Below are 72,089 nucleotides of genomic sequence, written 5' to 3' on the forward strand. Positions count from 1 at the left end.
ACACAACTAGGAGAAATAGAAGTCACATAGAGATAGGGTGTATTGCATGGAATGGAAACATTCATTTTACAATGAAATACCAAGCTTAGAATGTGCCACGAAAGGGAAAGGAACGTTATTTAATTGACAGGATGGTTAAAATAACTATCAGATCTTCTCGAAACATAAGGTTTGGATATAGTTAGAAGAGAAGAAAATGAGTGTCTAAAGATAGCAGAAGGAGCATAATGGTAATTATGGCAGGACAATCTCTGCTTTAGCAGGGCAGAAATAACTCAGTTATTACCTAGTTAGCAAGGATAATTAATTAAAATCAAAAACCCTGAAATAGTGGGTGGGTTTACTCCCACTGGCTGCCCTATTCCCAAATAAGAAAAAGTCTTCTACTCCCCACCTATATATCACAGAATGACTTTCCTATATCTTTGATACTTCTGTATCTCCCACAAAGGGACAAAAAGATATAAGAAATAAAAGTTGGTTGGGCTGAGAACTTAAAGAGAAACTGCATGAAACTTGGCAAAAGACTGTGTCATATATATTTTCCTCCTTTTGAAGATGTTTTCTCTCTTACAAGGTCTTTAGGTCTTGATTTTTAACATGTATGTCACTGATTTTCTGACCATAGATTTCCACTAGCATGATGGAAAGAATATTGAATTGGAAGTAAAAGGAACTAGATTGAAGTAACACCTTTTCCATCTATTACAAGAAAAAAAATATATAGAAAGGAAAGAAGGAAGATAAGGAAAGAAAGAAAGCAAGGAAAAGAAAAAAAGGAGAGAAAGAAAAAGAAAGAAAGCTAAGGCTTTTGGTTTACCAGTGTACCATTATGGAATGAAGATGACCCTGGGTTCTGGATGACCTTACCATTCTAGTCTGGCAAAGTCTACCATCTTGGAAAACTTTCATGGATAATCCTGGACAAAACAAAACAAAAGTATCTAAGCCTACTTTTTCAAGACCAAACCAGCAAGTATGGAGAGTCAGATCCATGGGAGACTGGATACTAGACGATAAAATATTTGACTGTGGCAACCAAAAAAAAAAAAGAGAAGAAAAACACAAGGTGATCTGCTTTCAGAGAGATCTCACTAGTTGGGGAATGAAAGTGTTCAAAGGGTGCTAAATATTGTATGGTTTCTAAAAATTCTATTTTTAGAATGTTTACAGGCTATCTAGAAATATTAAAAATCATTCTATAATTATTTAATAATTGAAATAATATTTTAAAATTAGTATTTGTAGAATGCTTTGATTTTTATGGTACTCTTTACAAACATTTTCTCATTTATCATCAGCAACAACTCCTTGAGATCACAGTACAAGTATATCATTATTATACTGATTTGTCAGATGAAAAAACTGAGTCTGATACAGAGAACTGAGATGTCCCCCACCATACAACCAGTAAGTGATAGAACCAGGATCCAAATGTCATCTACTGACTGTACCTAATGCAGTCACAAGTAAAAAAAGAGAGCTCAACTTGGAAGTCAGCTTGAATAATCTCTATCTCTGTCTTAGTGTTCAGTAGACTGCCATAGCATACAGATGAAATGAGAAGCTTTGATAGCATCAGATATTTTTAAAGTTAATCAACACAAAGCTATTTAGCACAGGTGTTTCTGTAGCCAGAGCAAATTCTGTAATGAGAGGCAAAGGTAAAATTCACAGTATTCATTTGGTGGCTCTAAAAAAGCCCAATTCCATATACAGTAAGCACCTATTTGATTTCATGTTAATGTCTAATAACAGGTGTGTGGAAATTTTTTTTTAAATGCTGCCAGTTGAGAATTAGTCATACATATAGTGAATCAATAATAGGGAGCTTGGGCAATGACTGCAAACTGGTTCTATGAGGATCACTCTTCTCCATTCAGGAGTAGAACTAGCTGTGGAGTTGTCTTGCTTTTTGATTTGACTTGGGAGAATCTGCTAAAATTCAATTCATCAGTCATTAATGAAGTGATTACCGCATGCAAAGCACTGTGCTAGATGCTTCGTATACAAGAACAAAAATGAAACAGTTCCTGTCCTCAAGGGGCTTATATTCTAATCAGAGGATATAATTTGCATGTGGCTAAGTGAATGCAAAACTAATGAAACACAAAAATATGGTGCAATTTCAGGAGAGATCACTAACACCTACAGGGATCAGGAAAGGTCTTATGTAGAAACTAGCATCTAAGCAGATCCTTAAAGGAATATAGGGATTCTGTGAAGGAGAGAATGTGTTTTAGGAATGTGGGACAATATGTGGAACAGAGGTAGCAGATGAAATGTCATGTTCTGTGAACTTCACATCAGAGTTGGTTTGACTGACACATAAGCTATTTAAAGAGGACTTATATAGAATAAGATTGAGAAAGCAGAAGGAAATGCAAAACTAAGGGTCTGTACTTTAACTTCAAGGAACGAGCTGCTGAAGACTTTTGAGCAAGTGTGTGATATTATCAGACTTGTCCTTGAAGCATGAGCATCAGTGGAATAAGGGAGCAAAAAACTGGAGGATAGAAAACAGTGTAAGACTAATCTGGATAAGTATAATGTCAAGGTTGTCAAGGGATGGATGGGAGAACACAGAATGCAAGGGTAAAGTAGGAGGGAGTGTCTGGAGGTCACAGTGAGGATGCCAGATAGGTTTAAAAGGAGTGAGGAGGAGGGGAAAGTAAAGGGGTAAGGAAATTGTGATCAGAAAGAGGATCGTGGAGGTACAGAAGTTATGGGTAAAGGTGAGACCAAATATGTGATTATTATTATGTATGGCTGAGGTAGAATGAAGCTGCAGTTGATGGATGTTGAGGGGTTGATAATTTAGGAGGCCAAGATGTTCAAGGAGATATTTACATGTGTGTAAATTGAAGTCTCTGAGGATTTGGCCAAGGACTGGAGTGGAGGGAAAGATGTAAAATCTTGAGAAGGGAAAGCAAATTACCTGAGGGGACCATCTGTATCCTATAGATACAAAAGTGAAAAACCTGAAAGGTGGAAAGGTGAATTATGGTAGAATTTGTAGTGAGTGGGTGAAGAAATTAGCTGGAAAAGGTGGAATGGGTTTCAGAGCCTTCCGAGATGACCTGTTTCTTTTGAATATATGAAAATGGAGAGTGTAAAGTGAAGAAATGTATCTTACAGTGCTCAGAATGTAATAAGTATTTAATTTTTATCCCTATATTATTTCATCCAGGACAAAGGAAAGCTAATTAGAAATAAAATAGGGATGTCCATAATTTTTGATGGGGGGCGGGTATGGAGACAAGAGTAGTAGAATCATGAGAGGACTGAGGTAGCTGAGAATGAAGGAGTAGTGAATGATAACAGGAGAAGGGTTTTTTCCTAGAAGGCAACAACTCTTTATCACAACTATTAGAAGAGGAAAAGGTGGAAGTTTGTTGCCCATAGGATAGGGAAGCACTGTTCAACTGGACCTCCTAAAACAAAGGTCCTGTAATTTGTATCAATCATTATAAGAAATGTTTCTCCATCAAGGAAGGTGGAACTACCATATTTGGATCATACCATTTCGGTCCTATATGTGCTTATAGAGGAGGTAAAATATCACAAATCAAAGAAACAATTAGGTTAGATCAAGTGTATGTAGAGGAAATCCATGTCAGACACGCCCCAATTTTTAAGATAGTTCATTCGGTAAATATTTATTAAGTAACTACTATATACCAAGCACTGTGCTAAATTCTGAGACTACAAAAAGAAGCACAAGACACCCCCTGACCTAAAGGAATTTACAATCTAATGGTGGAGGCAACATTCAAACAAATATATACAAAGCTAGTTATATTCAGGATAAATAGGGAATAATTAACAGAAGGAAGGTGCTAGAATTAAAAGGGGTTGGGAAAGGTTCCCCATAAGAGGTAGGATTTTATGTGGGACTTAAAAGAAGCTATGGAGGTCAGTAGTCAGAGTAGAGAAGGGAGAGCATGCCAGGCATAGAGAATAGACAGAAACAATGGCTGAATCCACAGGATATAAGGCTTAAATTTCCACTTCTATAAATGGAAATGATGTTTCTGCTCCTTAACTCTTCTCATTACTTTGCCTTTTAATCCAACGCATTACCAAGTCATGTTATTATGTTGTTTGCATTTCCTCTTGTTACTGTGCCTTGATTTCGCTTTTCACTGTTAATAAACAGATCCAAGTCCTGATGGAGAAACATTTCTGATAGTGATATTTTACATTTACATTTTTACAGAGAATCAGATTTATAGAACTACATTTCCATATCATGATGGTGACCGGACAAGTTGCACACAGTAAATAGTGCGCTGAAAGATAAACTCATGAAAACTGGAAGACCTGGATTATTTTGATACATTGAAGAAAGAGAGGACTATTAAATTTGAAATTACAGTAGTAACATTCGTTGGTTTCCACAGTAGTCCTGCTGATATTCCCACAATGGGGCTTCATTTGGGCCCACTTTAAGGTGTGTGCAATTCACAATGTGCCTACTCCTGAAGTGATATGAGATTTTACAAACTTGTGAAAGTTGTTCAATGTATATAGGTTTCTTCTTCCACAAAAGCCATTGGCTGCCTGTTGGAAAAGGGTTTCTTGTCTAGTTAGACTGTCATACAGACTTTTACACTTATACTTATTACTTATTTGTCTTTGATCAGATTGCTTATACTATCTGCATCTCAGTTTCTTCATTTGTAAAATAATGACAATAGTACTTACATTAACTAATTCCAAAGCTTATTATATACAATATACTTTGTAAATCTTTGAGTGCTCTAACAATTTGAAGTCTTTTTATTAGTCCTTTTTAAATCACCAAGTATAACTATCATAAAATCTTACACACTGTATTTGTAATCCAACTTATTAATATATGGTAATATTAATGAATAATTAGTATTTGTGGATTGGTGATAAATTAATAAATTTACTTTTAGGATTAGTTTATAATTTCTGAATTTGAGTAGCAAAAGTCAGCATTTTTTAGACACTTAGGAACCCAGAATAATTTGAAGATTCGGGTTCAAGACCTTAATCAGGCATTCCATCAATCTATTATACCAAGAATGTCCTGTCATGAATCTATCTTCTTTGATTAGCTCTCATTTCCATAGGATCAGAATTTAGAGTGGGGGATTAGGTAGCCTGAAGAACGGCAAGATAATTTTATCTTCTTTATAAATGGATCTCTGAAAGGCCAATTAGTAAGTAAAAGATCTTTCAGCCCATGGAATAGGCCTCAGGTGGGGCCAACAAAGGGAGGCCTGAATAGAGGCAGACCCATACCTTTGTGATGCCAATCAGGGATTAAAGACCCTTTGTACCTACTCAATAGACCTCAGGTGGGGCCAATTAAGGAAAGCTTAGAGGTTTGTTTGTAGGCAGGCCTAGTCCCTTTACTTACTGGGAACTAAGCTTCAGGCCCACACTCTTTTGCCAATTGAGCACGAAGCTCTCAGGCCCCGAAAAAGAGTACATACACCCAGAAAGTAGCCATTGAGAACTGAGAATTGAGAATTCAGAAGTCAGAAGAGAAGCCAGAATTCAGAATTCAGCCCAAGGAGAACTAGACAACAGAGCTGCAGAAAGAGTATGGAATGGAGAGTGGAAACCAGGAAGCTACAGAGACCAGAAAACTGAGAGGGGAGAGAACAGCAGGCAAGCAGACAGTTAGGATTCCTGAGTGATTGTTTATGGGAAGGTCCTAGAAGGGGAGAAGGTTACAGGATGACTTGGTTTCTTGCTATAATACTAGGTTATAGTTTCCTTGTTGCTACACTGAGGTGAGCTTATTGGTTTTGGAGTATAATTACTGCTATATTGGTCCTTGGTTTTGATTCTCTGGAGTCTAAATAAATGTTATACTTCCTCTGCCTTTACCTAGAGAGTTTCTCATACTTTGAGATTCTGAACCATACAAGCATGTTCATGGTCATCCTAGAGATCATGAATCTTGCCTTACTGATACAATCTCAAAAACTACTAAAGCTTGAAGGTATATTAGACAGTATCAAGTCCACCCCACCTCCCTGTTTTTTTTAACAGATGAAGAAACTGATGCCCAAAGAAAGGAAGTGACTTAGTCAAAGTCAGAGTAATTCAAGCATCCAAAAAGGCATTAAAATATACTTTTCTCTACAGAACATGGCCTCCCTAATTTCTTAGAGAATTTCAGAATTAGAAGAGATCTCAAGGTATTTGTGGTCTAGCTTATATATAACAATGAATCCCATGCACATTTTTTTTCCAAGTGGAGACCCGCTCTTTAAGATTTCTAATGAGTGGCTATCAATTACTTCCCAAAGCCGTCCAATGTATTTTTGACCATCTCCAACTGTTAGGAATTTTTTTTAAACTTAAATTAAACCTAAATTTATTTTCACAATTTCCACATGTTCATCTTATTTCTATCATTTTGGACTAAGCAAAACAAGTCCAATCACTCTTCCTGCTGACTGCCTTCAAATTCTTGAAGAGATCATTTATGTTGCTTTTAGGTTTCTTCAGGTTTAATATTTCTGTTTCCTTCATTCAGTATTCAGATAGCATGAACTTAATTGCCTTCACCATTCTGGTTGACCTCTAGTTTATCAGTCTCATTCCTAAAAAATGTGAACTGAATACAATATTATAGTTGTGGTCTGACTGTGGTTGAGTAGATCAATGACATCCTAATAAGCCTAATATCCTAAATAAAAATCATCTTGTGGTCCAATAATCAGTCATTATATCAGATGTAGACATATTTTAAGCTCTTTTTAAAGTTTGTTTCCTTGCATAATTATAGTTTTAACCATCACTGGGAAATAGAATTATTTGAAATGTTATTTGTGGAGCTCTACTGATTTACTGATGACCAAAAAATCCAACCTCTAAAACAGAGTGTAGGTTGTTTCTTCCATTCTATTTTCCACACCCAACCCACACACTTCCCCCATAATTAAAATGTATTTAGAAGATTTGTTTTCTAAAACTTTTAAAAGAAAATTACCTTTGGGTGAAGCACAAGCTGTGAATATATAATAACACAATTAAATAGGTAGAAAGTGAGAAATTTAATCAACCAGCAAGGGGTATTTTTTCTCAAGAAATTCAAAGCAATGATTTGATATTCTCACAAATTAGCTGGATTCACCAGCTGTTTTGTCATTTTTTAAAAACAACCTAGAATGAAAATTTCTGATCATAGATCTCTTAGATCTAGAGCAGAGATTCTAGAGCCATGTGTCTGCTCTACTCTATTAAAATATTGAGAGGGAGGAGTTCTCCATATTTCATATTCTCTTAGGTTTAGAGTGATCATTTTTAATTACTCAGTAATTTACCTTTTCAAGGTTCTTGGCATACTAGAGTTGGCAACTTTGGATACTTCCTTTGGTGAACAATTCACATCTGATGTGTCAAACATGTATCCCCCAATACTCCCAAGAGCTGCCCGAACAAAATTAAAATATAATTGGGAAGTATTTAACAAAATAAATGAAATACACTAGAATATAGATAATGTTAATATGTGGTTTTATAAGTTCATTATGTAGCCTGCAGGAATCCTTCTATGTAGTTTAGCGGCTACCATTTCTTTCTGAGTTTGACATTACTGATTTAGAATTGAGAACACTATCTATTTCCTTTTATCCACTAAGTAAACAAGGAGAAAACTTCTCAAATTCTCATTGACTTCCCACAAGTCTTTTGGTGAGTACACATCTCACTCTTTTATGCCTTGAAATGATCTTTATTTTTGGAAGTTTATTGATCATCATTATTTTTTTTGTTATGTATTCTAAAGAATCTAATATGAATCAAAGACACCTATTACAAAAGATCCATTCATGTTCCTAGTATATAAGGGAAGAACAAAAATGGTGCAGTATGTTCAATATTAGCTTGGAACAATTACTGGCCTTGGAAATTCAACTCTACCATTGAAAACTAAACTTATACATTGAAAAATATAGTTTGTTTTTATGCAAATTCCTGAATTATAATTATTCTCATCCCAAAGTCTTACTGAATCTCTGTGGAATCATGGAGAATACCCCAGTCATCTCTGCCAATGACAATGAAGCTCTGAAACTCTGAACATTTCTACCATTAGAGAAAGGATTCAAGTATGCTCCTGAGGAGATCCCAGGTCTGTTTTCTGAGGATCAGTCTTTCTAATTATGGTGAGATACACAAGAGATATGTTGGCCATTTGGTGCCGATTTTAATATTTGTCCATGGCATACTATAAAGCAAACAAAAAAATAGTAATCACTTTTGTTTGGCCCCTTTCTACCTTTGCATTGGTGGTGGCAAAATGGTGGGAAACAGGATAGAGGATCCCAAGAATCACAGATTTTAAACCACCAACAGACATTAATTTGACTTTTGGTCATCTAAATGTGAGATTCTTTCCCAATGACCAATGAGTAGATACATTGATAGAAGAGCTGAGTCATACTGGTCTTGACATTTTTTTTATTACCAAAAACAAAAACAAAAACAAAAAAAAAGCATGAGAAAGAACAAAGTTACAAAAAAAGGTTAGGTTGGATCACAGTTTCTCCTTTGAGACATAAAGAAGTTGACAGAATAAGTTTTATTAAATATTAAAAGATACAAAAACATTATTTCATGGGACATATGATAATCATATAGTACTAATTATAGATATTTGTGAAAATACAGTCATTAAAACAATTGTGACTTATTTACCAACACTGGTTGCTCAGAATGAAGAGGGAAGAAATATTCATGCATTATGATACTTGGTAACTGCAATGCAAAGGTGAAAAAAAGATGAGAATGGGTAGAAATATATGAGAATAATTTCAGGAATAAAAAGTGAGGGAGGCTAAAAACTTGTAGATTATATAAAAGCTTCATATCCCAGTGTCATGAATACTTCATAAATAGAATTTGTAGATGCTTAGAATGGAAAACACCAAATATAATCACAAACAATAAAACTGACTAGATTTTAACAAAGAAGAGCTCTTTTTGTATTTGGAAATTTTCTACACAATCTGACTCTTTGGAGCTTGCAGAGTAGAAAGAATTATAAATGAGGAAAAACATGGGTAAACAATTAAGAAGATTCAAATATGAATATTTTCAACAAGTCATTTAATATTAAAAATGGAAAAGGGACAAGAGAAATGACATCAATGACAAATATAATTTCATCAGGAATTTAAACCGTTATAAATTAATTACTATAATAATGAGACCAAAACTTCCCTACAGAAGTTTCCCCAAGAAGCAATATTGAAGTTGCTTGCCAAAGCAAGAGAGATAACTATTAAAAGCATCACCAGGATAGAATATAAACTTATTTGTAAAATATGAGAAAGACAAATGATGAATGATTTTGAGAAACATTGTCTTACATTTGACTTAAAGAGGTAGAGAATGTAGAAAGATCACATTGTGCTTATTGCTCATTGATTATGAAAATTTAAAAAGGAATAATCCATATTAGATTTTTTAGAATACATGACAATGTATTCTAAATATAAGCCCAATCAATAACCTTCCAAAAATAAAGATCAGTCAAGGTTTAAAAGAGTGAAATGTATACTCACCAAAAGGATTTGTAACTGTGATCTTGGAGATCATTAAAATTGAGGTTAAAAGGACTACAGGTAATTTTGATTCTCTCTGTGTGGTATATATGTACATATGAATATGCATGTATACATACATGTACAAACACATATATACACACATATAGTAGAATAAGTATATTTTAATATATAGTTATCTTATATATCTGACATATAATTATCTAATTCATCATCTCTCTACCAATCTATCCATCTATCTAAGCCATTTTACTTATCCCACACTTCCCATAACAACATTTAAAAAGTATATTTTACCAATGTTGCTATATGGCAGCAAAACCTAGAACCTCCTTTTTTTCTAAAGAACTAAAAATGATCAGGGGTAGATCAATGGAGAGGTGTGTGATAGATACGGACAGATTGTAAAATAGAATCAATTATAAACAATGAAGAAAAACAAGAGTAAATGAAGTAATCAAAAATATATGACAGGAATTAAGACTGGTAATGTGATAAAAATAAGGGAAGGCAGGTAGACAGCCAGAGTGTTCCACTAATACAAGATGTTGGGAGAAATTATGGAAGGCCTTCAGTGTATCAGGTCAACCCTCTATGTGAACTTTTAGGAGGACATGGGTGACGATTATTTAGGATATAATAGTTAAGACTAGTGTATGGAATGGGGAAAAGAACTGGGATTTCATTGATAATGGTTTTAAACCCAAGTCATCCTGGTTTCAAGATAAGCTCTTTGCACACTACGTTATGATTATATTGCTTATTAGTCTATACAATAATTAGAAGGATGTGTGATTTAATTAGAACATTTTACTTATCTTACACATACCCCTCATTAGAAATCACATATTCGTAAACATTTTGACAAAAATTTTAAAGGGAAGAAAGGACTAAATTATTTTCCCCATTATACCATTGTATTATATTTTCAGTATTTTTTCAGTCATGTCTTCATGACCCCATTTGGGGTTTCCTTGGCAAAGATACTGCAGTGGTTTGCCATTTCCTTCTCCAGCTCATTTTATGGATGATAAAACTGAGGCACACAGGGATAAGTGACTTGCCCATGGTCACACAGCTAGTGAGTGTCTGAGGCTTGATTTGAACTCAGGAAGATGTCTTCCTAATTTCAGGCCTAGTCCTATATATATTGCATCACCTAGCTTGCACCTGTCCTTGCATGATATACGTTGGTCATAATTAATTGGAAATTTGAGCCTCGCTATAACAGTTGCAATTTCAATCTTGCCTTTACTAATAATCTGTAGGGATTTAAAACCACCATAAATTAGAATTGTATGTTCATATGTTTGCAAGAAAGAAATAGCATCTTGTTAATTCTTTGATGTAGCATTTTATGTTAGTTGTGTTTTGCAAGGTCCATAGATCAAAGGATAAAACAAATGAATTCAATTAGAAAGACAGACTGCATTTGGCCATCCCACTTGACAATTAGAGATGGAATGCAAGGCTATTTAAAACTTTACTCCAAAATCCTATTAAGCATTGTTTAAGTGAAATCTATACATGATTGGAGAAGGCTTGCATCAGGAGCATTGAAGTATAGATGAAGTGTGCACTGAATCATGATTCTGTAATATTGCAAATCACATATAAATTCACATGCCTAAGAAAGTACACAGCAAAAGTATTGGTGCAAATAGGGTTAATGATTTCATCTTATAAACCTTACATCTTATGGGATCAGATTTTGATTTATTCATTAGTGCCTAAATATTCTAGTGACATAGAAGGATACATATAATTTTTAAAAAAGATAAGTTTTTCTCTGATTGATAAATTGTAAAAAAATATTAAATTAAGTTTTAAAAGAGAAGATGTAAAACAGTGATAATTTCACAACATGCTTCAATTTATTGATGATATTAAAAAAATAATCTAATAAAAGAACTTCGGAGATTTTAACACATCCTACAAATGGCAAAAAATACTTCCTAATTGGAAGTCAACACTGGAGACACTATGGGAAGATGGGCACATTAACACACTTTTGTTGGAGCTGTGAATTGGTCCATCCTTTTAGAAGTTCTATCTACTCTGCCAACCCTAAAGAGAGGTCTTGGCACACACAGTGGACCTTAAATTAGGCAAAGAGTTTCAAATCTAGCCTTACACAATAACTAGCTTTGTGAACCTAGGCAATTAGTCTAATTTCTTTCTCAGTTTCCTCATCTATAAAAATCAATCAATTAATAAAAATTTATTACATGCCTACTATGTCCCAGACACTGGGGATAGTGAGGACATCGTCATAAAATATAATATAAGATCTATCTATCTATCCATCTATCTATTTATCTATCTAAAACGGGGATCAGTATAGCACCTGCCACTCATGGTTATAGCGAGGGTAAAATTAGATAATATTTGTATTTTGCAAACCATAAAACAATATGTAAATGCTACTAATTATTATCTATTATTTCCCCATTGAAATATCAATTTGGAATAATTCAAGAAAAGTGATTAAACATTCTATAATAGAGGTAGAGACAGAATGGCAGATTAAATGCAACCTAGCTGAGCTCTGTCATATTCCTCTCCAAACAATTTTAAAATAATACCTCAATTCAAATTTTTGAGCAGCACAACCAACAAAAGATTAGGATGAGTCAATTTTCTGAACTAAGAAAATTTGAGGTTGGCAGAACTTTGTGACACTAGGGTAGAAGCCTGTCTGGAGCCCATACAGTCAGGGGCAGCAATAGCATCAGTTTTAGGAGCTCTCAGCCCAGAGACAGAGACCAGAGAGTTGGACAACAGGTCAGAAAGAGATTACAGGGGACCATTTAATGGCACTGGGTATTACTGGGACTGATTAGCAACTTTTTTGTCCATATGCAGTTCTGGGTAACAATTCCAATTTGGAGAGGAGAAATGGGGATCCATCACAAGGGAGTAGGGGGGCCCTGGTAGCAGTTACAAGGCAAAAAGAGCTTCCATTTGTGGCTATAGGGGACCAGGAGACCTCCCTGGCCAAAGACCAGAACACAGATGAGGAGAGGAGTGACTACACACCTCTCCCAAGATCTAATTAAGTTGGAAGCAATGAGAATTTTAGAACCCCAATACTAGTTCTGAAAACAGCAGCAAGAAAAATCCTGAAACATGGGCAGTGCCTCACCATACAAGTGAGCAGAGTCCAACTTTCACATAAAGTTCAAAGTCATGACTTATGCTGGAATAATGAACAAATAACAACAAAAAAGAATTTTACCATAAAAAATCTACTATGGTGGGAGAGAAGACCAAGACATAAACTCAGAAGAAGACAACAATGTTAAAACAGCTACAAACAAAGCCTCAAAGAAAAATGCTGATTAAATGCAAGTCTAAGAAGAATTCCTGGAAGATTTAAAGAAAAAGCAAAGAGCAGTAGAGAAAATAGAAATTGGGAAAAGAAGTTAGACTAATGCAAGAAAAGCATGAAAAGAGAATTAACAACCTGGTAAAAGAGGCCCCCAAAATAGTGAAAAAAAATAACATCTTAAAAAAAACAAGCAAACAGAATTGGCCTAATGGTAAAAGAAGCAGTAAAATTCATTGCAGCAAAGGACTCCCTAAAAAGCAGATTATGCCAAATGAAAAAATGTACCGGTTCTTATTGAAAAAAAAAATAATTGCTTAAAATTAGAATTGGGCAACTACATCAAGAAATATCAAGAAACAATAAAACAAATCAGAAGAAAGAAAAAAATTAGAATAGAATGTGAAATATCTTATTGGAAAAACAGCTGACCTGGAAAATAGATTGAACAAAGATAATTAAGAATTATGGACCACCTGAAAGTCATGATAAAAAGACAGTTTCTCCAAAAAAAAATATTTTCCCCCAGTTATATGTAAGGGCAATTTTAAGCATTCATTAAAAAACAGTTTTTGAGTTCCAAATTTTCTCCTTCCCCCATTAACCTCTCCAATCACTGATATGGTAGGCAATTTCACATATGTTATACTTGTTAAATCATGCAAAACACAATATCAAATTAGTTGTGTTGTGTTCCTCAAAGGGAAACACACACACACACACACACACACACATACACACATGTTGTGATCTGTATTCATACTCCATCAGTTCTTTCTCTGGAGTTGGATAGCAGTTTTTTGTCATGGGTCCCTTGGAATTGTCTTGGGTCACTCTATGTTATGGTAATCAGGGTGGGACTTTTTTGCTGTTCTCTTTTGTAATGCTAATTTTGTAATGCCTTTGATTGAGTCTTGCCTTTGAATAGGGCAGGTAAAGTGGGACCCTTTTGTCTTTTGTTTGAGTGCTTCTCAGCACTGAGGTAATCAAGTGCCTCAGTGCCCTGAGATCTGTATATAAGATTGGAGGTTGGCCTTTTGTTTTGGGGGCACACTCATTGAAAGAGTGTTGGTGATGAGACTCAGGGTAGACATTGAAAGAGGCCCCCCCACCCCCTGGCTTCAAAAACCCTGATGGTGGTGCTTTTCTCTCTGGAAACTAAGCATGTATTGCTATGATCAGACAAAAGCTTGTTTATTGATATGTTAATGGTAATTTCTGTTTGTATTTCCTCTGAAGTTCAAGGTGCTCACATTTTCCCCTGAACTAAGTGAATGATACATGTATGTTCACTTAAAGTGAGATTGTTAACCCCTTAAAGTTGCTTTCCTTAGAAAAGCAGATCAAAGAACCAGTGCTAGCAGCCCTTCTCTGTGTTTTTGTTGTTGGTCTTTCACCTTCATAGCAGCTGCTAGCAACACTGTTGTTACACTGTATTTTTATTTATTTATTTATTTATTTAATATTTTTAGTTTTCAACATTAATTTCCACAAGATTTTGAGTTAATTTTCTCCCATTTCTACCCCCCCCCACACCACCCTAAGATGGCATAAATTCTTATTGCCCCTTTCTCCGGTCTGTCTTCTCTTCTATCACCCCACTCCCCTCCCCATCCCCTTTCCCTTTACTTTCTTGTAGGACAAGATAGATTTCTATGTCCCATTGCCTGGATATCTTATTTCCCAGTTGCATGTAAAAACAACTTTAAAAAAAATATTTGCTTTTAGAACTTTCAGTTCAAAATTCTCTCCTTCTTCTCTCCCCACCCACCCTCCTTGATAAGGCAAGCAATTCAACATAGGCCACACATGTTTCAGTATGTAAAACAGTTCCATAATAGTCATGTTATAAAATACCAACTATATTTCTCTTCATCCTATCCTGTCCCCATTTATTAATTTTTCTCCCTTGACCCTGTCCCTTTTCAAAAGTGTTTGCTTTTGACTAACTCTTCCCCAAATCTGCTCTCTCTTCTATCATCTCCCCTCTCCCATCCCCTTCCTCCCTACTTTACTGTAGGATAAGATGCCCAATTGAGTGTGTATGTTATTCCCTCGTTAAGCCAAATCCAATGAGAGCAAGATTCACTCATTCCCTTTTACCTCTTCCCTTCCATTACAACAGCTTTTTCTTGCCACTTTTATGTCAGATAATTTACCCCATTCTATCTCTCCCTTTCTCCCTCTCCCAACATATTCCTCTCTCACCCCTTAATTTTATTTTATTTTTCTGGTTCTTTTTATGCTCATTTTCCCAGCCAATTACTTGATTTTTGAGCTTTTTGTCATGGTGTGACTGCTTTCATAGGGGATAGTGCTTTGTCCCAAGCTTCAGGGGTTTTGTGCTGCTGTTTTCAGAGCTACTTGTATTCTGAGGTGGTATGATACTCCTCTCCTGGTCTGTGCTCTGGTCTGTGAGTGCAGACACTTCTTTCTGCCATGTAACCACCAGGAGGACTCACTCTCCATAGCCACCACAAAGCTCTGCTACACCAGCACTTCTCCTCTTCCAAGAACCACCACCCAGAACCCTGACCCCAATCCAGGTTGGGCAAAGCAAGAGAACCTTACCTCAGCACCAGCAAAGTGATCTCTACACTCCTACTCTGATCAGCTGCTTGAGTCCCCCCACTGTGTGTGTGCCAGGGGCTCTGGAAGCAGCCACCACTGCAGCTGCTGTTGCCACTGCTGCTGCTGTAGCAGCCACATCCACCACCCTGGGGCTGAGGCCAGACTGTGTACTTCTTTCACCCAGATCCAACAGTTTTCCCACTGACCTGCTCTGTTGTCTTTGGCGTTTGTGGGTTGAAAAGTCTAGTAATTGCCACAGCTCAGTGATTCAAGTGCCTCAGGCCTGCTCTACCTGGTCTATTCTGTCCTGGTCTGTCCTGGTGTGGCCCCCATTGGGCTACACTCTGCTCCCAGCACATACCCTTCTGAGAGACCATCCAGGCCGTCTTGGGCTAGAGACTTGTTTCCCTCTGTTATTTCTGTGGGTTATGTAGCTCTAGAATTTGTTTAGAGTCATTTTTTACAGGTGTTTGGAGGGATTTGGAGGAGAGATTAAGCGAGTCCCTGTTTTCCAGCTGCCATCTTGACTGCTGCCCCACTGTCGTTACACTGTATTGCTGAGAATTGCTAAGTCATTCACAGTTGATCATCGCACAGTATTTCTGTGACTATGTATAATGTTTTCCTGGTTCTGCTCACTTCACTTTGTATCAGTTCATGCACGTCTTTTGAGTTTTTCCTGAAATCAGCCTGCTCATCATTTTTTATAGCACAGTAATATTACATTACAATCATATACTACAACTTGTTCAGCCATTCCTCAACTGATGGACATTTTCTCAATTTCCAATCCTTTGCCACTACAAAAAACTGCTATAAATATTTCATAAAAATAGGTCCCCTCCCTCTCTGCTGCCACCACTTTTTTTAATCTCTTTGGGATACAGATTTAGTACTTGTATTGCTAGATGTGCACAGTTTTATAACTCTTTGGGCATAGTTCAAAATTACTCTCTAGAGTCGTTAGATTAGTTCGCAGTCCACCAACAGTCCATTTCCTCCCTGTACTAGTAAAAAAAATTAGGGAATTGATATATATATCTATATATACATGCTCTCTAAAGTCTTTCCCGTTTCTATTATTTTATGATTCTGTGATCCATGATGTTTTATCCACACCAGAGGTCAGCACATTATTGCCTGGGGTCTAAATCTGGCCTGTTGCTTGGTTTTGTATAGTCCAACCCAAGCTACAAATGTTTATTTTGCATTTTAAAATAAGGATTTATTTATTTAAAAATCTAAAAATTCATGTTAGCTTCCTGGCCATAAAAAAAGGGCCTTAATGCTGTTGGCCTTCAGGTTGTACTTTGGAAACCCGCATCTAGATAGGTCTGGTGATATAGCTATAAAATACAGACTGAGTTGTTGGCTTGCCAAACTCCCCAGATCATTAGAATATTTTGACTGATAATAATAGACAGTTTCTTAATAACAAAGCAATCACTAATTGTAAGCAAAGCAGCTATTCTCTTCCTTCATCCCATAGCAATCTTTCTCTTCTCCAAATATCTATAGGACTTTCCTTTATAATACAATCTTCAAGATTATTTGTATTATTCACCAAAAGCCAAAGGGTGTGAGTTTAAGGCCCTAATTTACTCATCTGTAAAATTAGAGATTGTACCAAATAGATAATTAAGTCACTTCTAGTTCAACATAAAGTCTATGAAAGAATCTAAGAATCTAAGATTTAGAAGGAGTTATGATTAACATGAACAATAGCAGCGACAACAAGTATTTATTAAATGTTCACTATGTGCCAGGCAATGTGTTAAGTCCTGGGGATACCAAAGACAAATACAGCATCTGTCCTCAATGAGATAATAATCTGATGAATGAGACTATATAGAAAACAGAATAAAACAAAACCAAAAATTTATAGTGATAATGTAGTTCAATCTATGTCTGAAAAAGTCAAATCCCCTCCAATTTCTAATAGGTAGAAGTGATCATTCAGTTTTCAACTACAAATCTCCAGTGAGAGGAAAACTACTGCTCTCTAAAATGGTCTGTTCCACCTTTGGATAGGTCCAAGTGGTAGGCAGTTTGTTTTGTTTTGTTTTGCTTTTCTTTACATCAAAGCATATGCAAACTTTAGGCAAACTTCAACTTCTACCTAAGTACAAGCTCCTCATTCTTCTTTCTGGGTCTACATATAATCAGTCTAATAATCGTTCTTTCAATCAGATAGTTCTTCAAATAGTTTCAGTAAATTGCTATGTCTCTCTCCAAGTCTTTTTGTCTTGAGTTTAAACATTCCAAGTTCTACTATGTATCTTCATACCATATAAACAAGGCCCTTCCCTATTCTAGTTGCTCTCCTCCAGACTAGGAGTCACAGATTTGTGATTTACTTACTTAAGCAACATCTGGTGCCCTGTGTTCAATTTGAGGCATTACATTTTATGAAGAAAAGCTGATAAACAGAAGAACCTTAAGAAAAAGACAACGAGCTTAAAAAAGAGGCCTTTAGTTTATCTTATGTATTGTATCCAGTACAAAGAATTTGGAATGTTTAAGTTTGTCAAAGAAGGTGTTATTTTCTTCAGTATTTTTTGCGGTCTCCTTTAGCAAGTTGTTGACTTGTTTTTCATGGTTTTCTCGCATCACTCTCTTTATTCTTTCCAACTTTTGCTCTACTTCTCTAGCTTTCTTTTCTAAATCCTTTTTGAGCCCTTCTATGGCCTGAGACCAGTTCATGTTTTTCTTGGAGGCTTCTGATGTAGGCTCTTTGACTTTGTTGACTTCTTCTGGTTGTATGTTTTGATCTTCTTTGTCACCAAAGAAAGATTCCAAAGTCTGAGACTGAATCTGAGTGCGTTTTCGCTGCCTGGCCATGTTCCCAGCCAACTTACTTGACCCTCGAGTTTTTCGTCAGGGTATGACTGCTTTTGGAGTACAGAGTACTTTGTTCCAAACTTCAGGGGCTGCACTGTTGTTTTCACAGCTACACAGCAAGCTCTGCCACACCAGCACTCCTCCTCCCCCAAGAACCACCAACCCAGATCAGACTCAGATGTAAGCTGGCTCTGCACTCCTGCTCAGATCTGCCACTTAATTCCTCCCACCACATGGGCTTGGGACCTGAAGCAACTGCAGCTCTAGTTGTGTAGCTGCACCACCTCTGCTGCCCCTGGGGCAGTGGCTGAATTGTAAACTCCTCTCACTCTGTCCCAGCAGCTTTTCCCACTAACCTTCTCTGTTGTCTTTGGTGTTTGTGGGTTGAGAAGTCTGGTAACTGCCACAGCTCACTGATTCAGGGCACTAGAGCCTATTCCACCTGGCTCCTGATCTGGTTGGTCCAGGCGTGGCCCATGCTGGGCTCTGCTCTGCTCCCAGCACAGTACAATAGGCCTTACCCAGTGACCATCCAGGCTGTCCTGGGCTGGAGCCCTGCTTCCCTCAGCTATTTCATGAGTTCTGCGGTTCTAGAATTTGTTCAGAGCCATTCTTTATAGGTGCTTGGAGGGATCTGGGTGGGAGCTCATGCAAGTCCCTGCTTTCCGGCTGCCATCTTGGCTCATCCCCCCCCCCCCATCCCACCAGCCATTTCTAAATGCCCTATAACTATTTATGGGACGCCAAATGTATGCAATCCCAAATACTGCCCAAAAGGCCAAAGTTTAACTCCCAGCTCCATCATTGACTCATTTTTACCATATGCAGAAACAATTATTTGAAACTTCATTCTTTGTAAAAACCTAATGAGAGTCTAAAAGTGTCTAAAATGTCTAAAAATGGTTTGAAATTTTTTCCTTCTTAAGAAAAAGCATAATGTGAAATTCAGTGCATTATAATTGCTAATATCGCTATTTTAAAAAATGATTGTAATTCAGTATTCGCAAAATGCCTACAGTATGTTAGGAAGTGCTGGGAGTATAGATGTAGTCTCTACTCTGTGGGTTTTTAGTCGATTAGGCGAACATCATGATTCCTTTCTGCCTGTCGGACCACAGGAGTTTCTGGATACTAATGTGTCTGTGAAATGCAGCATATGCTGTGTTCCATAAGTTGAGCCACCACTGTCACATTAAATTCTGAAGGGGAAGAAATGAAAATTGCATGTTAAAATTATCTTATACTTGTCGCTGAGCACTCTCAGAAAAAAATGAAAAATAAATGATAGCGTGAAGTGGCTTAAACCAGTCTTCTTAGAGAGTGTTGGCTTCAGACTTGGGAACCACATTTTAGGAAGGATATTGACAATAAAGAGCATGTGGAGAGGAAAGTGATCAGTATAGTGAAAGCATCAGTCAGAGGAACTAGGGATATTTAGTCATGAGAAGATGAGAGTTTTGGGAGACTGATCATAAAAACTGCTTTCAAGATTTTAAGCACTGTTGCATGGAAAATGGCATTATGTGTGTTTTTCTTGCTTCCAGAAGCAGATCCAGGGACAATGGGGGAAACTTGCAATGTAGTCAATCCAGGCTTGTTAGAAATGTGGAATGAGCTGCTTCAGAACAGAGTCCAGTCTACTTTTCAAACTTTATTTGACATTGCTCCCTGTCACATTCCCTATGAATCATCCAGACTAGAATGTAACATGTATCTTCTGTGTCCGTGCATTCACCCAGCCATCCTTCATGCCCACAAAGCACTCTCGCTGCTTCTCTGTTTTTCAGAATTCTTATATTCCATCAATGTGTGTGATTCTTTTTGGGTATGTGCCCAGTTGAAAGCATGTTCACCTTCCTCAAATATTTCTTGAGCACGTTATCTGTATCGCTACCCTACTCACATTATTCCCTACCTTATTTTGTATCTACCTTTGCACATACTGAACATCTTTCCTCCCCTACACCCCAAAATACCATGTGAACTCCTTGAGGACATGGACTTTATCATTTTAGATTTGAACTATTTGCATGAAGACCAGTATTTTGCATGCAGTATAAACTTATCAATCTGATAAGCATAAACAGCAATTTGAATAGTATGTTCTCATCGCTGGAGGTCTTTAAGCCAATGGTAGATGACCATTTGTAAGGGATATCAAAGAGTGGGTTCCTATACAGGTAGGTTGAGACAAGCTGCCTCCAAAGTCTCTTTTTACCCCCTGAGATTCAATGAGATCAGTAGGCTAGGTGATGAAGAATAAAAGGAGATTTCATTTTTAATTAATACTACACTGCTACTGTCAAAGTGACAGATCTTGCTAGTACTTCCATATATTACAAAGTACTTCTATAATTACAAAGTCAAAGGCTAAATTCTTGCCGTAATTCTTTCGGTTACTCAAATTGGAAAACTTAATATCATTGTGAGATCAGCATTTCTCCTGTATGAGCTACCTTATAGAACATGATCTCTCAGGGGAAAAAAATCACACCCTTGTCAATTTCTGGACAGCCTGTTTAAGGGATTTTGCTGATGTAGTTGAAATTGAACTGTACTACCACAATTCTCCTGCATGGAAGGGAAATTTCCCATCAGCAGGAGCATATACAGGGCACTACTTGTATCCTTCCACACTGTTCTAATAGCTCTCTATCCCCACACCTGAAAGGGTAATCAAAGAAATGTAAACTAATTCCATAGTATTATACAAAAATTGGTCTAGAAAAGGTGTCAATTTCACTTAATAGTAAGTATGTAATGTATGCTAAGTAACATAATTTTTCTGTTTATAAGGAGTTCAGTATTTTAGGATATATTCACACACATATATACATACATCCATAAACATATGTATAGTACATGTGATTAATTAAAAGTTATTGCATTCATTTCTGCCAGTCTTACACTGTACTTAACCATTGTCGAATATGACTCTACTACTTTAGTTAATAATACCTAGTCCATTTTTATTGTCCCTTTTCACAGGTCTTCAATGACCATAAAAAATATTTCAGAAGCTTAATTCTAAATTTTAAAATTCTTTCTAAGGGATTTACTAAAGTAATGTATTGTGATATAATAGTTATGATAGGATACCCACATGTTACAATATGATGGATATATAATGTCTATAACATCATATTTTTCATACTTTTTCATTATGATATCATACCATAAAAGATATAGTATATTGTATCAATCATCATATAATGTCATTTAATATCATGGATTTGGGTCTTTCTGTTTACTTTAGAATTTTCATTTATACCCACATATATGATATTCATCATGAATGCATTTGTAATTAATATGATATTCTTTGTCAAATTGTGTCTGTCATAAGATATATATATATACATATATATATCATATGTTATAGCAATTATGATATATGATATTATAACTTGGAGTGTTTCTATGTGCTTTAGAATTTTCATCATATGGTATTTGAATATGCTCAACTGGGTTTATAATATAGAGAGCTTTTTGTTGGCATTTAGCAACCCGTATAAATGAGTAAAAACATTTAAAAATATTTACTAAGGGAGTGGCCTTATTTGACAATGTTTAGATGGTACTATTTGAGATTGATGAGAAATTAATGTTACATAGCATGTTACAAAAGCAGGACCTTAACTCAGGTCTTATTGACTCTGAAGCCAGTTTGTTATTTGAAAAACCACTCTTCTCCTTTTAATTTTAACTCTATTGGGGGGAGAGGTAGCAAAAAAAAAAACTAAACTAAAATCTAAAGGGGGCATCGTGTTAAATACAATTTCTATTCTAAAAATCAGTAGCTAAAAGTTTAAACCGTAGAGAAAATATAAAAAGGCATGCCACTTAGAAAGTTCAATGGAAATATTTCAATGAAGAAAATAATACTAGAAATCTACAAGAAACAAAAAACAAAGGAACTAAAAATGTAACATCAGGCAGGTTTAAGGAGAAGAATACAGTTAACTCCTACAAAAATAAATCCAACAAAGCCTTTCCATAAATGATCCACATGCTAAAGTTGCCTTCATTTTGCTTTCTTTGGGTAAAGTTATAACCTAGTATAGTGTAGTGGAAATTGATGTCACAGAGATCCATGATTTATTCAAATAAATTTTCTAAATAAAGAAGTCACTTTTCCCTAAATTGTGTCCTGCCCAAATGCATTGCATTATATGTCTATGATTATAAATCCTTAGAACTTGGTCAAATATGCAAGGATCATTAGGATACTCATCAATGTTCAGAGCAAATTGTTTAGTATTATCATTATGTTAATACGTGCTTTGTACACAGAATCATAGACTTAGAGATGAAAGCCATCTTAGAAGGCATCTAGTCCGAGACCTTCCTTTTATAAAAACTCATTTTGATCAAATGAAATAATTTTATTAATTGAAAAGTGCTCAGCATAGGGCTTGTCACATAGTAGGTGTTATATAAATATTATATAAATGCAAGCTATTTTTACTATTTTAATTCTCATTATTACAGGTGAGAAATCAAGATAGGAGGTTAAGTGAATAGTCCATGGTAACTCAGATGGCAAAGACAGGATCTGAACTCAGGTCCTCTGTCTCTAAGTCCAGGGCTCCTTCCATCATATCACATTACCTCTTAAGAATTAACTTCTGTCAAATCTGAGACAGACTTCAAGGTGCATTAGGCTCCATGTTATATTTTGTCAATTAAAGAACTGAGGCCCATAAGTATGAAATACTTGTCCAAAGTCCCACAATTAGAAAGTGACATAGCCAGTATTCAGACCCAAGGTTTCCATGACAGATACTCCTGTAATCTTGCCAACAACAGAAAATTGTCCCTTTTGTGAAGTCATATTTATGCTTCTGTCATTGTGTTGATATTGTTTATTCGTGTACACACATCTGAAGCAAATGAAGCAAATGGTTCAAATCTTGGTTCTGCTGTTTTTAGTCTGCATGACTTTGGTTAAATTATTCTCTTTCTCTGGGCCTTCATTTTCTCATTCATAGAGAGTAGATTGGATAGATAACTATGATCCCTTTCACTTTTATACCTTATTACCTCCTTAAAGATTAAAGAATTGCACAAAGTTATAAGACACAATTCCTCTATTCTCTCACCATAACTCTCTAGACTTCTGTATATTTTGCTGACAATCACTAATCACTGTTCACATATTTGTTGATAATTTACTTTTTAAAAGATACTGTCCCTGGCACCACTCTGGGGATATATATGCACACATATATAATATGATAAAGATACATATATGGCCATATATGCATTGTTATGTGTTTTATATATATTATTACGTATATGTGTGTATACATATAAAATGCATATACATATAAAAACATATGTGTATACACACATCATTATCTTCATGACCTATCCCACACATTTGTTAAGCTTTACTATGTACGAGGGCAGCTAGACTGAGCAGTGGATAGAGTGCTGGAACTGAAGTCACAAAGACTCATCTTCCTGAGTTCAAATCTAGCCTCAGACAATTACTACCTGTGTGACCCTGGGCAAATCACTTAAACCTGTTTGTCTCAGCTAGAGAGGGAAATGTCAAACCACTCGAGTATCTTTGCCAAGAAAACCCCAAATGGAGTCAGAAAAAGTCATACGTGACTGAAACGACTGAACAAGAAAAACATGTGCCAGGCATTATAGTCCCTGTTGTGAAAGAGCCTACATTTTAATGGAGGAGAAGACATGCATATAAATGGTAAAGTTAAGATACACCTAGAGTTCATGGTTTGTAAGCTTGGACAAGAAGATTCTAGCAGCCAGGGGTACAGTGGATGGCCTCTTTCAAAAATTGTCATTTGAGCTAAATTTCGAAGGAAGCCAGGAATCTTAAGTGGTTAAGGTTAGGAGAGAGAACATTCCAAGGATGACAAAAAGACATTAGAAAACGATGGAGAAAGGAGATTGAGAACTGTGTATGAGAAATAGTAAATTAGACAGTACGTGTGGCTTAGTAATGTGATATTGAACCAGGAATCCTAAGGTAGAGCTAATATGAAACAACTTTATTGAGCACGTGGTTAATATGATCACACTTTGCTGTAGGAAAACTAGCAGCTGTGTGAAGAGAATGGATCAGAGAGGGGCAAGGTGACTTGAGGCAAGGAAACATGTAAAAAAAGGGAATGAAAGAGTCCAGGTGAGACATGATGAAGGCCTGTACTAGGGTGCTGACTTTTTGAGTGGAGGGAAAGAGCTCTATATGAGACATTATGTAGAGTGAGAAAGGAGAATATTTGACAAATGATCCAATACGTGGAGTGAATTTGAGTTTGGAGTCAATGGTGACACTGAGAGTAAATGGTCATAAATAACTGGAGTGTATGTTCAAATACAATATTCTGGAAAAGAGATAAAAACGACTGTTCTCACATTAGACATCTGTGGGAAAGTGTCTTTGCAGTAAGACCAGCTTCCAAAGTAGGTAAATTTAGTGCCAAACTTCCAAGGAAATTGCTATTCATCGAAAGGAAGCACAGAATTTTCAAGGATGTGTAGGCAGTTCTCAGAAGAAGAAATTAAAGCTGTCTATATTCATGTAAAAATGCTCTAAATCATTATTGAATAGAGAAATACAAATTTAAACAACTCTGTGGTACTACCTTACAGCTATCAAAAATGACAGATTCTGAAGGAGATGAGGGAAAATAGGTTAATATGCTGTTAGGGGAGTTGTGAACTGGTCCAACCAGCTTGGAAAACAATTTAGAACTATGCTAATGGTCTATGAAACCCATACCCTTTGACAATAACCATTACTAGATCTGTATACCAAGGAGATTAAAAAAAAGGAATCTGTATACCAAGGAGATTAAAAAAAGGAAAAGGACCTATATGTACAAAAATATTTATCACAGTTCTTTTTGTGGTGGCAAAGGATTGGAAATTGAAGTGATGCTAATTAATTAGGGAATTGCTGAACAAATTGTGGCATATGATTGTGATGGAATACTATTGTGTTGTAAGAAACATGACAAGATTTTTACAAATTGATGAGAAGTGAAGTGAGAAGAACCAGGAAATCATTTCCCCCAGTGACAGCAATGTTGTAATGATGATCAATTATGAAAGATGTGACTACTCTAAGCAATAGAATAATCTAATATTATTCCAAGAGACTCATGATGATAAAATGCTCTCCACTTCTAGAGACATGAGGAACTCTGATTGTAAGTAGATGTATAATTTTCTTCCCTTTATTCTTTTTGCTTCTTTTTTGTAACAAAGTTAATATAGAAATATGTTTTGCATGATTTAATTGACATAATATTGCTTGCTTTCTCAGTGGGTGGGATAAGGGTGAGTGGGAGGGAGAGAAATTAGAACTCAAAATTTAAAAAGAAAAGAATGTTTAAAAATTTTAAAAATACATTTAAAAATATTCGTATATAAAGCCTTTGAATCAGGTTCTAAGAATAGCTGACTAGTGTCAGGGAAGAAAATTTGCTGCCTGAAATTCAACTTAAACCTGTTATAAATAAATAAATAATAAATTGGAAAAAATGGATTTGCTAATACAGTCTTCAAAACTGCAGGATCATTTCTACCATGTGGTGAAACATAAAAATCGTGGCATAATAGAAGAATTCTAGACATAATAGATTTCAGTGTACTGGAAGGAACATTTGTTTTAGAATCAGAAAAGCATATGTTTGGATCTCTCATCTCTGACACTTATTAGCATGTGATACTAAGTGAGTCATTTAAAACTCTGAGCCTCAGTTTCATAATCTATAGAATGGGGATACTATCATCTAAGAATTGAATGACCTAATGTATGCAGAGCTTTTGGCAAATCTTAAAGCATGGCATACATAGAAACTATTGTTATACATTGCTTTTGAGTTAGTCTTTCATATTATCTTGATCATCATACCAATCCTGTGAAAGAATTAATACAAGCATTATTCCATTGTGAGGTTGTGCATACTGAAACCCAGAGATTCTCAGTGATTAGCCCTAGGTCACATAACTAGTAAATGTCAGAACCAGAGCTTGAATTCAGTAATTATTAGGAAGGTAGTGACTCTATTTACTTCTTTGATCCATCATTTCCCATTTTATATCAATTTCCCTGTAATGTGGATAATCTACCACTTCATTGTGGCCTGAAATTTTTGGTTTTGCTTTTACCTAAATGGCACAAGATAATGTGGTACACAACTTAGCTTCAAGTTGTGGCTTATAGAAATACTCTAGCTTGTTTTTGTTTTTCTTGTTTTCTATGTGAAAAGGAAAAGGCACTATCCAGAAAAGGGTCCCTAAGATGGCTAAGGAAGTTTATAGTTATGAAGCTGGATATATCCAGGTACAAAGTAATTCATTTGATAAGTGAGCACTACAAATAGCAGAAGGTGTGGAGGTGGAAGTACATAGGGAGAGATCCGGGTACAAAAGATGAAGACACCCAGCTCAAATTTGACAAGGTACTTCGTTAGGTCAGTCTGAATGATTCCAAGTTCAGCATTCTTTCCAGTGTATCATGTTGCCTCTTCCACCCCAAATCTCCCCATTTTGTAGGGTAAGGATATGTTCACATACTCTGCCTAGAGTTAGAAATCATATCCACTACACTGAGCACAATTTATCAACCCTGGACAATGCCTGGATGAGGGCAAAGGTTCAGGTATTAGTAATGAAGACTTTAACACAAGGAGTTCTTAACCTTTTATTTTTTTTTTAAATGTCATGGACACTTTGGGCGGTCTGATGAAGCCAATGGACACTTTCTCAGAATAATGTTTTTTTTTTAAAAACAGAAAACAAAATACATAGGCCTATAAAGGCAACCAATTATATTTCAATAGTTATTAAAATATGTTAAATGTTCACAAACTCCAGGTTAACAATAATAGCTAGCATTTATGTAATGCTTTAAGATTTATAAAGTGGTTTACATATGTTAATTCCTTTGATCCTTACAACAACCTTATGGGATAGGTACTATTTATATGCCAATTTTACAGCTGAGGAAACTGAGACACAGAGAGCTTAAGTGCCTCAGGGTCATACAGTTAATGAGTGTCTAAGCCAGGATTGAAATTCAGTTTTTTTTTTTTTATCCCAAGCCTTATTTTCTATGCATTGTGCAATCTAGAACTCCTTCTCTAAAGGTTACAACTGCTATTCGATTAACTAGATTTTTCTGATATAGCCCCCCCCCCCCAATTCTCTCTTTTGAATATCCTTGGGATCTGACCTTGATTATATCTGGGGACTATAGGAGAACACTGGCACCTTGGAGGGTCATTTAGAGCATTTCCACAGCCCTATAAAGAACTATAATTCTCGCATTTTTGAAGACCTATGGAAGGAGATTCATAACCTCTCTCAGCAACTCATTCTGCTGTAGCTTTGATGAAGACTCTAGTCAGAGAAAAGCTTTCCTAAATGATTTATGGTCATTCATTGTAATCTCATGGGCACAAAATTTATTTCTTCAAAGTTTTAATTTAATTTGCTAAAATATTATTTATGGCAGTCATTGAAGGGAGTTGTTATTTGAGAACATGTGATTTGTCATTTATATTTGCCAATGCTTTGTTGATATAAAAATATTATTCATATCTCATAATTTCATGACCTATGCCTAACATAATTAAATTTTAAACAACTTAATTATACTATTTGAGGAATTATGATGTAGAAAGGACTTGACACAAAGTCCATGATAAATGGCAGTGTTTTTTTGACCTTTATTTCTCTCAGTGTATTTTAAATTATCTGGTGATACTAGTATAGATTCTTGCATTTAGAAATTTCTATATATTACTTAAAAAAAAAGATTCCCAGTGGGGAAGGAATTTAGGTAGGGTTATTTATCTCAATGTAATTTCTAAGGAATTATAGGAAGTCTATATATAGTGTCATGTGCAACAAATTTCTCTGGCAGCAGGGAAAAAAGAAAATGAATGCATAGATTCATCTAATGCTAGAGGTTGAAGAGATGTTAGAGATCAATTATGCTAACTCCCTTAGACAATAAGAGGAAAATGAGGCTTAAAGTGGATAAGTAACTTGGATATGGGGACATGTATAAGACATGAAAAAATAAAGAACCCCAAGTCTTGAGACTATAAAATGTAGAGAGGTAAGAGCAGTGGGCTGGAGTGAGGACTTATATTTGAATCCTGAGTTTTCTACTTACTGTGTGACCTTGAGTACTATTTGTATATATAACCTCTCTGAATCTCAGTTTCCTATCTGTAAAATGGGGAGGTTGAACCAAATGGTCTCTGAAGTTCCTTCCAACTGTAAATCTATAACCCCATAATTCCTTGGTCTCTTGATATCCAGGTGAGCATCTTTTCTAATACAACACAATGTCATTAATTTGATATATCTACAAGTTATTAGGTAGGACAATGATTATGACAATGTAAATTAAAAAAAAATCAACAAAATAAATAAAAAATTCATGCTATCTGGTTATAACGACTAACCTTAGCCCCAAAGGAGAGATATGGGAATGTACCTTTTGTCCCTTTCTTTGAAGAATCTGGGGACTCAGTTTAAAACACTATGTATCCTTACCTAATGTGTTGGGTAGGTTTTTTTTCCTGAACAGTTTCTTTCTGTTTCTTTATCTCTCTGTATCTGTGTAGCTCGGTGTCTGTGCATCTTTCTCCATCATCTCTCTTTTATCATTTGTTATGAAGGACAGCTTTCTGGGTGTGGAGGTGGGATAGATATATTGGGAATTGAAGGTGATATAGAAGCAAAAGTTATTAATATTTAAAAAAAACAGAAACAGGTAAAACTTGTGTTGTGTCTATAAAGATAGGTTATACAGATAGAAGATACCTTAAAGATCATCTTAGGATGTTAAAATGATAGGATTTTAGAGATGGAGGAGACCCCTGAGATTTTCTAGTTGATTACCATAAAATATATATTCAACCCTAATTCTTTCTAGTTATGCAAAGTTAGCATGCTAGAGATCTTTTCTTGGATGTCTTATAGGCAAAATGGACAAAACACAACTCATTATCTTCTCCCCTAAATTTGTCCTATTTCTGTCAAGGCGGTACCTACCAATCTCCTTCCCAGTCCCCAAAGTTTATATCCTCTGAAGTATCCTTGTCTCTTTTCTTTCCTGGCTCCCTATACAATCAGTTGTTAAATCTTGTCAAGTTTCCCTTCTGTACACTCACATAGCTGTTCTTCTATCTCAGGACCTTATCACCTCTCGTATGGACTATCATAATACCTTCATGATTATTTTTCCTACCTTCATTCTCTCCCTTCTCTGGCCCATGTTTTAAATAGTGGCTGAAATGATGTGGCTCTGTTACTCTTCAGAAACCTTTAGTAACTTTTCATTATCTGAAGCACAAAATAAAAAAAAAAATTCAGCTTTTTTAAGGTACTCAACAATATGGTCCATAGTGAATTTTCTTGGCTTAAATAATACTACTCCTTTTAATGCATTCTTGATTCTGACCAGATATGAGTAATAAACTCAATAATTGATATCTTGAGTCTGTGCTGTCATACAGGTGGCCTTCCTGCCTAGAGCTGACTAATCAATCAGTAAACATTTACTATTTGCTTACCATGCTCCAGACACCATAATAAGCACTGGGAATGTAAAAAGACACAAAAGACAGTCCCTGCCCTCAAAGACTTTGCAGTCTAATGAGGGAGACAACATGCAAAGAAACATACAAAGTAAGCTATATATGGGATAAATAGGAAATAATTAACAAAGAGAAGACATTATTATTAAGAGGGTTTGGGAAAAGCTCTCTCTAAAAGATGGAATTTTAGTTGGAACCTAAAGGAAGTTTGGGAAGAATGTACTCCCTAGTCACCTGTGGTGTTAATGTGATTAAAGATCTTCTCCACTCGTTTAATAGGCCTCAGGTGGAACTAGTTAAGAGAAGCTTGATTAGGGGAGACTTGTTTGTAGGAAGGTCCACATCCTTTTGCTAACTAGGTGTGAGGTCCAGGCCCACACCCTTTTGCTGATTAGGTATAAAGGCCTCAGGGGCCCTAAGAAGGATATATGTATACGTATATGCACATGTACATGTACATGTACATGTATATGTGTATATGTGTATGTATGTATATGTATATGTGTGTGTATATATATATATATATATATATATATATATATATATATACATATACACACACATATATACATATATATGGTTCTTGCTGTCCTCATTTTAACTTATTTCTACTAATTTATGTTCATGGTGAAATCTTCCACCCCCAATTTACTCCCAGTAGAATATAATCCCTTTGAGGGTGGGGATTCTCTTGTTTTTGTCTCAATATCTTCCTCACCTAGAACAATGCCTTTATATAGTAAATTCTTGAATGTTTTGTTGACTACTTGTTGGATTCAAAGAATAATTTCAGAAGGGAGGGAGATCATTAGGCTCTATCCTACTGTTTCCTCAATGTTTAGGAGGAAATGCTCCCTAAATAGGTGACTGTAGTAAATACAGACAAGTGAAGGATCTCTAATCTTATCATACAACACTGCATTAGGTCTATTTAAATACCTCACCTTAGTTCAAAACTGCCACCTTTAGCATGGAAAATCACAAAAGTAGAGACGTTTGCCTAAGCAGTGTGTTTCCTTGTTGTTTATAAAATACTAAGATGTTCTACATTTCATTCAAGGTCCTTATTTATTCTATTCCACTGATTAGCCTTATGTTTATATTTTAATATGATGCGGGATCATGTGCTTGTAAATACTAGTGTTTTAAATGATTATTTTTAGAATTTCATAATGTTGACTAATCCTTGAATTTCACACACATATGTACATGCACATCTATACACATGTATATATGTGCACACACACATGTGTATTACATACATGATATGTATATATGTATATGTATGTATATATACGTGTGTGTGTATGTGTGTGTGTGTGTGTGTGTGTGTGTATCCACATGCATACGCACATGCATGTGTGTTTAGCCTGGCTGCAGGGAACAGTTTTGGCATATACAGCCCTAGCCTACTTGCCGGTATATTTATATCAATACTCACAAGTGATATAACTTTACAATTTTTGGCTTCTTTATACTTCTTAACTTTTCTTTTACTATGTTTGCATTTCGGAGATGCTAATGAAAAGTGTTTTTTCAAAAGAAGTACTGAGATACCATCAATTGTATTTACCTTCAATGTTTTTTTTCTCTCTCTCAAGAGTTTTATGTTCTATTTTTCAGAGTAAGTTATTCTTGAGTGCAAGCCATTTGGAATACTATATTACATTTGTCATTGATGATTTATTATCCTTTATCATCTTGAATGGATTTTCTTGGAAAATCATCTTTCTTTTTTTGTCCACCTGCAGTCTTTCCAATTGATCACAGAATCATAGAATTTGAACTCAAAGGGACCTTCACAATGGAGTCCAACTAGACATGAAAATGAATGCAGGGTGTAACATGTTTTGACCAGGAACATGGTGATACTACAATTGTTCTAATTTTCTGTATTTTGATTTTGTCCTATTTTTTTTGATAATACAAAATTTTGGTAACACTGAATATTGCTATAGTTTTTTATTTGCTTTTTTCTTTTTAATGCCTTCCACAGTGATGGGGTGTTTGGGTGCTTATGCTCAGACCCCAAGTCCAAGAACATATTTCTCCCTGGCCTCAAGGCCTCCTTGGCAATTTCTCCCTAGCCCAAGGACACTATGCCTAACAATTACTCATGAGTGCGCCCCAGGAAAACACTTATCTCTCTCCCTGGTATAGTAAGAAACCACACCTGAAGGAATTGTTAATTTATTAGTTCAGTACCCACTGGACTATCTATAGCAACTCCTTACCTCATTATATGCATCTTGGACTCCTCATTACATGTATTCTAGACTTTAGACATATCTATACTTCCTACAACTATCTTGTCAAACATGACATTGATTGGTGGCTGACTGGGCAATCCTCAGTCATCCTGGATAACTTAGTGATGTAGCAGACCTAAAAACCACGCCTTGCTGTGCCTCCCTCCTTGGGCTTTTCCTGGTCAACTCTGGGTAAAAGGTCTGCACAGTAGGTACAAAAAGCACATGTTTCTTTAAGAACTGACCACTCCTTAACCACTCCTTAATCCTACCAAGCATCACCTCGTTAGCATACTTGGCACATGTTTTACTATAGTTTATCCTATATAAACTTTAACTGTCCCCCTTTAAGGTTGCAGTTTCCTTAAGAACTTTTACCCAGTGAAAAGTGTAAAAATAAACCTTTGCCAACTCGAGTTAAAGAATGCTTGCATCCATGAATTCTTTTCAGACAACTCTGTCCTTCACCCCAGTCCTTGAGGGGTGCCTGAACCCCTCAAAATCACGTCTCACAGCTTTGTTAAGATTTTTCAGGCTTTTGATCTAAGCCATTTTCTCTTTTGGAATTTGTCCACAAAAGCTCTAATTTGTGTATCTTTTCTTCCAATTTTTTTTACTAGACATTCTAAGTATTTTCATTCTTGTGGCCATGCCATTCTTTTTCTTTTCTAGTTATCTCAAGAGTTCTTGCTCCTTGACTTTTATCCTCCTACCTACCTGACTGCTCCTTCTCAGTCTCCTTGGCTGGATCATCCTCTAGATCTTGCTCTGTAAGTTGGGGGTTCTGTCCAGGGCCTTTTTCCCTCTATGCTGCTTCACTTGGTGATCTCATCAGCTCCCATAGATTTAATTACCACCTCTATGCTGATGGTTTTCAGATCTACCTATCTTGCCCCAACTTCTTTACTGTCCTATAATCTCACATCTCCACCTGCTTCTCAGATATCTCAAACTAGATGTCCAGGTGACATTTTAAACTAAAAATATTCAAAACCAAATCCATTTTCTTTTACCTTAAACCCTCCTACCTCCTATAATCTCTATTACTGTCAAGAGCAGTCCCTCAGATTCACAACCTGAGTCATACAGGATTCCTCATTATCTCTCCATATCTAATCTGTTGCCAAGACCTTCCAATTTGACTTTTGTAATATCTCTTAAATGCACCACTTTCTCTTTTCTAACATCGCTACCACTCTAATGTGGGCCCTCATCATCTAACACTTGGATTATTGCAAAAGCCTGTTGAAAGATCTGTTTACCTCAAGTCTCTCCCTGATCTAATCCATCCTTCATTCAGTCACCAAAGTTATTTTCCTAAAGTGTATTTCCTATCATGTTACTAAGTAAACTCCAATGGCTTCACATCACCTCCAGGATCAAATACAAAATGCTCTGCCTGGCATTCAATGCTCTGCATCACTGAATCCCCTCCTACCTTTCCCATCTTCCCTTACATTCTGAATGTACTCTTAAATCCAATGACACTGGCCTCCTGGTTGTTCCATGAACAAATTACAGACTCTCTATCCATCTCTCAGGTCCAAGCATTTTCTCCAGTTTTCCCTTATGGCTGGAATGTTGTCCCTCTTCAGTTGTCCCTACTACCTTCCCTGGCTTCCTTTAAGTCCCAAATTAAAGTCCCATCTTTTACAGGAAACTTTTCTCCAAACCTCTTAATTCTCCTGTCTTCCTTCTGTTAATTAATTCTCCATTTACCCTTTATGTAGCTTACTTTGTATGTGTTTGTTTTCATGTTGTCTCTTCCACTAGACTGAAGGTCCTTGAGGGTAGACACTGTATTTTTTCTGTTTTATTTCTGTTTTTTTCTCCCAGAGTCTGGCACAGTTCCTGGCATATTGTAGGTTCTTACTGAATCTTGAGCAATTGATTGATTATGGAATTAATTTATCATAGTCTTTTAAAATTTTATTAGGTGCTTTACTTTTTTTTCTTATAATTTGGGGCTCCCCCACCAATATAACACAGAGTTAAAAGAGATATTCTCTTCCTCCTTCCAGTGAAGCAAGTAGGAGTTATGAATTTGGAGATTATGTTGTCCTATTGTGTAACTCATTGGACTATTATCTGCTTTTTATTGTTAAGATGGAACTACATGGAAATACTAAATTGGGTCACCTCTCCTTCAAATCTTTTCTCCCTTTTAATTAGAAAAATCAAGATAACTCAGAGATGTCTGTAGGATAGAATGAGAGGTCTCCTTCTTCTGCCCACCCTTGTGTGAGCTATGAACATCACCCAGCTTAGCAAGCCTATTTCTGATATGTCTTGCTATATTTATTAGTAAAGTCCTTTTCTTAAAGCTAATGGCTGATGGATGACATTAATGGGGAAAAGTGATGGTTGTTCATGGATGACAGTACTAAGAACTCAGTCCCTTAGTCTTACACCAAAGACACTGAAGAGAGTACAACTAATCAACAGCCAGTTTGAGGACCTCAAAATATGGATATAAGTGATAGTTGGGAACATGGTCCCAAAAGGGACTGCTACACTTATTTCCTCAAGATTGCCATTATATAGATGAATTTTCTTTTGAATTCTTTTCTGTCAAATCTTTCAACATTTGTTGAGTTTGGGTTTATTTAGTGTACTTCTAAGGTTTTGAAATGATGAGGCAGAGCTATTCTCACTTTGCCATACTACTAGAAACATCTTGTTTTTTTCCCCCAAAGAACCATTGCTTAATTAGATGAATGAATAAATGAAACAAATGAGTAAGTATATAAAAAATGAATGAATGATGAAGTGACCAGAGCTCTGAACTTGATGTAGAAGGAACTGAATTTTCCACTTGTTACCTCTGTCACATTTGACAACCTACATCTCTGTGCTTCTGTTTCTTTAGCTGCAAAAAAAAGGGCTAGATTAACCATTGTGAATCCAAATTCTTTGATGTAATGTTAGACGGACTGCATAAGTGACTAGAGCAAAATTAATGCATTACTGAATAGCTCTTCCTATTGGTGACAATTCTTGGTGAACTTGGCAAAATTGGTCCATAAACACAGATATACAATAAACTAGTAGTACACATTTTGATGCTTTCCAGTTTGACAGAGTCTATGCAATTTCCACTCCACTAGCATAGCATTAGAAAACTCAGGGTCATGTCTATGTCACAGCAAGGCAATAGAAGAAGATTCTGACAGGGGTAATGATATGGCATTAAGGCAAAGGGGAAAAATGTGAAAATAACTGATTTAGTAATTTATTCTTGCTTTGATTTGCTTAGCATAGTAACAAATATGAATTATGTGGCCCCAAATTCAACAGACAGACTCATAAGTCCCCCCACTTTTATGTTATGTCTCCTTATAGTGATTGCCATTCAAAGTAATGGGATAGTCACTTTAAAAATGATACTTAAAGGTTGTCCTTTCAGTTCACACAATCCCATTTGATTTTCATTCCATATAAAGATTAAGATGTACCCATCAGTAAAAGTAAATATATGTACTGCATTTCTGCCAGTTTTGTAGGAATTTTGGCAAGCTCTTCTTTTTAAAGCAATGAAATAACAATGTGCATGATGAAGGTTATTGATGTACAAAACTTCCGTGCGTATGTGTACATGCATATAAATGCTTACAGGTATATATGTCTGCAAATATTGATTTTTTAAAGATCACTCTCATAGAAAAAAATTTACTAAGAAAAAGAAAAAAACACTCATAAAAAAAGATTATCAAGTTATGCATGGTTTTCCATTTACAGAAAATACCTTAGAACCCGTAAATACTCATGTAAGAGATCACATTTTAGAACTCAACTTAGTGTATGTAATGAAGGAAGCAAAAGGAAGATGTATTGTCTTCTCTGATTAGGTAATTTAACTTTGTACATGAGAAATTTGTCAAATTGACAATATTACTCCACATTTGCAAAACCTCAATTGACCTTAGTTGACCCTATATTTGTGAGTTGAACAGGTGAGTGTAAGAATGTTCCTGAACATGTTAGTGCATTTTCTATAAAGCACTATCCATTTCTGAGCTTTATCAGATGCATTTTCTGTGAAAAACTTTCTTCTCAGTAAAATTTTTTCCCTTTTAATATTAACTGCATTAGTTTTCTTTGTGTAAAGCTTTTTAAATTTTATGTTATTAAAATTTTATCTTCTGTGATCTTCTCTATTCCTTATTTGGTCATGAACTTTTCCTATATGCATACTGAAATTTGCATTTTCTTCTTTGTTCCTGTAATTTGTCTGTGATAAAACCCTTTTCCTCTAAATTGTGTAACCATTTTGAGCTTATCTTGAGTTGGATTGGCACATTAGTCTGTGCCTAATTTCTGCCCATCTTCTTCAGTTTTATCACCAGTTTTTTTTTTTTTTTTTAGTTTCTAGTATCTTTGGGTTTCTTGAGTGTTATTGGACTACAATGTTTTTTTTTTTGCTTCTATGAATTGTGTACCAAATCTTTTCCATTGATGGAAAAATACATTGATTGAAAAAATCCACTGATTTTTTTTCAGTAACAAATAATTTGATAATTGCTGCTTTATGATATAATTTTACATCTGCTTTTTCTAGAGTGTATCGCATCTCATTTTGGGTCATCATTTCCCTTGATATTCCTGATTTTTTCCCCTGGTTCTACAAAACAATCCTTTGGTAGTTTGGTGTGTCACTTAATAGGAAAATTTATGGGTTAGTTTTATATTGGTGCATCCTATCCACAGACAATATTTCTCAACATCTGTCTTTACATAAAATGTGTTTTATAGTTGTATTCATATTGTTTTTCTGTGTTTTGGCAGATAGACTTCCAAATAGTTTATGCTTTCTATAGTTATTTTGAATGTAATTTATCCTTTTATCTCCTTCTGCTGGCCTTTGTTGATGACATAAAAAAATAACCTGGTGATTTGTTTAGTATTTATTCTTTTTTTTTTTATCATTGTGCACTTTTGTTGATGCAATTATTTTTATTAATTTTAGTTGATATTTTGGGGGTATCCAGATAAACCATAATACTAGCTGCCAAATGCAATAGTTTGTTTCTTCTTTTCCTATGCTTAGTCCTTCAAGTTTTTGTTGTTGTTGTCTTATTGTTATAGGAATTATCTAGGAATATGACTAAGAGTGTGACAATATATATCCTTGTGGTATGCATTATCTAACTGCAAATCATTTAAGACATCCTCTATTATGTGTAATATTGGGCTACATTTTTAAAGAAATAATATCTACCATATTAAGGAAAAGTCAATTTATTTCTAAGCATTCTGTTATGGTTGTTTTAACAGAAACATATTGTCAGCTGCTTTTTTGGCTTTATAAACCTGATTTTTGTTATTTTATTAATACTTTCATTCATAACTTATTCAGTTGCCATTGTACAAATCTGGTTCCCTTGTTGCCTGCTTACTTATTCCCATCCCCCTTAACCTACCCCAGCATTTCACTCTAGCTCTACCCATCTTCTCACTATACTCTCTACATTCTTCCAACTGTACTGCTCCATGAACAAGACATATACTTTCATCTCAAAATCTTTTGTTTCTTACTCCTTCCATCTTCTTGCAATTACTGATATCTACTTCACTCCTGAAGAAATCTCTGGAGGCCTTTTTCAGCACTGATTCCACTTTTACTCCTACTCCATGACTCACTAGTCATGGTGGAGTAATAGAATACTCCTTGCATCCAATTGTCACTTTCAGCCTTTTCCTATATCAACAAACTCAGCAATCTCTTTTCCTTTCATGTTTGTTCAGTTTTTGTCACCAAATCAAGATCCTGGTAATTGTTATTTACTAAGACTATTCCTTATTCAATGTTTTTAGTGCCTGGCTCATAGTTCTTGATTCCTCCCTAATTCCTACACTTATATGAGGGGTCTCAGCCTCTCTCTCTCCCTCCCTCTCTCTCTCTCTCTCTCTCTCTCTCTCTCCCTCCCTCCCTCTCTCTCTCTCTCTCTCTCTCTCTCTCTCTCTCTCTCTCTCTCTCTCTCTTTCTCTCTCTCCCTACCCCAACCCTCACACATATGTATGTACATGTGCAGGTGGCTTCTGTAGCAGACTTTAGAATAACAATACAATCCCTGAACACTGAAGAAGGCTGAAGACAAAAACCGAATGACAGATGACTAGGACCTGATGGATGGTCTTCAGTATTCTGGAGAAGACCTTGGCATAAAACAGAATGGAATACAACCAATTGTTTATCAGGCATTTTGAAGTGGATTTCTTTTAGGGACCCCAAACTTAACCTGTCTCCCCCTGGCACTAGCTTTGCTTTTTTAAATTGCATTTTTAATACATCTGTGCCTGGCACTTAGTCATTTTTTTAAATGTCAAAAATACTTTAATAGAAAATGGCTTATGTTTATAAATGTTAAAAATCAAAATGTTTCCCCTCATAATAAGCTAATTTTGGTAATGAGGAGAATTCATGTTTATTTTGACAGCAGAAGACCTGAATTTAATGGTATAAAAGTAATTCTAAAAATACAAAACAAAAATTTTTGGTTTCTTAAAAAAGAACACTTTTTAAAAAGTATTTCTTAAGTTCAATGATATGTACAATATATGCTCCCAAAATATTTGTTGAATGAATGATTTAAGTTTCCAGCATCATTCAACCCAAGTTAGTCAAGCTATGTGTTTTTGGTTACGAATGTAGATGAATAGAAAATAGAATAAAAAGCATGAATGTCTCTTTAAAAACATTAATATGACATAATTTCATAAATACAAAATGAAAGCTAGACTTGCAGTGCATTTCTTCTTTAACCTGATGAAGTTTTGGCAGTTAAAATAACTAATTTAAAACTTAAACAAATCCTATATTCTTATTTTTTAAAATATAGTCTTTTAGAAGTTTTTAAATTGCACAATTAAATTTATTGAACTTAATCAATTATTAAAAATTAAGTACCAAAATTTAGAAGTGCTTGAAATGTTTTCCTCTTGTTTCATCTTTATTGCTTTGTATAGACAGGTATTTCTCATCTTATGGCAAATTATTTATAGAATTTCAAGCTTTAATTAAGACAAAACTTATTCTCTACTACCTTAAGATTCAAATTTATAATAATCTAGGGAAAGTAGGTCTATAGCATATTCATTGTATAAGAGCAAAGGACCAGGCCCACAGGTGATGGCTTCCCTACCCCCATGATTGATTTCTGGGCCAGTGGACCACTTTGGGAAGCAGGCCTTTAGTTTATGGGACTTTCAAACCAAGGAATGGACTCTTTCCTGGTAGATACATCTGTAAGTTGTGCTTCTCCACACTTCATCTTATTTCCCACTGTTTTTCCTATTGTGCAGAAAAGTAGCATCATCCTTTGAGAATACAGTTGACAGTAGAACAAAATTCCATCAAGCCAGTTCATAATGTGACTCTTCTATGAACTGTGAATACCTATTATTTGTAAGATAATTTTACCCTTGAGATTTTGTGAAAAAAGCACCTGAATCTACTTCCAAAAGGAAAGAAGATTCTGTTTGGTAACTTGATTTCATATCAAGTATCTGAGGTAGAACGATTTTATTCTTTTTTCTTCTATAAATATTTCTTATTGCAAAAATTTTTATTCCACGTGAAAGGGCTCCAACGCTTTTCCTGCATTTTTTCAGTTGTGAAAATTCTCTTTGTACCATTTGATTGTTTTCTTTATTCCTTCTTTCCAGGTAACTTTAGGTCTCCATCCAAAACCGTGCATTTTTTTCTGATTTCATAGGATATCTCATGTCATTGGAAGGTCTATCATCAACATAATCAACCCAATTTTCCATTTTAGACTCTGAACTGGTCTCTTTGACCAATTGTATTGATTCTTTGCCAAGTTGTGTGATTGACATGTCAAAATTGGTTCCTCTGTTATAAATTTCACCTGGTTTCCCTTTCTTTAGAACAGTGAGAAAAACTTCTACTACATTAGCAGCATAAAGGAAATTTCTTTTTTGGAGTCCATGAATGCAACATTTTCTGTTGCATTGCAATAAAGATATAAATTTTGGAATAAACTTTTCTGGATATTGATGTGGTCCCTAAACATTACTGCTCCTTGTGATAACAACTGGAAACTTGTACTGTTCCCAGTAAGACTGTACAAAACATTCAGCAACTGCTTTAGATGATGCATAAGCATTTGCAGGTTGTTTTGGTGAAGACTCATCAAATTCCTCATCAAGGCTACCTCCATATACTTCATCAGTGCTCACATAGATGAATTTCTCTACTTTGGCTTCATAAGCAGCACTCACCAAAACATGGGAACCATAAACATTGACATAGGTAAGCTCCAAAGCATGGACAAATGAAAGATCTACATATGGTTAGGCTGCAAAATATAGTACTATATCTACGTTGTCATTTTCAAAAAGCAGTTTTATGAAGTGAGGTTCATGAATGTCACCCTGTATAAACTTGTAGTTTTGTTTGTTAGAAATGATTTTAAGGTTCTTCAGGACTGCACAGCAGTCCAGCTTGCCAACATTTATGATCATATAGTCTGGATAATCATCTACTAGAAAGACTATCACATGTGATGCAATGAAGCCAACCCCACTGGTGACCAGGACTTGGACATGTTTGGTGAGGCTGCTTTGTGGCCTCCAGAGGCAGTTGACATCTCTCACTCAGCTCTGCCCTGGAGCCTGATGGGAAGCACTACATTGCCAGCACTTAGTCATTATGAAATAAATGTGTGTTAACTTATTATTGATTGACTTTTGTAATGATATTGAAGGGAATTTTTCTTTCTTTCAACACCTCAAGGTATTTCTTGAACATACAGAAGTACCAATCATTTTTGAGGAATTATTTTTTATACTTTGGTGACAATTATCTCATTTTTTGGTTGTTGATTCTCTGGGTTTATCTCAGTAAATCATCATTTAATAAGGACAATTTTTGTCTCTGCTCTGCCAATATTTATTGCCATAGTTTCCTTCTCTTTTCTTAATGTTATAAGTAGCATTCATAGAATAATATCAAATCACAGTCAAGAAAGGGGGCTTTTTTTTGGTTGTTTTTTTTTTTTCTTGTTTTATTTTTGTTTTACTCTCAAATTTACTATTTGATTTTCCAGGATTTCTTCACTGTGTTTTTACTTCTAGATATATACTTTTGATCACATGTAGCCAGAATGGACTTTGTTTTCTTTGAATGACTCAGCCCGCCTCATTGAGCTTCCCTGGACGCTGGGGCTTGCTCTTCCGGGGCAGGACCAGAGCTTCCTGTGTGATGAGTCGTGGTGCTGGCTGAGGGGAGGTGTGTTAACGTGGTCTACGCTGGGGGAGGGGCCAAGTCAAGAACCAATCGGCCCTGGTCGTTCAGGTGGCACTTGATGATGTCAAAAACTCTATAAGAGGGGAGAGGACAGCTTGAAGATCCTCCTTTCCTTTTCCGGTTGGAGCCAGAGACACCTACAGCCGAAGCTGAGCTGCCGGTAGCAGAGCTGACTAGAGGCTAGTGGGTAATCTTCTTACCGTAGAGGGGAAGCATGTATACGATTTTGCCTTATACCATCTTGCTTCTCTGTGGCCTCCTGGTTACCCTTATAAGGCGGACTTATTGGGCCTGGAAGCTTTTGATGAAAATATCAAAATGGGGACGCTAGTTTGTGGGCTTGTTATTGTGGAGTGTAAATACATGCTTTAGTTCTCGTGCCTTCTGCCTAGAGAATTCCTTATATCCTGCAGTTCCAGACCTTTTAGGCACATATGAGATTCTCTTTGAAATCATAAATTCTGCCTTCCTAATATATCACATTAACGAAAACCTTTTCCATGTATATTCTTTCAGGGGCCTTTAATCTGAAGGCTTTATTTTATTGAATACTTTTTCATAATTATCTTAGTAAAATAAATGTAGTTTTTACTTCTTAAAATGAATTATTCTACTAGTCTTGCTAATGTTAGTTGTCTTTGAATAACTAAAATAAACTTATGATTATAATGTATATCTTTTCAGTATAATTTCTCTTGTCCCTTTGTTGAAGGATTTTTGTGTCAATATTTATTAGTGATATTCTTATGTTCTAGCTCTCTCTGGCTAAAATATCATGACCAGTCTTGCCTTATTAAAAGAGGTTAGTAAAATCTCTTCTTTCTCAACCATTCAGAATATATAATTTATTTAGTATTTGTTTATTTAGTATTATTTATTTAGAAAATATAATTTATTTAATAAATTATTTCCTGCCATTTGGTTACAGTCTTTTAAATTCATAGCTTAACTCCTATTATTGTTTAGAATTATAGCCTTCAGTTTCCTGAGGTGTGGGGAGGGGTCTGGCTCCCTGGCATCTCACTCCCTATGGGTGCTCTCCAGCACTTGCTTTTCAGCAATGGTCTCAACTGTTTGTTGTTTGAGCTGATCTCTGACTCTTCCCCTGGGGGAGCAAGATTACATCTGGGCTCCTGGTGTTGACCCCTGCCGACTCTGCCCCTCTGGGACTGATGAACTTCTACTATTTGACCACTGAAGCCCCACCTCTTTCTGCTCAGTTCCTGCATTTTTTTTTTCCGAGGAATTCTCTGGGTGGGGAGGGGAGGGATTAGAGCCATTTACCTGGCCATTATGTCCCCCGGAAGTTCAAGAAACCGAGTTTCTGGGCTGCAAGCATCAGGAGTTGGTGTTTCATGGCCGGTGGCATTGTGCTGCCTTTCCTCGCTTCCACAGACTGCCGTCCTGTGTTGGGAGTCCTGGGGATCTCCGTTGGTTTCGAGTGCCCAGCTTTCTCCCAGCCTGTCTCCCATGTGGATTTCCCGGCCGGCTGCTTCTGCTTTGGTCTGGAGCAGCTCCACACGGAGCACTCTCTGAGCCTACAGATTCGTGCCTTCGGCCTTTCAGACTCTCCCGGCTTGGAGATTTGCCCCACACAGACTGCTCGCAGTTTCTCACTCTCTCAAATCTGCTCAAATTCACTTTTTTATAGGAATCTGACAGACCTTGTGTGAGAGCTCCGGTAAGACGCTGCCTTCATGCGGCCATCTTGGCTCCGCCCCCCTCCCATTATTGTTTATAGTTGTTTCTCATAATTATCTGTAGCAATTCTTTTTTTCAAGATGAGTTGGGTTGTGATCTCCATTAGTAGAGGAAGTATCCACACATAAGAAATAAAAGATCTTTCATATATTGAAATAAAATGCAAAAGACCCTTTTCAAAATCTCATTACCTTCCTTCTGGCCTACTGATGTAGGCTCCTATTTTTTTTTTTGCTTTTGTTTCTGTTCTCAAAAACTCAAAAACCTTCATTGGCTCTTGATGGTTTACCAAATCATCCTTTTCCTGAAGGCCTACTTCAATTGACTCCCAATCCCAGATATCTTCCTTAAACCCCACCCTCAAATTAAAATCTTTTCTCCTACTCAGTTTTTCATCCACTCTTCCTTTCTACTGATTGCATTATTTCTTTTTAAATACTTTTCTGTGTATATGTCTCTCCCAGCTGCATATCCTTCCAAAAATTATATTGTAGATTGAAAATAGCATCTCTAATGTTACTTTCATTGCAAACTTAGAATTTCACACAATGCATTCCTTGCACAGAGTAGGTTCCAAACTGGTGTTGGTGTATCTTTTTTGTTCATTTTGGGTAATTTATAGAGAGGCAGCATGATGTCGATAGAATCCCTGCCTAAAAGCTAGAAAGAACTGAGTTGAGATTCTGTTTCCATTGAATCTAAGATTCTGTTGTGACCATGGCAAACCATTTAACCACTCAGTGGTCTAGACCAGCACTTCTTAAGCATGGGTCTTGAGAAATTTGCAACAGTAAAAGGTTTCTTAATGCACAAGTACCAAAGATTAATTAAAAATCAAATGTGTAATGAATCCAAGGTGTTTCTGGCAGTGGTTGCCCATGTTGTATCATACAACTTCACTGTAGCCTTGGTTCTGAACACAAAGCTTTGTACTGCCATCCCCTCAGGCCACACAATGCCAAGGAATAATGCCAAAAGGCTAAAAAGAGTTGAAGTGGAAAAAGTTTAAGAAGCCTTGGTCTAGACAATTCCCTAAGTATATAAGTGGCAGAGAAAGTGCTAATTGTTTTCATAGACAGAATTTCTTCACTTTGGAAGTCCTCATACCAATGGAGGCACTGAACCTGTCCCTGTCTTTTTATGTTATTGAATGATGAATATTATTGTTGCCTTGCAGGCAGTAATAAAATCTTCTGAGGAAGAGACTGTTTTAGTCAGTTGATAAGCATTTGTTGAGAACCTACTATCACTGAATTTCCATGTGTTTCCCATAATACTTATTCCATGGAAATTGTTAAATAAATATTCTATACAAAGAATGGGTGCTTAACCATTTGATTGTTTGTGCTGCAATTCTTCCTTGCCAATTATCTTTTATGAAATTCAGATCACATCTCATTGAGGTATATATTTTGAATTGTTGGGCACTATAACTGATGAAGAAGAAAAGAAATGACCTCAGGAATGTGTAAATGTCCAATGAGGCTTAAGAAATGGTCACAAATAATTCTAAAACCTGAATATCAGTCCTCTCATAAATTATAGTTCATTCATTTGTTATGCTAACTTTTTCATAACTCAGTGATATAGTAAGCTTTATATTAAAATCTCATGCATTATCTGTTTTCCCAATCAATCTAGGGAGAAACTACATGGTTAATTGTCACTAAAGTAAATGACAGTTACAAAAATGAATCTTCACATTTCAAAAGAAGATTAAATGGGTTCCTTTACAAAAGATCTGAACTTCACACAATACCCCACACAATAGAGAAAATTCATTATGGTAAGCTCTTTTAAATTTTTTTTGAACCTGTACATTTGACAGATCCTTGGCAGGGTAATGTATAGTCAAGTAAGAATGTTTTTTTGACAAATGAGCATGGATTAAGGTGTTTAAAAAAAAGTACTGGTAGTGATTACTACAGAGTGTTCATGATTTAGCCAACTCAGCATGTGTCAAACAACTCATTAATAGTTTCTGGGGACTTCATGTCATTAAGCTTGGAAATTAGACTATCAGTGGCAAATCTACTGGAAAAGCTGACTGAATCATCTTAATAGTGGAGCCACAACTCCAGTAAAAATGTGGGGCAGAAAACCAACATTTTCTAAAGCAAACTTCAAAAAAAAAATAAACAAAACTAACTTTTTGATACAGTAAAGACAGGAAATGAAGGTAGGAGTCAGTGTATTATGTTCTATACCACATGAGATTTCAAATCAAATGACCGTAATTCAACCCTGGCCCTTTTCTTTACTACTTGTAAAAATTTGGACAAGTACATTCACCTCTCTGAGACTCAGTTATCTCATTTGTTAAAAAGGTGTTAGACTAGATGTTTTCAAAGATCCTTTCTCTCTCTAGAACCTGTTATAAGGGACTTCAATAAAAATGGCTGAGGAAAAGATTGCATCTTATCACTAGTCTCCCTACCTTCCATCTAAATACAAGAGCAATAACAATATGAGAGGATGATAGATAGATAGATAGATAGATAGATAGATAGATAGATAGATAGATAGGATATATAGAATAAGTAAACATTGGAATGCAGCATGGAATAATAAGTAAAGGTCCAGGCTTGGAGGTAGGAAGACCTGGTTTAAAGTCATCTTTGATATATACTGTCTTTGTGACTAGAGGGAATTCACTTTTCTTCCCAGTGCCCTAAGTAACATTCCTACATATATATATGTATATATATATATGTATATGTATATATATGTATATACACACACACATATACATATATATATATATATGTTGTAAGTTATAGATGACTTCCCAATCTACATCAGAGGAGGGAATTTTTACATCAGAAACTTCCCTACAATAATAAAATTAAAGGTTCAGACTGGGCCCTTCTCCCATAAATCTATATTTATATCATCTAAATCTGTCTATCTGCCTGTCTGTCTATCTATCTATCTTGTCTATCTATGTCTATCCTGCTACAGATAAAAACTAGAACAAAGTGAAATAAACATAATGACATAAAAACATTAAAATTTTTGCATTATTAGAAATTAATATGTAATATGTCACTTGTTTTAAATCATTTGACACTGAGTTCACAAGACTTCGTTATGTAATTTTAATTATTCATCATGTAACCTCACTTCATCATATTGGCTATGAAATGTACCTTTGAACACTTCAGTTTTCCAAGTCTAGCCTTGATTATAGTTCTATTGGTTCTAACAAGGTGTAAATCAAGTGAGTTACCAAGACATCAAAGCATGCTTATCTCCAACTCAGATAAATTTCTTAACTATCATGAAGTGTGGCGTTATGCAAAGTCATGTTTCAGGATTCCACTTTAGTTTTTGACCATACCTGAGCTGTTTCCTTATATTGGAACTGTCTTAAGGTTTATGGCTTTCTAACCCTCAAACATCCCTTCAGGTATGAGACCCCCTTTCCCCATTGGTGATTTCTTCTAAGGTTCTCTATTTTGGGGAGGAGCCCAAATCAGCTTGCTTTCATTTCTTTCCTTGCTCTGTTTCTTATTCTTTACTTTGCCACTATACCCTATGTGGGTAACGTCCTTCTGTCCATGCTTTTTAGCTCCCATGTATGTGTTGTTTCCCCTCAATATTATGTAAGGTCCTTAGATAAAGAGACTGTCTTTCTTTTTTCTTGTATTTGTATTCATAGAACCCAGCACAGTACCTGGCACCTGGTACCAGGAAGCTCTTAATGAATTCTTGGTTGACTGACTACTTCTTGGCATATAAATATATTTATCAGGTTTCCTCAATGGTTTTAAACCTTCTAACTTCCCTAGAAATAAAAATCCCTCAAACAATTTGAATAGAGTCTTTTATAGTCGGAAGAAGAAGCTCAGTTCATAGAGTCAACATGACTTCTTTTGACAATAGTTTTGACTTGTCCTTTCATAAGAAATTGATTTATATTTTACATCAGTGCAAATTATCTTTCCCCAATCTTTACCACTATCAGCAGCTTAAAACAAAACAAGACAAAACTGATCTTCTTGTCCAATTAACTTTAAGAATCCTATTTCAAGATATAGACAAATAAATAGCAAATCTTCCAAATGCCAGGTGTCTGTCAAGGTCTTTATTTTCTAATGACTTGTTATTTTTAAAAAAATACTTATTTGTTAAATATTTACCAATTACATGTTTTTGTATTTATTTTAATTTTTAATTTTAATTTATGGAATAAAACAAGCATTGCCATAACAGTATGACTAAATAAAAAGATGATTGCACATCTATTGTATACAACTCGCTTTTCCTTTTTTTTCCACTTAGAATTTTTCTTCAATTATATGTAAAATAGTTTTCAACATTCCTTTTTCTAAGATTTTGAGTTCCAAATTTTTATCCATCCCTCTCTTCCCTCTACCCTCCCCAAGACAGCAAACAACCTGATATAGGTTATACATGTACAATCATGTTAAACATATTTCTGATTAGTCAAGTTGTGAAAAAAGAATTAGAACAGAAGGGAAAAATGAGAAAGGAAAACAAAACAAAAAAGTGAAAATAGTATGCTTCAATCTGCATTCAGACTCCATAGCTCTTTCTCTGAATGTGGATGGCATTTGCCATCATACATTTTTTGGAACTGTCTTGGATTGTATTACTGAGAAGAGCTAAATCTATCATAGATGATCATCCCACAATATTGCTGTTACTGTGTACAATATTTTCCTGATTCTCCTCACTTCACTCAGTCTCTGTTCATATAAGCCTTTCCAGATTTTTCTGAGATCTACCTGCTCATCATTACTTATAGACCACTACTATTCCATTACATTCATGTACAACAACTTGTTCAGCTATTCCTCAGTTGACTGGCCTCCCATCAATTATCAATTCTTTGCCACCACAAAAAGAGCTGCTATAAATATATTTGTACGTGTGGGTCCTTTTCCTTTTTTTTATCATCTCTTTAGGATACAGACCTAGTAGTTGTATTGCTGGATCAAAGGGTATGCACAGCTGTATAGCCCTTTTGGCATAGTTCCAAATTGCTCTCTGGAATGGTTGGATCAGTTCACAATTCTACCAAAAATGCATGAGTGTTCCAATTTTCCCACATCTTCTCCAACATTTATCATTTTTCTTTTCCGGCATATTAACCAATCTGATAGGTATGAGGTGGTATCTCAGAGTTGATTTAATTTGCATTTCTTTAATCAATGGTGATTTAGAGCATTTTTACACGTGACAATAAATAGCTTTAACTTCTTCTGAAAACTGTCTATCATATCCTTTGACCATTTATGAATTGGGGAATGACATATATTGTTATAAATTTGACTCAGTTCTCTATGTATTTGAGAAATGAGACCTTTATCAGAAATACTGACAGGAAAAATTGTTTGCCAGCTTTCTGATTTCCTTCTAAACATACTTGCATTGGCTTTATTTGTGCAAGAAAACCTTTTAATCTAATATAGTCAAAATTATCCATTTTGCATTTTATTTTGTTCTCTATCTCTTTGGTTGTTCATAAATTCATCCCTTCTCCATAGATCTGACAGGTAAAACTATTCTTTGCTCTCTTAATTTCCTTATCTCCTTTTATGTCTAAATCAAGTACCCATTTTTACCTTATTTTGGTATAGATTCTGAGATGTTGGTCTATGCCTAGGTTCTGTCATACTCATTTCTAGTTTTCCAAGCAGTTTTAGTCAAAAAATGAGTTCTTATCCCAGAAGCTGGAGTCTTTGGATTTACCAAACAGTAGATTACTATAATCATTAACTACTATGTCTTCTATACATAACCTATTCTGGTGATCCCACACTCTATTTCTTAGCCAATACCAAATACTTTTGGTGATTGGTGCTTTATAATATAGTTTTAGATCTGGTATGGCTAGGTCACCTACCTTTGCATTTTTTTCATTAATTCTCTTGATATTTTTGACCTTTTGTACTTCCAGATGAATTTTATTTTTTTTTCTAGCACTATAAAATAATTTTTGGTAGCCTGATTGATATGGCTGTAAATAAGTAAATTATTTTAGGTAGAATTGTCATTTTTATTATATTAGCTTGGCATAGCCATGTGCAATAGATATTTCTCCAATTGTTTAGATCTGACTTTATTTGTGTAAAAACTGTTTTGTTATTGTGTTCATATAGCTCCTGAGTTTGTCTTGGCAAGTAGACTCCCAAATATTTTATATTATCTACAGTGATTTTATTTCTTTTATTTATTTATTCTTTCCATTATTCTGTATCATCCATTTCCCTTAGATTATCAGAGTTGTTGGCATACACTTAAGCAAAATAGTTCTTAATTATTATTTTAATTTCCTCTTCAGTGGTGGCGATTTCACCCTTTTCATTTTTGATTCTAGTAATTTGGTTTTCTTCTTTCTTTTTTTTTTAAATAACATCAATCAAAGGTTTATCTATTTTATTGTTTTTTCATAAAACCAGTTCTTACTTTTGTTTATTAGTTCTATAGGATTTTTTATTAATATCTCCTTTGATTTTCAGAATTACTAATTTTGTATGTATTTAATTGTGGATTTTTAATTTGTTCTTTTTCTACCTTTTTTAGTTGTTCACCCAATTCATTGATCTCCTCTTTCTCTAGTTTATTCATGTAAGCATTTAGAGATATAAAATGTCCACTAAGAACTTCTTGGGCAGCATTACATAAGTTTCAGTATGATGTCTCATTACTGTCATTCTCTTTGATGAAATTATTGATTGTGTATATGATTTGTTTGACTCACTCATTCTTTAGGATCAGATTATTTAGTTTCCAATTAAATTTTAATCTATTTTTCCATGGCCCTTTGTTACATGTAATTTTTATTGCATTATGATCTTAAAAGAATACATTTAATATTTCTGTCTTTTTGTACTTTATTGTGAGGTTTTTATGCCTTAACACATCATCATTTTTTGTGTAGGTGCCATGTACTACAGAGAAAAAAAAGATACATTCCTTTCTATCCCAATTCAATCCAGAGGACTATCATATTTAATTTTTCTAAAATTCTTTTGACCTCCTTAATTTCTTTCTTGTTTATTTTGTGATTAGATATATCTAGTTCTGAGAGGGTAGGTTGAGGTCTCCCACTAGTATACTTTTGCTGTCTGTTTCTTCCTGTAACTCCCTTAACTTCTCCTCTAAGAATGTGGATGCTATACCACTTGGTGCCTTTATGCTTAGGATTGATATGTCTATGGTATCTTTTAGCAATATATGGTTTCTTTCCTTATCTCTTTTAATAACATCTATTTTTGCTTTTGCTTTGTCTGGGATCAGGATTGCTACCTTTGTGTTTTGTTAACTTCTGCTGAAGCATGATACATTCTGCTCCAGCCTTTTTTTACCTTTACTCTTTGTGTGTCTGTCTGCTTCAAGTATTTTTTTTGTAAACAATAAATTGTAGGATTATGTTTTTCAATCCACTCTATCTTCTTCCATTTTAATAGAGACTTCATGCCATTCACATTCACAGTTATGATTACTATTTCCCTTCCTCCTATTTTCCCCCATGTTTATACTTTTCTCTCTCCTTTTACCCTGTCCCTCCTCACCAATGTTTTGCTTCTGACCACCACCTCAGTCTGTTTTCCCTTCTATCAGCCCTCCATTTTCTTTCCTGTTTCCCCTCCTACTTTCACCTTCCCTTCTATCGACCCATCCACTTTTCTTTTCTTTCCCCTTTTCCTTCCTTCTTTGTAGGGTAAGATAAATTTCTGTACCCAACTGAGTGTGTATGTTATTCCCTCTTTGAGTCAAATTCAATTAGAGTAAGGTTCAAATAATGCTCATCACCTTCCTTTTTTCCCTCTACTGTAACGGGTCTTTTGTACCTTTTCATGTGATGTAATATGACCTTTTCTATCTCCCCCCTTCCTTTTTGCCCAGTACAGTCCTTTTTTAACCCCTTAATGTTTTTATATAATCACATCAAAGTCAACTTGTATCTATACCATCTGTCTATATATTCTCCCTTTTAACTGCTCTAATATAGATACAATTCTCAAGAGTTACAAGTATCATTTTGATATCAGGGCACTTTGCCTTGATAATTTCTTGAAAGATGCTGTCCAGGCTCTTTTTCTGATTATGGCCTTCCAGTAGTTCAATAATTCTTAAATTTTATCTCTTGAATCTGTTTTCCAGGTCACTTGGTTTTCCAATTAGGTATTTTACATTTTCTTCTGTTTTTTTTTTCATTCTTTTCATTTTGTTTGATTCATTCTTGATGTCTCATAGAGTCATTAGCTTCCATTTGCCCAATTCCAGTTTTTAAGGAATTATTTTCTCAGAGAACTTTCGTACCTCCTTTTCCATTTGACCAATTCTACTTTTTAAGTAGTTGTTTTCTTCAGTGGATGTTTTTTTTCCATTTGGCTAATTGTATTTTTAAAGAGATTGTTTTCTTCAGTCAATTTTTGCCCTTCCTTTTCCAACCTGTGGACTCTCTTGTTTCTTGTCATTTCTTTTCCTGATTTTTCTTCTTCTTCTTTTGTCTTTTACAATCTTTTTTGAGCTCTTCCAAGAAGGCTTTTGGGGCTTGGTATTAATTCATATTCCCTTTTGAGGTTTCACATGTAAGCATTTTAATAATGTTATCTTCTCCTGAATTTGTGTTTTGATCTTCCATGTCAATGTAATAGCTTTCTATGATCAAGGCTGTTTTTGTTTATTGCTCATTCTTCCCTGCCCCCCACCCCATTTTGTGGCTTTTAAAGTTGAGTTTAGCTCCTCTGGCTCAGGGGCATCGTCCCAAGCTTCTTTTGCTGGGGGCCAGGGGCCTCACAACTGGCTTTAAATGAGGAGGCTTCAACTACTAGTGGCTTGTTTACTGCAGTGGAGTGGCTCAGCTTAGTCCTGCCTATTGTTGCCTGGGTTCCAGGGAAGGCGATTTGCCTTCTGTGCTGAGTTGGAGGCTTCACAACTGGCCTGCTGAACCAGGAAAAAAGGGCCTTGGTTGCTGATCTTTGCTGTGGCTGAGAGCCCCCTGCTGGCTTGCCCATATATCATCTAAACTGAGCTTCACTCCCCTTTTATCCAAGTGAAGCAGACCTTTCCTGAAGTCCTTCTAATTTATTTTTAAGCTGGAAAATTTTTTCACTCCATCTTTTTGTTGGTTCTGTCAGTCCAGAATCTGTTTAGAGCCTTGATTTAATTTTGTTTCTGAGGGAAACTGGAGAGTGCTAAGGCAACTTCCTGTCTTCTCTCAGCCATCTTGGCTCTACCCTCTTGCTATATCTTTTAAATATAAAATGAAATTATTACATAATTTTTTCCCCCTCTCCCCATCCTAGAGATGATTCCCATCAGATACAAGTATGTATATAAAATCAGTCTATTCATGCTTTGATTTCTCAGTTCTTCCTCTGGATGCAGATAGTGTCTTCCTTCACATGTCTTTTGTATTTAATTTATATATTTATAATAGTCAAAATGATTTATTCATTCAAAGTTGTCTTTTAAAACAATATCGATGATACTTTATGCAACATTCTCTTGGTTCTCCTCATTTCGCTCTTGATTATTTCAGCAATTCTATCTATGTTTTTCTAAGATCATCAAGCTTGTCATGTCTTATACCACAGCAGTATTCAATCACAATCATATACCACAACTTGTTCAGCCAATTTCCAATTTTTAACACTCATTTTTAAAATTTTAAGTTCAAATTCTCTCTTCTTCCCATATTTACTTTCTTTTTTAAACAATAGTTTGTCAGTTTTGATTCCCTCCCCCTTTTTATTGCTGTTTCTTCTGTATATTAGGGGGACTGATACCATTTCATTTTGGTAAAAAGAATGTCATTTCAAACATGAAATCCAAGGCACAAAGCCAAATATGAGCATAATGTGTACAGGGGACAGTGAGATGTCTGGCTATCAATCAGGCAATAAATATTTGTTCAGCAACTGCTTTGTGCCAAGAATTGTGTTAAGACATGGGGATACAAAAAGAGACAAAAGATAATACCTGCCCTCAAAAAGCTCAAAATCAATCCTAATAATAGAAACACACCTATGGGGGCATGATCGCAATGTCAATATTAGTGAGTGAGCTGAGGCTTTTGGATGTTTAAGTTACTGTACAATTCATGTAGTCAAATGAATAATTGTCTGAAGGTGTATATACTGTGAAAAGTGGCAAACAGATGTGGTAACATAGACTAAGTGGAACTTTAAAAAACATGCATTCTTCTAATTTTTCTCTAGTTCTCTCCTTTGTTTTTGTTCTTTTTTTGCTGGGAGTCCAAAACTGAAGAGAAAGGAAAACGAGAATAAGAAGCCAGGACTTCCTACAAGGCCAAAGTTGAAATAGGGAAATGAGACTAGGAGTTCAATGGGAAATAAAGCCAAAGACACAATGCTTGATGCCAGATTTTGGTCTGAAAAAAAATATGTACATTAAAGTAAAAATAGTCCTAATCCCTACAGGGACTCAGTTGAAATTGCAGTATATTAAAGATCATGGCACTATGGCTTCTTCAATCCCAAAATGAAGAACAAAGAAGGAAAAATCAGCATAAACTTATGAGATGTTTAATACTAAAAAGATAGGGGAGGGAACACAACATGATAGAATGAACTGTAGACTGGGAATCAGGGGATGTAGCATCCCTAGTTTTTACTTGGCGGATGTCCTTTATCGAGTCATTGCATAACCATAAAGTTCAGTTTTTTCTTCTGTAAAATGGAGAGATTTGTATAAAACAACTCTAACATTCTAGCTCTAACATTCGCTATTTCTCATAATAATAAATAACTTTAATATAGCACTCTGAGGTTCCCAAAATGATTTACATATAATGCCACATTTGATCTTCGTAATAGCCATGTGATATAGGAGTTATTATTTTGCCTCCTGAGATAGAATATAAGTTCCTAGAATGTAGGAAATATTTAATTTTTGTCTTTTTATCTCCAATGCCTATTATGGTGTTTAGCATATAGTGGGCACTTAAAAAATGTTTGTTAATTAATTGTCTTATTTGTAAATAAGGAAATTGAGGCTAAGAGAAACAAAGTGGTTTGTCCTAAGTCATACATCTAATAAACAAGTAAGGAAGAATTAAATTTTCTCATCCCCAAGTCCAAGGCTTTATCAAGTATTGTGTTGTTTCTTCCCAATATCCTAGCCAAGGTGTCACAATAAGAAATTATATTATTTCAGGTTCATGATATAGAAAAAGCAGTAAAGTCTATCCTATGACTAAGGAGGGGGGGGAGTTAAGGTGAAGTGAATGGAAAATTTTAGGAGATGTCAAAGTGGAAAATAACTTGCTCTTATCTTGTGTTATCTGAATTCTATGGTTAGCCAGGTGTTAATCAGGTTTGAGTACATTTTTGAAATATATGAGATTTTTGTGCACTCAGCCATTATTAACATGCAGTAGCAAGACTATTTCAGTTTTTAAAAATATCTTTTAAGTACAAGTGACAGCTTTCTACAGCATCTCTCTGCTGTCATGGAAATTACCCCATGGAGTACCTGTGGGTGTTTTGTAGCTTATTAAACTGTAATCTTGGGGCTATAATTATAGTGGATTTGCCATGATGTCTGATTGCTAGAAAACAGATTCCATTTAAATGAATAAAAAAGGACTACAAAATCTTCAGAATGACATACTTCTATCCAAATGAAATGCTCCATGAAAAATTATTTCTCTTCTATAAAAATGACAAATAAATTATAATAATCTATCACTTAAACATTTATTAATATTTATCATAGTGGCATGAAAATAGTATGTTGAAATTGAAATGAGTTAGAGAATCACACATTTTAGAATAAGAAGGGACCTCAAAGATTATCTAGTCAATCCCTGTTATTTTAAAAATGAGAAGAATGAGGACTAGGGAAAGTGATTTGTTCAGTCAAAGAACTAATTAGTAGCAGAACTGATACCAAAACTCATATTTCTCATTTAACAATCCATTATGCAGGGTTATTCATATTTATTTATGGATCTTGTTTCAGTAGTTTAAGATCATACATGAAAAAGATATGTTAACGAGTTTATTTTGTTAGAGGCATGTAAATAACCCTAGGTTGGAGAGAAAAACCTGTTTTGGTGACTAAAATATAAATAGAAGCTTGACAACTAGCAAAAAGAAAAAAAATACTTTCAATAGCCTTAGCACAGTGCCTGGCATCTGGGAGGTGCTTAATAAATGTTTATTGGCTGACTGATAGCTATAATATATGTTACTAACAGAAGTATAAAAGAGCAAGAGTCATTCCTCAATATGTAAAGTAGCAAAAAAATTGTTCTCAAAAGAAAAATGATAAAATATTAACAAGTATATGAAACGGTGCTCTGAATCACTACTAAAGAAAAAACTCAAATCTAAACACCTCTGAAGTTTTACCTCACACCTTACAAATTGTCAGAGATTTTAAAGAATGGGAGTCATTAAAGTTGGAAGGTTTATGTGAAGAGCCACAATACCATGTTGTTGATGGAAGCTGTCCATTGGTCTAACTGTCCTGGAATATGGTTTTCAATGTTTTAAAATTTTAACCAAAAAATTTATAACATTTAAAAAAAAGCCACCACTGTTAGACATAACCTTTGAGGAGGTCAAAGATAGGAAGTTAGGTCCCACATATACCAATATTGTTCAAATAGTTATCTTCCTAGTAGCAAAGGATTGGAAACAAAGAAGAGGTTTATCAGTTGAGGAATGGACAAACCAAAAGTGATGGCATTTTACTGCATATATTAAATATTAACTAATAATTTACCATTAGAACTCAACATTATCTGATACATAAAAAATGCAAAATGAAATCACAGGTACCCAAATAAAACAAACTCTACCCAGTGTCAATAACAATTTAAATGACAAGACAACAGCAAAATAATAATCATTTTTTAATTATAGTGATTAAATATGTCTCAAAATATATGAGAGAAAAAAATTCTCTTCCTTTTTTCTTGCAGAGGTGAGAAGCTTTGAGTATGGCACGTTGCACACACTGTTGTGCTTGTTTCATGGGCTTTGGTGAATTTTTTTTTCCCTTCTTCCTCTGACTTCCTGGTAGGAGTAGGAGATGGCTATCTGGGGAGGGAAGAGGGACATATGTATGCATGTGTGTATGTATATGTTATATATGCATCCATGGACACATGCTTATATACGCACATATACACACACATGAATTGTGTTAAACAAATACGTAGACACAGACATATGTGGATATGTACATAGGCATATGTAGGTATTACATGATGTGACATTATGGGTATGACAAATATAACAGTTGTCAATGAAAGAAAGTGAAGTTAACAGAGTACAAGTGCTAGAAGACTCTAACAAGTTTGGAACAATTTCAGTACAGTATTGTCCACTGACTGTAATTGTTGTCGAAGAACAACTAATTAGCAAACTATGGAAAGGTTCACCAATTTAGTTCAACAATTATGAACTTACTAGGTAACAAATTCTTTGGCATGGATGATCTGTGAAAATGTATTTAAAAAGATACCTCGACTCTTGTGTGACCCTCTTCCCTTTCCACAGGGACAGAAACAAAATGACATGACATAAAAGGGGTGGGAGATGGCTAAAACATTGAATTAGCTATTGTCACTCTAAATGTGAGATTTATGTCAATGATCATTAAATTGATACATGACTATAGGGACTAAAACTCTGTCTACAAAGACAGTCTAACTTTCAAGGAAATAAAAAAAATATAAAGATGTTGTAGATAAATGGAAAGATGACTCACAGTTTGGGATTGGCATACAACCTAGGACAACAAGAAACATCGTGTTGTAGGAATTTTAGCCATCTTGCCTCACAGAGTTCACGATGTACCTGCATAACATATAATGGTCATCAGCCCAAGAAAGGGATTGGCTTATACATCAATATACAGGAGGTGAAGAAATAAAGAAATTCTACAAAAATAAAACAAATCAAGACCAAATAAAATCTCCCAAGATCTTTTCTGTATACATTGAAACTTGACAATTGCAATGTGAAGATGCATACAATAGATAGCATTTTAATTACTTACCAACTCTAAGATATGGTAAGCACAATGCTTGGCACATAGTGTGCATAAAAGATAGTTATTGATTGACTCATCTTGGAAAACAAATTTGTAGGATGTAAAGGTCCACAGGAACACTTCATCAATTGGAGCACAGTTCTACTGAAATATTCACACAAAAGATTTATTATTTTTGGCCAACTGAGACGCTTACATCATATAGATGCTCCTATATGCTACTGGCTCTCTCTATATAAAGCCAAGCATGACCAAGAAATAGAATTAAAATATAGAATAAGATAAAATTAGAATTTATTAGAATGAATAATGTGACTGGAAGAACTTTTCAAGCTTGTGATCTTCCTCCAAATTACCCTCATGACAGCAGAAATTAATCTTTAGGAAGGTAGGTGCCAATGAAATGCTGGCCTTCAGCAGTTCTACTTCTGTATGTAGATGATCTGTGGATCCACTGTCTGCTTCTTTTAAAACTTCACTGTCACCCACCATTGACAGTAGATACAAGGGAGGAAAAGTAGGTTGAAAAACATGATTCAGGATTCACAAATGGAAGAGATATTATTATGATGGCTTACAAATCTATGTCCTAAATACTTTCTTGTAGAAGAGAGTTTGAAAATGTTGTACCTGGCCAACACTGAAAAAAATCACAAAAATGAAATTAAATGTGAAACTATTGTTTTTTTTTTTCATTATAAGGTCACAGACAGGGCTGGCAGAGAATTGAAATGCCAAATAGTTCAATCCCTTTATTTTTCAGATGAGAAAAATCAGCCCAAGAGGTAAAGTAGCTTGCCTGGGGTCTGAAGGTTGTCAGTGGCAGAGCCAGAATGAAAGCTCAGGCTCTCAGACTTCTTTCCAAAGCAAAATGCTGCTTCCTATGTAATTTATTTCTGAATCAGTTGTCAGTACATCACTAGACTATTTTCTATTGAGGGCAAAGGTCAAAATCAGCACCAAATTAGAAGAAAGGACAAAGATCAGAAGATGCTGAACCTAATTTCAAAAGCTCCAACCTGAGATTTTTGAAGGGGCATTAACATGGAAAAAATGGGATGTAGATGGAGGAAAAGATGTTGATTTTTGGCTATTGCCACTTTTATTAAGTAGTAACTGATGTAAAGCAAGTGTCACTAAAAGGTTGCCAAACAAACCTAGGGAAAAAATAACTGAGCCAGCAAATACTTACCTTCTTGATAAGCAGAGAGACATGGCAGTTCGTGGAAACTTGACAAATTGGTATAGATTGGTAAAATGTTGTGAGGAAGATGAAAGATTATGGGCAGGATCACTTAACTAAAGATTAAGTAGGGATGGATGAGCAGTCCTGCTGAAAGGTTGATGTAACATAACACTCAACAGGATTATCCCAAGAACAATTCTGGAAGAAAACACGAGAAACATAATAAATAGGGAATAGGTGAAAAAATTGCCAGATTTCTGTATAACAATCAATTTTCATCATTACTGACAGCAGAATCACCACTGTCTCTTGAAAATTTAATCTCTGATGGGAGACAGAGGAGGTAGAAATAAAAGATTTCATCCTTGATACATCATAGTCTATTGGTAGTTTCTGTTTCTTTCTTTATTGCCTTTTTTGGGGGGGGTGATCATAAGACCATGCTTCTTATGTAATTGATCCCTAATCTATATAACTACCCTCTGATCTCTGAAAAATTTCCATGAGAATAATCTGTGCTTGAATCACTCAATCAACAACTATTTATTAAGGACTTAATTATGACCTGGGCATTTGGGATACAAAGACAAAAGTATAATTCCCTCAAGGAGCTTAGTCAATAGTCAGTAAACATATATTAAATACCAACTCTGTTCCAGGTAATGTGGTAAAGGATGGGAATAGAAATATGAAAAGAGAGCCCGTCCCTGACTTAAAAGTGCTTATGATTTAATATGGGGATATAACACACAAAAGAAAACTGAAAAGGGGAAGGGAGGTACATCATACCTCCCATCATATGATGGCATAGTGGAGAAGTCAGGTCTGAAAGCAGTGCAGGCAGGTAAGAAATGAGATGTTTGGAGCTGATGCCCCTCCTTAAATGGAGGCTTTGGAGTACATGGTTCTACTTTAAATAAAAGGGCAGTGGGTAAGGATGAGGTATGAATATGAAGGCCGATTGAATCTTGCAGGATGGAAAGATTTCCCCAATGATGATCTTCCTAGGTAATTACAGAGAAGTCAGAGATGACCCAAAGTAGAGCAATCAGGTGGGAAATGAGTTTGTAACAAAATAAGAGGAGGCGAAAGGTAGCCAAATAAAAAAAAATAGACAAGGTAATTTTGGGAAGGAGGCATTAGCAGCCTGGGAGATCAGGAGAATGGTTGTAAAAAGGCACAGTTTCATTTGATCCTTGATTGAAACCAAGATTTTCTAAGAATTAGTCTGATGAGGGCCTGTATTTAAGCATGGGAGCTGCCCCATACAAAGTCACAGAGTGGAAGATAGAGTGTCAGTTTAACTGGACTATAATGTAAGTGAATGGGAGTAATGTGTATTTTGGCTAGAAAGATAGGTTGGACCAGGTTGTCAATGACTTCAAATTATCTGGAAGATAATGCAGTCATTTCCTCAGAATTAACATTCTCCAAGTTATATTCTGCTTTATGGCTGTGAATCATGACGGATCACTATCTTCAAAATTTTGAGTGATCCAAAGAGTAATGGACGTGTTTGTTCTGGTGACCACCACGAAACCTTTACATGCTTCATAAACACTGTAAGGTAAGACTAAAGACACAATGCTTTTTATTTAACTGGGCTGTATGATGACATGACACTAGGGTCTATCTTTCCATTTACCTGCACATTACTTATTATTTATTTTTTTAAAATTTATTTAATATATTTAGTTTTCAGCATTGATTTTCACAAAAGTTTGAATTGCAAATTTTTTCCCCATTTCTACCCTCCCCCCACTCCAAGATGGTGTATATTCTGGTTGCCCCGTTCCCCAGTCAGCCCTCCCATCTGTCACCCCACTCCCCTCCCATCCCCCTTTCCCTTCTTCTCTTGTAGGGCAATATAAATTTCTACACCCCATTGCCTATGTATTTCATTTCCTAGTTGCATACAAAAACTTTTTGTTGTTGTTGTTTTTGAAAGTCTGTTTTTAAAACTTTGAGTTCCAAATTCTCTCCCTTCTTCCCTCCCCACCCACCCTCCCTAAGAAGCCAAGCAATTCAACATAGGCCACATGCATATCATTATGTAAAACTCTTTCAAAATACTCATGTTGTGAAAGATTAACTATGTTTTGCTTCTTCCTAACCTATCCCCCTTTATTGAATTTTCTCCCTTGACCCTGTCCCTTTTCGAAAGTGTTTGTTTTTGATTACCTCCTCCCCCCATCCGCCCTCCTTTCTATCATCCCCCCTTTTTTATCTTCTTCCACCTTCTTTCCTGTGGGGTAACATACCCAATTGAGTGTGTATGGTATTCCCTCCTCAGGTCAAATCCAATGAGAGCAAGGTTTACTCATTCCCCCTCACCTGCCCCCTCTTCCCTTCTTACAGAGCCACTTTTTCTTGCCACTTTTATACAAGATAATTTACCCCATTCTATCTTCTATCTCTCCCTTTCTCCCTCTCTCAATATATTCCTCTCTTATCCCTTAAACTGATTTTATTTTTTTAGAAATCATCCCTTCATATTCAACTAACCCTGTGCCCTTTGTGTGTGTGTGTGTGTGTGTGTGTGTGTGTATACCTACATGTATACATACATAGACACACGCATATGTATATATATGTATACACACACACACACACACACACACACACACACACACACATATATATATATATACATATATATATATATATATATATATACATATGTATATATGCATATTCCTTTCAGCTACTATGATATTGAGGTCTCATGAGTCATACACATCATCTTTCTATGTAGGAATGTAAACGAAACAGTTCAACTTTAGTAAGTCCTTTATGATTTCTCTTTCTTGTTTACCTTTTCATGCTTCTCTTGATTGTTGTGTTTGAAAGTCAAATTTTCTATTCAGCTCTGGTTTTTTCACTGAGAAAGCTTGAAAGTCCTCTATTTTATTGAAAATCCGTATTTTGCCTTGGAGCATGATACTCAGTTTTGCTGGGTAGGTGATTCTTGGTTTAATCCTAGCTCCATTGACCTCCAGAATATCATATTCCAAGCCCTTCAGTCCCTTAATGTGGAAGCTGCCAGATCCTGTGTTATCCTGATTGTTTTTCCACAATATTCAAATAGCTTCTTTCTGGCTGCTTGCTGTATTTTCTCCTTGACCTGGGAGCTCTGGAAATTGGTGACAATGTTCCTAGAAGTTTTCTTTTTGGGATCTATTTGAGGAGGCAATCTGTGGATTCTTTCAATTTCTATTTTGCCCTCTGGCTCTAGAATATCAGGGCAATTCTCCTTGATAATTTCGTGAAAGATGATATCTAGGCTCTTTTTTTGATCATGGCTTTCAGGTGGTCCAATAATTTTTAAATTATCTCTCCTGGATCTATTTTCCAGGTCAGTGGTTTTTCCAATGAGATATTTGACATTATCTTCTATTTTTTCATTCTTTTGGTTCTGTTTTATAATATCTTGATTTCTCATAAACTCACTAACTTCCACTTGCTCCAATCTCATATTTAAGGTAGTGTTTTCTTCAGTGGTCTTTTGGACCTCCTTTTCCATTTGGCTAATTTTGCCTTTCAAGGCATTCGTCTCATTGGCTTTTTGGAGTTCTTTTGCCATTTGAGTTAGTCTATTTTTTAGGGTGTTATTTTCTTCAGTATTGTTTGGGTCTCCTTTAGCGAGTCATTGATTTGTTTTTCATGGTTTTCTTGCATCATCTCATTTCTCATCCAAGTTTGTCCTCTACTTCTCTAACTTGCTTTCCCAATTCCTTTTTGAGCTCTTCCATAGCCTGAGACCAGTTCATGTTTTTTCTTGGAAGCTTTTGGTGTAGGCTCTTGCACTTTGTTGACTTCTTCAGGCCATATGTTTTGGTCTTCTTTGTCTCCAAAGAAAGATTCCAAAGTCTGAGACTGAATCTGGGTGCATTTTCGCTGCCTGGCCATGTTCCCAGCCAACTTACTTGACCCTTGAGTTTTTCGTCGAGGTCTGACTGCTTTTAGAGCGAAGAGTACTTTGTTCCAAGCTTGAGGGGATGCACCGTTGATTTCAGAGCTGTTTTTATATAGCCAGCTCTGCCACCCCAGCACTCCTCCTTCCTCAAGAACCACAAACCCGGACCTGATGCAAATCTTCAGTAGGGTCTTCACTCCTGCTCTGATCCGCCACTTAATTCTTCCCACCACGTGGGACTGGGGCTGGAAGTAACTGCAACTGTAGTTCTGTAGCTGCACCTCCCCTGCTGCCCCTGGGGTCGTGGCTGAACCACGAACTCTGTCCCCTGCAGCTTTTCCCACTAACCTTCTCTGTTGTCTTTGGTGTTTGTGGGTTGAGAAGTCTGGTAACTGCCACAGCTCACTGATTCAGGGTGCTAGGGCCTGTTCTGTGTGGCTCCTGATCTGGCTGGTCCTGCTGCCTCCCCTGCTGAGCTCCGCTCCCCTCCACTCCGTGCATGATAGACCTCATCCAGTGACCATCCAGGCTGTCCTGGGCTGGATACCTGCTTCCCCCTGCTATTTTGTGGGTTCTGCAGTTCTAGAATTTGTTCAGATCAATTTTTTATAGGTTTTTGGAGGGTCATGGTGGGGAGCTCACGCAAGTCCCTGCTTTCCAGCCGCCGTCTTGGCGCCACCCCCGGAAGTCCTACCTGCACATTTCTTATGTCTTCTGTTTTGATTTATATTTAGAAGATACTTGTGGATATATCTTAGCTCCTCCTATTAACCTGGTAGACACTGGACCAATCTCATATTTCAAGGATGTGGTGGCTGTAAGTAATTTGCAATGTATAAGCAGTGATAGTTTTTGCAGAAGAAATGTAATAAAGGATATTATTTTGTAAACATATGCTCAGAACAGATGTTGTGGTCATGTGAGGAGTATGAAGGAAGGATAACAGATTTAGAGGACAAATATTACCCTTGTATCCACTGAATATTAAAAGTTCTAATGGTGGACCTCTCTGGTGTGTGTGTGTGTGTGTGTGTGTTTGTGTGTGTGTTTGTGTGTGTGTGTGTGTTTGTGTGTGTGTGTGTGTGTGTGTGTGTGTGTGTGTGTGTGTGAAGAGATGAGAAGAGGTTGGAACAGAAACACATTTATAGGGGCAAGACAATAAAAACAAGATCTAGTGAAGGAGAGAGAAAAGGTTAGTATAGAAAGATATGGAGAGAATTAGTTTATAGAATCAAAGACCTAAAACTGGAAAGATCATCTAGTGACTAAATGAGGCCATATGCCTCATTTCATATATTACATAATTGAGGCCCCAAGAAATCAAGAGATTATAATGAGGTCATCTAAGTTTAATAAGTGTGAGATGGACAAACTCAGAGCCATTAAGTTTTGAATGTAAACTTCTAGAATGTTGAAGGTGTTTGGGGGGATGTGGTAGGAGGAGTCTCACAGGTTTAAGTAGTCTCCGTTTGAATAAGCTTAGGAAGGTATAAAATTCAGATGCTTCAATTTGATTAGTGTCCAAATTCGAAGGAATTGCCTGTATTCAACTCACTGTCAGTAAAATTGGATGTTAATTAGGACCTATTCACTGGAGCCAGAGAAGTAAAAAACAGGAAAGGGATAGGACATTTTTTATTGTTTTATTATTTAATATTTTTGGTTTTCAACATTGATTTCCAAAATATTTGGAGTTACAAATTTTTTCCCACTTCTCCCCACGCCTCACCCCAAGATGGCATATATTCTGAATTGCCCCTTTCCCCAGTCTGCCCCCCCTTCTGTCACTCCACTCCACCCCTCTCTTTATCTCCTCTCCCCTTACTTTCTTTAGAACAAGATAGATTTCTATACCCCATTGCTTGTGTATCTTATTTCCCAGTTGTGTGTAAAAACAACTTTTTCTTTTGAGCATTTGTTTTGGAACTTTGAGTTCCAACTCCTCTCCCTTCTTCCCTCCCTGCTCACTCTCCTTGAGAAGGCAAGCAATCCAACATAGGTCCCACATGTGTCATTATGCAAAACATTTCCATAACAGTCATGTTGTGAAAGACTAACTATATTTCCCTCCATCCTATCCTGTCCCCCTTTATTCAATTTTTTCCCTTGACCTTGTCCGTTTTCAAAAGTGTTTGCTTTTGATTACCTTCTCACCCAATCTGCCCTCTCTTCTATCATCCTCCCTCTCTTATCCCCTTCCCCCCTACTTTCCTGCAGGGTAAGTTACCCAATTGAGTATGTATGTTATTCCTTCCTTAATTCAAATCCAATGAGAGCAAAATTCACTCATTCCCTTTCACCTTCCCACTCTTCCCTTCCAATAGAACTGCTTTTTCTTACCACTTTTATGTGAGATAATTTACCCCATTCTATCTCCTTCTCCCAATATATTCCTCTCTTACCCCTTAATTTAATTTTATTTTTTTAGATATCGTCCCTTCATATTCAACCCACCCTGTGCCCTCTGTCTACTCTGTCTACATATATGTATATATACATCTTTCCATGTAAGAATGTAAACAAAACAGATCCTAATTAGCTATTTATGTCATATTAGAAATTGATTGTTAGCATAGATCATATCATATAGCATTTTATTCACAATATTTAGCCTGTTCAGCAAGGGCTATAATGGTAGCATTCAGTGCTATCTTCATCTTCACCTGGCAGCTACATTATGCTTCTTTGATATGAGAGAATATTGGTAGCTGGATATTGCCACAGGTACAATTTTGGACATATGAATCTGCTGAAAGATAAAAGATGATCTCAGGTCCTATTTCTATTCAGATCAAGTCAGTCAATCAGAAAGAACTTATTAAGCACCTGCTAGTTTTTACATCATATGTTAAAAGCTGGGAATATACAGAAAGGCAAAAGCCAGTTCCTGCCCTCAAGGAACTCAAAATCTTTGAGAAGCAAGCAGGATCAACTTGCATAGTCATAGTAGTACTACTGCTTCTTAGTAGCTTCTAATATATTGCACATGAAAGATGTAGCCATCACACCCATAAGGAAGGATAATTTTCTTGTCCTCCACAAGACTGCTTTGCAGCCACATCTGGATCACTATAGCAGGGGCAGCTGAGTTATCCCCTCCTTAATCTTTTTTTTAGCAACAGAACCTGAGAACAGGCAGTAGGTAGGGAGGTAGGTAGGGAATTCTCCTCTATAGCCTAGGGTAAATATTATTGTACTGTCTTGACCCAGAAGGGAAACATAGATCTGGATGGCTTAAAGCTGAAAGAGTCAAAGTTATCCCCTATTAAAAATTTTTAAACATGTTTGATACCTACCTCCTTCTCAAATAGAGAGTTTGGAAAATGTAATTTATTTTTAAAACCTGGGAATTTGGACACCACTGGTATATTTGGGAAAAGGTGTGTGGCATTTAACACAGGCCTTGTCTTCTGAACTTATAGCCCTTGACATTTTTATTATTCCCTTGGCAATTTATTTTTCATTGCCATGTGACATTTCTTCTTTGTCTTGCATCACTATTAACTTTGGTAATGTTATTCAACTTTTAATGTATTTCCACTTCATCCTTCTACCCAGAGTATAATCTTCCTAGCAAAAAGCATCTTGTATGTCTTTAGAGGTCAATGCCCAAGAAGAAAAGCTACAACTACAAAAAAAATTGGTGAAGTGAAAGCACATTTATATAGAAAGATATAAAAATAATACATACAGCATTATTTTGGAAGAAGGGACTAACAGGAGGGGGAATTAGGAAAAGCTTAATGTAGAGGGTATCATTTGATATGTGCCTTGAAGTAAATTAGAGATTCTGAAAAATAGAGGTGACGAATGAAGTCATGTGGAGGGGTGGGCAGGGAAGCAGTTTAATGGCACAGAAATGGTTAATGGACCATATATGAGGAACTGTAAAAAAAAGTTTATGAAACATAGTGTATGTAATGAGAGTGATGTGAAACATAGCTTGACAGTTAGGTTGATGCGAGGTTCTTTAGGTCTTTAAATAGAGAACACAGTGATTTATATTAGGTCCTTGACATAATAAGGAGCCACTGGACTTTTTTTTTCCTAACAGAACAATAACATACTCATACTTGGACTTCAGGAAAATCACTCAGATAGTTGTGCAGAGAATGGATTGTAGCAGGTAGAAACTGAGGCTAGGAGATCAATTAAGAGGCTATTCTAATTAATGTAGGGAAAATGTGGAGGTGGTTTAAACTAGTGTGTAACTTGTGAATTTATGGATGGGAACAGATTCAACAGATGTTGAAGGATAAATGAGAAGATTTGGCAACTGATGAGATTATGGGATCAGAGAAGGGTAGGAGTCTAAGATGATGCTGAGGTTGTGAATCTGAGTGACTGAAAATATTATGGTATGCTTAACAGAAATAGGGGAATTTGGAGGAGGGTTAGGTTTTTGGGAAAAAATAACAAATAGCTCTTTTTTGGTCACGTTTAGTTTGAGCTGGCTAAAAGACATCCAGTTGGAAACATGTAACAGGTGTCATGATAGAAATGTTGAAAGTTCTGAGCTTAATCAATTTAACAGTTAGGCAAGTAGTCACCAATCAATTGGGTCAGTGGCCTCTCTTGATGACCAAAGATCTAGAGAAAGGGTTGACAAGTCCTTTTAAATATTCTGATTGTACAGTACATCATTGGGACCTCCCCTGGCAAAGGCAAAGCAATCCAAATTAGTAGACATTTGAATCAGGACATGGATTAAGAGTTCTTGTCAATTCCCTATTACTTCACCATTGCCTCATAGAAAAAAGCAGCAATTGAACTGGTCTTTAATGATTTAATAGGTTATCAGGAATAAGAAAAGTTAGTCAAAGTATAAGAAAAAATATGAAGAAATGCTTGGAACTGAAAAAAAAATCTAGGACATTAGGGGAGCCTGGAGAACAGTAAAGCCTGGACAATGTGTAGTGTGTTGGAGGAAATATTAGGAAATAAGGCTAAAGCCTCAAAGAAATGTGTTTGCACAGGGCCTTGAATACAAAGCAAAGTTAGAATTTTGCTTAATAGGAAATAGGAGGTCACCTAAGAATTTTGAGAGAAAGAGTAACATTGAATAATTATCATTCTAGGCTCATAGCAACCTTCAACAGTTGGCACTAAAGGTTTTTTTATTACTATTTTACAAATGAGGAAGGTAAGACACATCTACTATGGCAGGAAGTCTTTCTCAATCCCTCTTAATTCTAGTTCCTTCTCTCTATTAATTATTTCCTGTTCATTTGCACATATACACACACACACACACACATATATATATATGTGTGTGTGTGTGTGTGTGTGTGTGTGTGTATGTATATATGAATAGAGATCTATATCTATGCCTCTGTCTGTCTATCTATCTATCTATCTATCTATCTATCTATCTATCTATCTACGTGTTTTCTCCCCCATTACATTGTGAACTCCTCAGGGCAAGGGATGTCTTTTGCCTTTGTTTGTATCCTCAGTGCTTACCAGAGCTTGCACACAGCAGGTACCTAATAATTATTTATTGACTGACCTACTCACAGAGTCTAAGTGATTTGTTTGTTTTCACACTAATAAACAGAAGTTGAGTGAAGGACTCCAGGTCCAATACTCTATATTCTATATCAGAAGTTATAATTAGACTATTAATATATAGTTTGGGGTTTCTAAAACTTAATAACTATGTCCTAGAAGTTAGTACTGCTGTATTCTGATCAAATGGGATTATGTATATAAAAGTGGTCCTCCTTTGATCTATTCATGTCACACTTTAGGTCTCACACTTTTCCTGTTCTTGGAATGCCCACCTTTCTCCCCTACCATTTTGAATTCCTGGCTATTTATTAAAGCCCAGCTCAAGATATCTATGAGACCTTTCCTAATCTCTCCTCTCATTAAGGACTTTGCCCCTCAGGCCTCACATAGTACGTGGGCTTAATATCTCTTTAAGGCAATCAATTATAAATACAATACCATGTATCATTGTTCATTTCTATGTGTTTTATAAGTGTATATTTGAATCTTTAATCCCTAATTACATTTTAACACCGTGAGAGCAGGGGCTATGTCTTACCCAAATGTTATATCTACCCCAGTCTTTGGTACTCTATAATCTGTGTTCAATTGTTTTATTCCTGTCTGACTCTTTGTAACCCCATTTTGGGCTTTCTTGGCAAAGATATGGGAGTGGTTTGTCATTTCCTTCTTCAACTTATTTTCTAGATGAGGAATTGAGGCAAACAGGGTTAAGTGACTTGCCCAAGGTCTCACAGCTAGTAAGTTTCTGAGCTGAGATTTGAGTTTAGAAAGATAAGTCTTCCTGGTTCCAAACCTGGTACCCTATCCCCTGCTCCATTCAGCTGCCCACTCTGTACAGGGGCCTTAACAGGAGCTTAACAAATGTTTGTCGAATGGATGAATGCTAAAACATGAAAAACTATAAATCATACATGTAGGAAAACAAGATTACTTTATAACAATAGCTGACAAATAATGTTTTACAGTTGCAAATTACTTTAGCTCATTTTGTCATCACAATGGTCTTGAGATGCAAGCGAGGACAATCCTATTTCTGTTTTGCTCTATATAAAGATATTGAGTTTTAGAACTGATGTTACTTACCTAAGATAATATGGCTAGTAATGGGTAGAGCTTGGACTTTAACTTCATCTGACCTCAAATCCAGTATTCTTTTCACTAAACCACAAAGTTTCTAATTTAAAGAAAATGAAGCTGCTTTTCCTATTGTCAAAAGGATGGATGAATGGCTCCAACTCTTTTCCCAGTGTTTTACTTACAGGTTATTTGCAAACACTGTTTGCACAGCACCTTAAGCTATTTAGAAAAAAGATCTACAAATGTGAACCACATTTAAGAATTAATCAGAGCTAATGACAACAAATAAAAGTTGATACAGGTGTTATAATTTATTTGCCTTAATGCTGTGATGAAGCAAGCTTTTCATAGACTGGGGTTTGTCTAGTTCTGCCAGAAGACCTTTTAAGGGTTAATAAACACTAGCCCATTTAACTGGCATAACAAGACAGCTAAGAGGAAATTGAGCCGTGCGGGCAGTCATTTCGGATTACTTCACTGATGCTGCCATATGTTAGCTGCAGTTGGTGTTCAATAGGGAATTACAAGTGTTTGCAGATGCTTTGAGCGAAAGGCCCCCTGTTCTGTGGGCGGGGGGGGGGGTAGGAGGGTTGGCATATAGAGAAGATTACCCAAAAGAGAGAAAAATATATGAAGTATTATATTTCTGGAATATGTTGCACATTTATATAACTTCAGTCACTTGAGGAAAAGGCTTTGGGGAGTGAAGATTGAGGCATTTCTCTCTTCCATCTCTCCTTATCCAAATTTGCAAAAACAATATTTCAAGTATTCAGGCAATCAATGGAAATTTAACTTATTCATGGCAAGTGTTTAAGATAGAACATTTTTGCTTGAGGAAAGCTAATGATACATATGCTTTTCAAACTGCAATAGAAGTCAGAATGACTGTGGTTCTGTGTGTCTAAATTTCATTGAATAGTCAGCAATACAAAGAAAAACATTCTAAGATGCAGAATACTTGGATGTTATGGGGTCCACGGAGGCTTTGTCAGTGTTTTGGGGATTCTAAAGAATCATAGAATCAGTGATTACTAAAATTCAATCCAGATATGAAAAATAATATTCTCTACAATATACTCAAGAAGTGGTCATTCAGTCATTACTCAAGGACATTCAATAAAATGTGTTTGTGTGCAGGGGTGGTAGGGGTGGGGGACTGATCTGGGATCTCAATGCAAGCTCTTCTCTTTTTCAAAGATTCCTTGAGAAGATCACATCACAAACTGATGAGAACCAAAAGCTTCCCCGAAAGTTTTGCTTTTGGAAGGAGGCCACAAATCTCTTATGCCCTGTGTTGCCAAATGATTCAGTGTTAGACTCAGCTCTGATATTCCTTGCCTCAATCCTATATCCATAATCTATTGCAGTAAAGTATGCAGCCTTCCCTCCTCCATTAGAAGCCATAAACACTTTTAAATATCGAGGTCTTTTCAAAATCTGCAGCCTTGCCTTTCAGTGAGGCAGAGAGGTTATCAATTCTAGTTTTTTGTTGGTAGGCTGGAGTGAGATCTTAAGGTGGGTAATTTGTAAGAAGGTTTATGAACATCACTGATCTACAAATTACTAGCAAAGTAGGTACTTAAAAATGATATAATGTAAGTAACCTGTTGATAGTCACTATAGAAAAATATTCTCTGACAAGACAGAAATTAATGTTTTAAAAGAAAGGTGAAAATGATGAAGCAAAAGCTGTACTTCCTCCTTTAGTTTATATATATATATATGTATGTGTATATATATGTATGTATATATATATGTATGTATATGTATGTATGTGTATATATATGTATGTACATATATAAATTTATTCCTATTCTTTGCCAAGATGTCCATATTGTTTGTATTGACTTACCTTTAATATAACATCTAAAATGTTTAACATAACTAGAAAAAAATTAATTTGAGCATGAAGAGAATCAGCTACTATTTTTGTGCCTTAATCAGGTCATTCAGAAATGGAAATGATCTGACTAAAATGAATTAATAGTAAATTACACAGCAAATTATAAAAACTTTTCTAGGATTTGCTTTTTTTTAGGCTTTTGAAAGTCTCTCAGCTTTATAAAACTTCTGGCTTTTTCAAGAGCCTTGAGTAGATCCTCTATGTAGAATTTATGTGAGGATATGGACAAAAATTTTAGACTTATGGTGAGACATTGCAGATGCCTACAATGTGGAGGTTGCATAGGTACTGATAAAATCATTGTATTCATTGGTGTTTTTAAATATTAAAAGACACAGTGGAGGGATTAGCTATATTCCTGTTCACTTTTCACTGAAGGAGTTACCGCCAAAAGAATCGGTTTGATTGACTAGTTGGGAACTAACCTGAGCATATCCGGAGGAATATGATCAGGATGACAAAGTGACCTAAAACCATGAACGCTGACAATCAGTTGGAAGAAAACTGTGTTTGCAACAAATGTAAGTAACAGTGTTTGTTATTACATTGATCTGCAGATGGGTCTGCAATACTGGCCTGAAGTAGAGAAGACTTAAGGTAGCTGAGCAAGTCATAGCTGTCTTCAAATATTTGAATTAGTGTTATGTGAACAACAGTTTATTGTGGTTAGCTTTGAAGGGCAAACAGAAATGTTAGGAACAAGTGATACTGAGATAGATTATTACTTAACATAAGGAAATAATTCCTGAAAGCTAGGGCATTTAATTAAAAATAGAATGAGTTGCGTCGGAAGGTTGGAAATTTCCTATCACTAAAGATCTTTAAGTGGTAGGTAGGCTTGTTAAGGATATTTTGTAAATAAAAGTTGTGATTTGGGTAGCAAGTTGTCCAGATGACTTCTGAATTTCATTCTAATTCTGATTCTATTTTTGATAATAAAAATTTTATCAGAAAACTGCTATGAGTCCGAATTTGAGGGTAATGCAGTTCAACATTAATGCAAATATATAATGAAAGGAAATAGCAGCTAGCAGTGGTTAAAGCACTGGGCCTGGAGTCAGGAAGACCTAAGTTCAAATCTAGACTCAGACACCTATTAGCTTTGTAACCCTGGGCAAATCACTTAACTTCTGCCTAAATGCACTAGAGAGGGAAATATCAAACCACTCAAGTATCTTTGTTAAGAAATAGCCATGGACACTATGGTCCATGAAGTCATGAAGAGTCAAACATGATTAAACAATGGCAGCAGCGATGACAAATTAATGAACAGATCTGCAAATTATTTTTTTTATTCACAAATTAACTAAAGAGAAAGTTAAAAGGCTCTGAATTACAATCTGATATGTACATCTTCCACCTGGTAAAGCA

The 72,089-nt window shown here is 35.7% G+C and overlaps 1 pseudogene; it reads right to left on the minus strand.

Moving 5' to 3' along the window:
- Positions 1-39,708: 39,708 nt before the first annotated feature.
- LOC118832251 lies at positions 39,709-57,611 on the minus strand (annotated as a pseudogene).
- Positions 57,612-72,089: the final 14,478 nt, after the last annotated feature.

The sequence above is a fragment of the Trichosurus vulpecula genome, chromosome 9, assembly GCF_011100635.1.
Source record: "Trichosurus vulpecula isolate mTriVul1 chromosome 9, mTriVul1.pri, whole genome shotgun sequence".
Taxonomy (NCBI): Eukaryota; Metazoa; Chordata; class Mammalia; order Diprotodontia; family Phalangeridae; genus Trichosurus; species Trichosurus vulpecula.